The sequence below is a fragment of the Cyprinus carpio genome, unplaced genomic scaffold (assembly GCF_018340385.1).
Source record: "Cyprinus carpio isolate SPL01 unplaced genomic scaffold, ASM1834038v1 S000006530, whole genome shotgun sequence".
Taxonomy (NCBI): domain Eukaryota; kingdom Metazoa; phylum Chordata; class Actinopteri; order Cypriniformes; family Cyprinidae; genus Cyprinus; species Cyprinus carpio.
Genome location: NW_024879195.1, coordinates 518,188 through 590,276, shown reverse-complemented (window position 1 = coordinate 590,276; position 72,089 = coordinate 518,188). Strand labels below are relative to the sequence as shown.

Below are 72,089 nucleotides of genomic sequence, written 5' to 3'. Positions count from 1 at the left end.
GAGTAATGGATCATCCCAAACACACTATTTGTAACAAAAGCTCATGTATCCTTTCATAAACAGATTAACTCCCTTCCTGTAGTTAATTCAAGCACAAATCCACCTCAACGCCCTTGGAGGATGCTCACAGGCACCACAAATCTCGAGCGAAGTTCCTTAACCCAGATGTTGGATTATGTTTCAACACCATTGGCCAGGATGTATTGGCAATCTTCTCTACAGTTTTAGAATTTGTGAAAAATGTCATCGGGTATGGTTTTGATGAATGAAGCAATTTGGGACTGCATATATCAATCATCCATGTATTATATCCAAGAAACTCTGCAGGCAATGGCTGATAGCAACCTAAAACATGACTGCAGAACATTGTTGCCAAACTTCAGAACCATTTGTGTGCGCTTTCTTTAGAAAAAAGATAAGCAGTAAAAACCTGACAACCAGGGAAGAAATGGACAAAACTCCTGACTTTTAGTTAAAAGAACTTCCTAAATGGGGTGAACGAAGGCCCAAGTATACTTTGGTTTTTACTATAGTGTTTATACTAGGGTGACATAAAACCACTTGCCCGGCCCATTGTTTCACAGTCAAGTCAATTTTAGTTAGCATTTTTCACAATACACTTAATTTCAAAACAGCTTTACAGAAAATCATGATGGTTAATGCTTACAATTTTCTTATATATTTGTCTTTATAGTCACATTTAACAACGATAGATAAATAGATAGATAGATAGATAGATAGATAGATAGATAGATAGATACATACATAGATAGTAGATAGATATTTAAGAATGTATGTAAAACTGACAATTTAAAGACATCTATCAGATGTTTGTACACAGCAGATGCTTTCCAGATGAAGAGATCTTTAACAGACATCTGACGTGCGTGTGCTATCTGGAATAGATGTCCATGTTGACAAAGCACTTGTGTGAGGGGTTAAGAGACACTCAATGCTCCCTCTAATTTTTTTTTCTTTGCTGAGCAAAAATGTTCTGTATTGGGCAGACATTTTGGCCACCTGAGCAAAAACATTCTTTTTATATAAAGAATACCAAAGTATACCAGACCTGTACTGCACGCACACAAAAAGTGTGTAGCTTTTAACTTTAATGCACAATTTATATTTGAATTAACCCTCGGTGTAACTGAATGATGCACATTTTAGGTTACCAGAGATTTTTTTTTTTTTACAGTGCTGTTAATTACCAAGAAATTTTATTTAAAAAATCATTTTAAAAAATCATTCGTCATTGTGTTTGCATTAGCTCTTGTGTTGAGCTATTTTGTATTCCATTCTACAGCGACTGCCCAAGCATTGCAATTATTTTACATTTACTATAATTTCAACCTTTCCCCTACTTATTTTTTGGCGTCTGTCCTGTGCTTGGCATATTATTTATTCTGCATGCATCGCGCAACATAAGAGGTGCATGGCCGCGCACCCACGCAGCTAAAGAGAGACACATTGCTCGCGACTCTAGTTTTAAAGTACAAAGACATTTTTATCACCTGTAACTTCCAGAAAGAAAACAATGTAGTGCAAAAGATGAAACTTTCTAGAATGCATGCGTTGAATGGGCTGTTTGCGCATACTATCAAATGGAGTATACTTTGATTACTTTGTTCAACTGCATGCCAAGTGGTCAGCATCAAAACTGAAGTACACTTTGGGCTTAGTGGAAAGAACTCTGCCTGGGGGTGTTTTCCAAAATGGCCACCAAGTAAACTGGCTTTCTGTACAGCATGCGTTTTCTCAATTTTCAGTCCTCGTGCCCCCCTGCTCTGCACATTTTGTATGTTTCTCTTATTCTCTTGTGGCAGACATTTTGTTCTATTCGAACATAATGCCCTGCGAAGTGGACGTCACAGGATATTCCGCCATGATTCCAGTTCGAAGCGAACATACTGTATATGTTCCATTCAAAGTGCATTGAAGTGTGAGAGACGTGAATTTAAATTGTATTTATTTACAGAGGTATTTGATGTCACACTTGTCCGTGTGTGAAGACGTTGCGCAGCGCAAATCCGTGAATGATTGTTCCGAAGTGAAGTAAACTTCAACAGATTTTTTCCCTGCTCTGGGAGTAGTGGGCAATGAACACTGAGTAGGGACCATGTCAAGGGGAACACAGTTCATGCACGGAGCTCACTTCTAACAAGCTGATTATCTGAATCAGGTTTGTTAACAAAGAGAGCACATGCAAAATATGGCAGAGCTGGGGGGTGCGAGGACTGGAATTGAGAACCTCCTATGCTGTAACAGGGACTTTGTGTAAACACAGAAGAAATGGATAGACTGGGTCTTGACTACTGATCAGTCACCTGGACAGGCTTTTTTAACAGCCAGGCAATGTTCCAGACTATCTCTCTTTCTCATCATTGATTGATCATCAGTGTGTTGCTAACCTAAAGTAAGAGCTAGCAGCACATGCTGGGCCTCTGATGACTTCATCTATCTCTTGCCCATTTTAAACTGCTAAACAGGAGGCCCCCAGCCACAGTTTTGTTACCCTTTACATTGAAACAGATACACATGCACTTTGGATTTTCAGCATAGAGGACTGAAAACCCCATGGAGGATTAAAAGAAAAAGCGTATAAAATGCTAACAGGTGTTACAGCTTCTCCAGCTGCATGATAAAACAGTCTGGGGTCTCTCCAGTCAGGTGCCTGAATAAAACTACTGGACAGTAAACAGTGTCCTTTCTAACAGCTGAAACAATAGCATACAAACAATGGCAATGATAATCTCAAACACTGATTATTTGATTTATTTACTGTTAAACGTGTCTAAAGTGATTTTGAATATCATTTTGCGTGACCTTTATAGTCATACTGAAAGTGACAATGGATAATTTACCTCAGAAACATGAATATTAAAACTGTGAACTCAATGTGAACAAACAAGTGAAGATTGTATCAGACAATCAGTAGTGCGCTTGCAGAGAGAGCCCACCATGGGCATCACTGGGCCATTTTTAGAGCGGCTTTATTGCATCTTTCAGAGCGTTCTTCAATCCGCTGACCATGGTGGCGCAGAGTGAGAAAAGAGGACAAGGTGTGTGTTTATTGATAGATTGTTATAATATCTGCATCTGTGGCAGTTCCTTTTGTCATAAATACACTTTACAAAATGTCATGGGGATACTGTAAAGTTTTTGCTGTGTTCACATTTTGTCATAAATGCTGTTTACTAAATTTAATGTTTATTGTTTGAAGTTAGCACATATGAACGCATACTTTATAAAATGTTGCTATATTCTTTGAAAATTTAACTTTCAATATAAAACATATTACTAGGGATGCACCGAATGTTCAGCAACTGAAATTATTTGGCCAAAAATATAATAAGCGAAGAGATGAACAATGATGTGATGCGATGAAATAGCAAATAGAGTAGAGTGAGAGGAGGGCTGCAACTAACGATTATTTTGCTAATCGATTAATCGGGTCAATTCTTTTTACGATTAATCGCTGAATCGGTTTATGTACTTATATTTTAGTTTTTGCCCATTTTTTTTTTCCCCGAGTAAATTATAACAAAGGTCTTTAATCATTTCAACATAGACTTTTAGAGATTTTGAACCATTTTGCATTGTCATATCCTCATCAAAAACATATCTGAAGTTGTGTTTTATTATGTGTTGGTTATCCTTTGTCAACTCTTCTGCAATCAAAAAACACTGGACCCATACATACTCTAGCAATTTCACAAGGAGGTTTCAAGTAATGTTTCCACCATGGCAGTCCTTAGGGCTCCTAGAGTAGTTTAACATCCCGAACAAAGCTTATTAAGGAATCTTTCCGACATATTTTTCATTAAGAATAAGAATAAAACAGAATAAAATTGCAGTAAATTGCATTTTATTATTTTTTTTTTCCTTTAAAACACACAGCTTATACCTGGGAAACAGCTTTATAGCTTATGCTGTGAAATTTTAAAAAATCCTTCGAATAAAGTGCCAATGGCATGAAACCTGAATGGAAACTCACATTTTAAAGTAAAATTTAAAGTAAAATCCATCAGAAAGTTGTCCAGAAAAAAAATTGGACACACACAAAAATCCTGCTGTGTGAAAAAGAGCTGTGAATACTTAGAAAAAAGTGCATTTCAAATACATTTAAACATTAACCTCTCATTCAGTCATATTAGGCTGCAAGACTAATTATGAACTGGTAAACGACAAAGCTTTAAATGTTAATTTGTTAAAACACAATGTTTATCAGCTTTACGACTAAACATTTGCAAACAACATTGTACTGCAGAATCTACACACAAATAAAGTCTTTGCACACTGTGATTTTCATCGGATTTAAATATGTAGTGGTCCTTATAACAGTGCAAAATTCAAAAATGTAATAAAGCGATAAAAGGTTAAACAAAACAGCTTATGCCTGAAACTGAAGGGAATTCGACTACCTGTGGGAAATGAGGCAGAACACTATTCACTCCTTATTTGAGAAAAACTTGCCATTGCAGTGCAAAAAGGTCAACATGTCCAAATGTTCAGGGCTTAGGACTTGCTCATCCTTTTAGAGGATATGTTTCCTGCCGCAGTTTTACAGGTTACTTCTTCATTTTTTGAAGGCTCAAAGTAAAGTGCTCCGACACTTTGGATGACTTCGTTTCGATTAGTTTTATCTTCCGCTTTTTTCATTTTTCTTTTTCTCGAGCTTACTCCACTGCCGCCTGCCTCACCCATCACGCTGAATGCCTGGCTGAACGCTGTGTCGGAAGCACGTGACATAAAAACGAGGCCAGCTATTGGCTATTCGCTACTTCTCCTGCTGTACTGGCTGAGTAAAAACTATCCGGTAGCTCATTACTGCCACACTTTGGTCACCGCAGATTTAAATTGCACGAAATGAGCCGCTTACGGCAAAATAAAAATTATTTCCCAACGAATCGATTACTAAATTAGTTGAAACTATTTTTATAATCGATTTTAATCGATAAACTCGATTGCGTTGTTTCAGCTCTAAGTGAGAGTCGTGCCACTCCTTTATAATGCAACTAACATGTCCAGCATTGTGGAAGCATTTAAAAACTGTCTGAGAAAGACAGCAACCGCAGTGAGAGGAGCCTGTTTTATATTGCATTGCATGTGTTCGTGAGAAGATGAATGGGGTGATTGTTGCTGGTTACTGTATGATGACTGAAATCACGAAATGGCCTTAAACAATTAGTAAATAAACTGCAGAACATTATGTTTTCTAATACACACACAAATTGCATGTATTCTGACAGCGCTGCACAAACTCGCAGCACATTTGCTTGTTAACCAGGTTTCAAAGTCCAAAGCACAAGGAAACAGTTTTACTCGTCAATTGCTAAGTCACATTTTTATGAATTTTTACAAAGCATGTGACAATGCGATACATGCGACGTATTTATAATGAGACTCATTTATAAATCTGCTGTTGTCAGCAAAAAGAAGCATTAAGGTCTTCCTGCGCGTTTCTGTTCTTCCTCGGCGTGCTTACTGTTGTTCTGTAAAATAAAAATAAAAAGACCATAAGAATGATCAATCATAATTACTACAGCTCTGTTAAAGGGGTCATATGATGTGATTTCAAGTTTTCCCTTTCGCTTTGGAGTTGTTACAAGCTGTTCGTAAATATATAGGATCCCTAAAGTTGCCAAAGACTAAAGTCTCATACCCAAAGAGATATTCTTAAAGTTAAGACACTCGTCCACGCCATCCTAAATGGCTCATTCAAACACGCCCCCATATGTCTTCCTCACGAAGTGGAAAGATTTGCATAACGCCAAATGTTCACGCAAAGAAAGAAGTACATTTTAGCAGGGTTGTGATAAAGAGTGGCATGGCCACCCTGAAATATGATTGCCAACCCCACTGGATCCCCCAACACCACTGGGCTAGATTACTGTCAATCTGACAATGCCTGTATGCCATTGGATCAGAGCGCTGTCAATAGAGATTGCTAAGACATGTGACCAACCTGGGCGTCCGTACATTCCAACGTCATCAGAACGCAAGAATTATTGGGATGTTTGGCCAGTTTTACATGGGTTTGGCATAACAGGCTAGTGTTCTGGCATGAAAATAATGAACAAATTAGCGTGAAAAACAGAATATAATCGTACAAAATGCAGCGGACTAAAGAAAAACATTGTCGTACCATACCGCCTAAAACTAAATCCTAATGCAAAGACGAGATATGACGAGAAAAAACAAGGGAATCAAAAGACTGGATCCTTACGAGCAGAGCGACTGGTCAAGGGGGACGTCAAACTGTTGCCCCACTTCCAGCACCCAATATTTACAACTACATGATACTAAGTGTTAGTGCATACACACACGAAGTTTTTTCTATTGACTTTTTAATAATGTAAATGTATTCATCTAAATGTGTTTTAATGTTAAATATGTAAAGAAAACTGAATTAAGTTGGATTGTTACTACGATTTAAGTTATGTAATTGTGTTTGCAACCAAAGAACACTGATTTTTTGCACAATTCTTCCTTAATACAGATAAAAGGAGGCAGAATTTCATTCGGTCTTTGTGTATTTCATTACAGACATGGCTAAAAATCATTACATGTGAGAAGAGACATTACAAAATCTTTTGGAAAAACAAACAGTTTACATATTAGATGTGAGCATGGTATATAATTCTCCAAAAAGGCTTGAACCGGTCTGTGTTCGTAGCTTTGACCTCAGTATGGACGAGGTACAGAGAAGGGGTCCAGGTCAGGATCACACTCCAACATTTCATAGGCAGGTTTGCCTGCAACAGAGTCACCAAATAAATTGCTATGTAGCCTAGATGTACAACATTTAAAACTGATTAACGTTACGTTTTTAGTACGTTGGTAACTTAAGCTAATGGTCTGGTTAAGTCAAAACAAAACACGCTGGTTTTTGCCCACAACATAACATTTACAGAGAGTAATTGTAACTTACCTTTGAGAAAATGCTTTGAACACACCATCGTGTGTGGTGGAGTGTTGTCGAAGGTAATCTTGGGCTCCTTACTGCTGCTATCCATGCCATTCGTCAACTATTTTGTCACCTCTGAAACATGGCTTGTACTATTATTTTTCCACGCTGGAAAACGATAAAAGGATATTCCGTTCTTAAGCTTTACGCCACTTCCTATTCCAGTTTATAGCGTTCTTCCCTCCATGGATAGAAGTCTGGCGCGTTTATGTTTGTGCCGCGGTTTCCCAAAATGCTTTGCGTTTACCACTGGGAAATACGTCATGATGACGACACATTAGCAATCTCTATTGCTGTGCCAGATTGTTGCAAATGCAAAATTTGGCATTTGGAGCACTCAAAAACACCATTAGTTCAATTGGTTCTGTCAGTGCTTTTGAAAAGTTTACACATTTTTTTTTTTTTTTTTTTTTTTTTGCCATGCAATAAAGCTAAGTTCAAAGGCCAGTTTAAAATATTGGTACAAGTAAAAAGTGCACAAAATCAGTATTTTGTTAAGGCAGTATTTGTAGCAGTCGAGAAATCATGCGGCAAAATCAGTCCAAAAGGTGTGTGTTTTTGCACCAATCTATTGTTATAGGATCATTGGTTGTGTTATATTCCCATACAAAACTTTTAATGGCCAATTTAATAATATTGGTATAGTAAACTTTGCTAATTCCACAAGATCAATACATCCTTTTAGTAAACCGGTTTGATAAAATGTATCTTTTATTTTCCGGTACTGAAAGCAGAGCCAATAAGGGAGCTCTTGATATGTGTTGTGACACAGCTCTTGCAAATTAACGTTACCGTTTTTGTTTGGTATCTGTCATTTTGAAGCCAAAGTAATCTCATACTACATGAGTTTTTCTTTAGTATTAACTTGCCTAACTATCGATCTGACCCTGTAGACGCCATAATCACACACACTCTCTCTCTTCTGCTTTCTGATTTTTTTTTATTTATTTTTTATATTTTTAATGGTGGGTGTTTACACAGTTGGCTAGAGCATGCTGATTGGGGAGAACGGAGGTGCGCTCACTCTATTGGTTAGTAAGACTGTCACTCACAGGCTGGGCAGTCAAGAATATGCTCTGGAACAGAGTCAAATATTGCGTGCACATCGCAGGCATTGAGATTAGCAAAATGTGTGCACAACGTTTTATAATCGCGATTCAATTTCGATTAATTGCACAGCCCTACTAAGCACGCATAAAAATTGTTTTTCAAAAAACACAATCACGTACATACATGCTGCACACATTATATTATTGTAGCCCAGTTGTGCTGAGTACAGTGTTATTAAACTTCAGCCATTAAAATGTTTATAAGCAAACTGAAAAAAGCACAAATGTCAGGGCATGTCAAAATTTCTCCAGGCCCCAAAATGCCTGAGGGTTAAAAAAAAGCCCCTTAAAAGCCAGATCTGCCTTTGGGATGACACAGTAACAGAACTTAAGCGTTTATACCTTTAATTAAAGTCAGCTAATTCCAAATTCCTCTGGAGTGCGTGTGTTATGGTTCCTCTTGCAAACATGAGATTACAAAGATCTCTGCTGTTTAATCAGTGGGTTTCCGCTGTTTTATCACTTCAAAAATGCAGCAGTGAGTCAAAATCCGACCCTCCCCGATTCTTTACGACTGATTTAAAATGACATACTGGCTTATTACGACTGTATTTGCACATTTTGAGATTTTTAATTGGACTTCAGGTCCTTTCATTTGCACAAAGAGGTGGTAGTTGATGTAACTCTACATAAAACTCTTCAGATAAGACTAGGAGCCCTTAGTGTCAGTCCATTTACTGCTAATGAAAGCAATTTTGGCACTATGGTTTTAAGCTGGACTGATGCCCGGCACAGCTGCTTCTGTCCTCATTAATAGCATTACTATAAACGCTAGTAGATGATTTTTTTAATTAAGATGCAAGCAACTGCTGTGATCAAAACATGTTACAACTTTCAAATGGAATTATTTGAAGACTTTCATCTGCAATCTTGTGATACCAAGATCTGAGATTTTTTTCAACCATGTCCGACTTGCACAAAATTATTCAATACAACGCAGGTGTTGTGGATGGTTGATAGGACATATTAAGGTGTTTGAGTGGTTTCAGAAACTTGCTATGTGGTTGCTAGGTAAATCTGGATAGTTTTTCAGGCCATTGAGACCTCTAGGAAGTCTAGGGATTTTTTTCTTCCCACAATTTTTTATCCAACTGTAATTTTTGGACATGCTATTTGGTAACTACCCTAATACATAGTATAATTTACATAATATCAACAAACATATCATTATACTGTAATAAATGATTTACAGTATAACAAGTCAGTTAAAAAGATTCACAAAATCCTGATTTGCAAATAGATGAATCTTTACAAAGAGTTTAGATTTAATGAAACAGCCAAAGAGATTTAAAAAAGGTTGACAAAATCCTCCGAACAAGATTCATTGAACACCCTCACACTCACTTGTGAGTTAGTGGTTTGAATCAGTTTTGAGTCAACTCAGTTAGTGAATTCCATGAATTCATTAGTGACTCCCTCTGCGCAAATGCAAGTTCATGTTTGTTGTTACGTCTGATTCAAAATGAAGTTTTGTTGTAAAGAAGGGTATTTCAAAACAAAATGTATTTCAACAAAAAAAATAATAATAATAATTGTTGGAGGCCGCCCACCCCCAATAAAAAGCAGTTGAAACAAAAAAAAATATGACTATTAACCATTTTGTATTTATTACTTTTCATTTGAAATTGTTTATATTTTTACATAGATCAGTACCGGTTCAAAACTTTGGACACATTACTAATTTTTTAATGTTTTTTGAGAGAAAGGAAGAAGTCTTTTATGCTTCATCAACGCCTACATTTATTTTAAAAAAAAAAAAAAATAAAACGGTATTATTGTCCAAATATATCAATTTAAAATAATGGTTTTCCTATTTTACTACACTTTAAAATATAAGTTATTTCTTCTGTGTTTGCAAAGCCTGAATTTTTGATCATCTACGTCAATTACTCCAGTCACACATGATCCTCTCACAATCCACTCATTCTATAATATGCCGGATTTATTATCTTCATGTTAGAGAACAGTTGTGAGCCCACTGTGACCAGAACGGGGACACATAGACCTGAAACAGATATACATGTTTTTTGAGATAAGATGACAGCAGACTTGCAGTTGAAATCGTACATTTTTTTTTCGACAGAGGTGGACACGAAAGAAAATCTGCTGGAAATAAATGGACTTAATATAGGTTTAATGCTTGAACAATGCAGTCAATGTACTGATACGTGGTGTATTATTTAAAGTGCGGTGGTCAAGGATTTGTGTATTTGTATTTTAACTTTAATTGTTGTTATTGGGTTTTTTTTTTTTTGCCAGTTTTTTTTTTATCAAAAAAAAACTAGAAAAAAGTTTAATAAAAACACAGTCAGCTTAAAAAAAAAAAAGAAAAGAAACAGTTGTGCTGCTTAATATTTATTTTATAACCTGTCATATACTTTTTTCAGGATTTTTTGATGATTACAAAGTTTTTTTAAAAAGGTAAAAAAAAAAAAACAATATTTTTTATACTTTTACAACAATATAAGTCGTTGCCATCGCTTTTTTAGCAATTTTTACACATCCTTGCTGAATATTACAGTTTTTTCTGTATTTTTAATCAAATAAATGCAGCATAAGAGACTTATTTCAAGCACAGTAAAAATAGTAATGTGGCCAAACATTTGACCGGTACTATATCAAACTTTATCTAAGGTAATCAATTTTTTTTGTTTGTTTGTTTGTTGAATATGTTATTATAGCATTATTATTATTATTATTATTATTATTATTATTATTATTATTATTATTATTATTATTATATTTGCAGTAAATTTGTTCATAATTTATTCACAGTTCCTGAATACCCACTTCAGTAAAATGAACGTCAGTGGCTTTTATCATTTTTTTTCCTAGCTGGGTATTGGCAGGATTTCCCTCCTCCATTTAATCAATATTGACCATAGATATAATAATGTTATTAATATTAATATTGCATTGTTTTGCCATTTGCAATCAAAATGGAAGTGAAAGATACTCAAATGGAAGTAAGTTAATTTCTACTTAACTGAAACTGAAATTAAGAGCAGTGTTGGAGCAGTAATGTAATCGTCAACAGAATTTAGAAAATACACACATCTGAGGTGCTTTTTTTAAAACAAAAAATGTTCTAGTGCATTTGCCTTCTTACTTCGAAAACAAACTTCTTTGCTTTTACTTTTGTACATTCTAAAATGCAGAAAATATGACGAGGCCTATCTTGCTCTCGGCTTCACTCACTGTGTAGATGATGGACGCTACAGTTGTTGCAATCGGGCCGCAACAGCTCTACTGGATGCGACAAAGCAGCTGTTGCACATCATTTTAAACTTTGTGTCAGTACGGTCATAACAGAACAAGGAATCAGTTTAATGTCAGGTTCTGTCGAGCCGCATCCAGTGTAGACATGGTGTTTAATGTCGTTGGTGAGGAGGAAAGCCTGTGTGTGTCCTATGCCTTAGCGGACAGCATGAAACTCACAAAAAATAAATAAATAAATAACAGAGAGAATAATAATAATAATAACAGTTATACTCTCTATGCTATTTTTCAATGTTTTAAGTGTATGCAGGTGTTTTTTTTTCCTGTAGGTTTGTTTAAAAAACATGAAATTTTACTTCAGTTTGTGTGATTTGTATATTAATGTTTAACCAGGCTTATTGTCAGTGCTTTATGTTGTCACAATTATTAAATGCTTTCAAGGTTGGAAATTCAAACAAATCAGTCAATATACTACTGTGATTGTAGTTGTAGCTTGTAGTTGTGTTCCTGTGGCTTCAGTGGTAGAGCACTGCATTAGCAGCGCAAAAGGCTGTGGGTTCAATTCCCAGGGAAGACACATACTGATAAAAAAAAAAAAAATGGTATAGCCTGACTGCACTCTAAGTCGCTTTGGATAAAAACATCTGCTAAATGCATAAAGGTAAATGGAAAATATATCAATTCATGCATCACCTAATTTCATCGGCTCATTCGTTTTTAGTTTATAGTACTATTTTTTTTTTTTTTTATTTATAGAAGTTAGTTAGTGGTTTCAAAATATTTGCTTTACTGTATTCGGCTCAACTGTATGGATGAATGTTTATATGAGGTATGAGAGATCAAACCATACAGAAAGACAGTCCCCCGAAACAGACCCTAGGCGGGACAACACCTGTGTGGCTCTGTAGCACCTGGAGCCAAACACAGAAGAGAAACAAGCTGTTTGACTCAAAGACAAGCAGCTGTCCTCTGACTGCCCTCAAAAGCATTATGACTCGCCCCAAACAAAACAATGCCACCATCAAAAAAAAAAAAAAGCATTTTCATAGCAACTCCTCCTCTTTGTGAAGGGAGGCACATGACTTGAGCAACAACAGGGAGGGGCCGCAGCAGAGTACTCCAAAACACACATTTCCAACAACACCCCCACACCTCGTCATTTTAGAGGAAATCTTTTACTCTGACGCCCCTCGGAATGGAACGAGATAACAGCGGAAAAGGAACTGTTGAATCTAAGGAAGGAGTTGCTGGTCCAGCCTGTTGATATGAATGTGAGTTTTGGAGTGATTCATACTAACAAAAACCACAAGTATGAGTCTGGACCACAACAGCTGGGCTGACCATGAGACCTCCAGAAACAATGAGCTAGCCTGACACCGCTCCAACTCACACAGAAAGACCTCATTTGACCTGGGAGATCCATTACATGAAGCAGCTCTGCAGCTGGGTTGTAGATCACTGCAAACATGCTAAGAAATTGAGATGCAATCATTCAAATGGAAATTAAGCTGAAATTAAATTAAATAAAATATTAGATCTCAAAAATTGCATATGTTGCCTTGGCGAACGGGAAACAAATGAAAACTAAAACTTAAAAATAAAAAAAAAAAAAAAAAAAAAAAATTTTAAATAATAAATATAAAACCTGACTAGTAATATTTATTAAAAAAATTACAAAATTACTTACAATTAAAAACAAATGAAATGAAAACTGAAAACATAAAAATAAAATATAAATCAAAATATTAATAAAAACTATAATGTATATAAATAATATTAAAACTTTTACACTGGTAACGCATCAGTTATGCTTTATTTAAAAATACTACGAATTTTATAAAACCTTAAATCCTCAAAATAAACATTCATTTTTTCATACTGTATATTATAAAGATTGTAATGACCCAATTCCAGCTTGTAGCATTTAAAATGTCTACTTTTTTTAGTTTTACATTTTTATTTAGACCACGTATTTCACCTGCCAGATAATAAAACCAGCGAAAATAAATAAATACATTTTAAAATTATACTAAACATTATATCTAGAGACTAAAATATAACAAGAATCATTTGACTCCTAAGTACTCAGAATACCTTAGCAACCCACCCGAAACCGTAGAAACCAGCAATGCAAAAAATACACTCAGATGACCCTTAGCAATCACATAGCAACATCTTGGCAACCACTCACAACACCCAAACATTTCAGCAGCGACTTTTGCTCTTCATTAAAAGCAAAAGTCCTTAATAAACAAAACTGTGATCCGTAAGGTATTAAAAGCACATTAAATTAAGATGAAAGTTACAAAATTGTGAACCGTTGTGCAGTAACCTAAGAGCTGCACATAAACCTTTGCTTTATGATTTACCGCCATTATTTGTTCTGTTGACAACATTTTCTGCCTGAGGGCCTCAAACAGAAGCAGGGCCGGGGTCATTTCTGCATTTGATACTGATATTGGGTAATAAGTGATTATTCTGGCAGCTGCTTTATGAGAGGAAGTCCAAGCACCCCAACCTAAACAGCACTTTTATTAAATTTTGTTTCTGGCAGCCTCTTGGATGTACGTCTTGACGCAGACATCATATTGTTGGAATGCTTAATGGATTCTCCAAAGTGCTGTTTGGTAGGCCTTTATAAGATTACAATCCTGGCCACCAGTTAATGAATACTTACGTGTGAAATTATTAAATTATTATTAATGTGACATCATATAGAAATTAATTGGAAGTTCACTGCTATTGCTGGCCTAGTGTTCAGCACTTCAGGCAAAGATAAGCTTTCTTTTAAGAAAGGGTCATCAAGTAGATGTTTGATTAGACATTCAAATATAATAAAAAATAAAAAGATTTTTAAAAATGTTTTTGGAAGAATACAATAAAACCACAAAATACTATTTTTGATTTTGATTTTGTTTTGGGGCTGTACTAGAACATGCTCTTATGCTTGTTGGTTCGAAAACCGCATTATTTTTCACATAATTTACATTATTACAATACCTTTCTCCCCATCATGGCACAACCGGATCGACTAGTTCCGGGTTTGATGAAGGCCCGCCTTCCAAAAAACAAAATGTGTTGTGATTGGTTTGTCTTTATGAGATCACACAGACAGGCATCTGAGTATCAGCTAGGTTTGAGAAAGGGAACATGATTTAACGACAAAAAAAAAAAAAAAAAAAACACTGGGTGGATTTTAATCATTATAGGGTGGTTGTGTACACACACATTTCAGTTCAAACAACTTGTAAAAGTGCATGTAGCATCCGATAACCCCTTTAATATGTTTGTGGAAACCATGTTCAGACAAAATGTGTGTGTGTGTATTTGGCCGCTTATGCGCACTAAACTGTAGAAAAACAACTAAATTTGGTACTTGGTGTTTGAGGCGGCTTAATATGCGCACGCTTTGCATGTGACCTGTGAGCGCCCAGAAAAAACCGTCTCTGGAGCACGCGACTACCGAATGGTTTAAAAAAAAGATATCACAATGATACAGTTTTTGTGATGATGCAACACTGGCCCGATTAGGCAAGTGACAAATCTGTCAACTCTCCCAAAACGTGAGCAAAAATCTGGTATCGCAGCGTGCAGCAGCTCTTTAGTGCATGCGAGATGCGCTGATGTGAATCAGTTTTGAGAGGATGAAAAGAGATACCGCTGAATCACTCGGGCTTTGTTTTACATTTACATTTAATCATTTAGCAGACGCTTTTATCCAAAGCGACTTACAAATGTTTTCATATGACTGATTCGTTCTGATATTCTGTGTGGATTTATGTACATCTAACCGACATGCTATATTAAATAAACGTTTGCGGGAATTTCCCGCATTAAAAATGCGAAACCTGTGGAAATTACGTAAAATAGGCGATATATGTGCGATAGCACCGAAATTCAGGACCTGATTAAAAATATATTCTATTGCACAGAGATTTGTGAAATAAATTTCCATGACTTTTCCAAAACTTTCTAGGTTTATTAATTTTTCCAAAACTTTTCCATGTTTTTCATGACTGTACGAACCCTGATCTTTGAATTTCTCAAAAGTTATTAATCAGTTTGTACTCTAATTAAAATAATGCTTCTTTTGGTAAAACTGATACATTTATACATTTGGAACTCAAACTATGATTAGCTGGATCTTTTTCATTAATCTCTAATCCTTTCATCGATCACATTTTGTTAAACACTTAATAAAGAAAATATAATATTTGATGGCAATCTATAAAAATCACATATGACAACACACACACACAGACAAAAAAAATAAAAATAATATATATATATATATATATATTCTTTTTTTTTTCTGAACAGTGAGAAAGTGCAGAAAAGGGAAACATTGCCATATGGCAAGACCTTTGCATTGAAGGTTAACAGGCATGTGTCTGGCTTGAATGGCTTAACTGTCAAACTAAATAAGTGTTAAATGGATAAATGCAAACAGCAATTCTCAAAACACTCTTTGGTGAAGGGTGTTTAAAATGATACCTAAATGTTTTTCTCAGTGTTTTATGAATTCCTGTGAGGCCTGAAGGTTTGTTCTGCAGATTTCATACGCAGAGCTCTATTTTGGACATAAGAGTCCATTTATGTCTTAACACTAGTCATGGTCACCTGCTTTAATCTTTGACATGCCTGACAATGACAGACATCATTCCTACTAAAACATGACTCAAATGTTTTACAGGAAAGATAAATCAATTCCAGTAAGCAAAGATTTCCCCCTTCACCAAAATTCATTTTGATGAGAAACGATGAAATACTGAAAGCAGGAAAGATAGTGTACTGACTAAACAATGTATTCTTTGTTGCAAAAGAGTGGTTTGCTCATGGTTGAGGGAGTAGGTGCTGAGTGAAAAGCACCATCCTTTTACCATCTTATCTTGCCAACAACCATGCCACAAACATAAATCATCTGATTTCCCAGTACCCTCAGACTACCTAAAAATGTAGAAGCAGGTGCCAAAAACGAGCTAAGAAAAGCACCCGACTAAAAATGAAACAACTTTCAGTTGTCATGAAAGACCAGGCTCATACTAATGGTCATAGCATCAGAAAAAGGTCTCAAAATGATATTTATTTCTCTCTATCTCTGCTCTTCATCTAGGGTTGTCTGGTACATACAGTAGTAGAAAAAAAAAATACATTTTTAAAGTTCAGCAAATTTCAAACACTGTTAAAAATATACAGTAACTGCACTCATGCACAGATTTTCAGTCTGAAGTGAAATATGAAAGCTAAAGCGTGTAATAAAAATGAAATGCATGATTTGAAAATCAAAAACTGTTGTTGATTCTGAAAAGTAATCATAGATTTTTATTACGATTAACAATGCACTGAAATTATTTCTACACAGAAACACTAATAACCAATTAATTGATCAAATTTATTTAATAATCTACACTCAAATAAAAACTGCTGTATACATTCAACTGCACATAAGCGTAGTTTTGTTACATCAAATTTTGTAATGAAATAATTATGTTTTCTATTCTAACTCATAGTAAATGATTACGACCCTCAAAATTGTTTTGACTGAATCCAAAAATATTTTTTCGGTTGCCAAAATTTTGTTGTATCTCTAATTACTCATACCTATTAAAAGGCCATCTAAGAGCATGGAAAAAAGAAAAAAGGTTGCAGATGAAATTAATAAAGACTTATTTGTGTCATCATTCATATTCAAGTGTTTCCATTTCAGGAAAGCAAGTTAATGGTTTATATTTTCTTGCTCAGTTTCTATATTTTTACATTGTGGGATATTGGAAATATGCTCAGACACACACCTTGTGATAATATTTAAATAAATATCATACACTATTAAGGGATAATTATTTACATGAATGTATATTTCAATTAGCCTACGAGTTTAGTAAGCATTCCAGTTGTTTATTTGATATGCAAATCTAGCATGCATTTTTAATGGCCTACCTCCCATTTGTTTGTATGGAGTTATGTATTTAGTATGGATACTGCGATACAAGAATCAAGGCAAAATCTGGTATTGAGCCAACCATACCCCAGAGCCACGTTATCTTTATTGCAATCAAAACAAACCAAGGTGCTGATTTGGCCTAGACAGTGACGCATGTCCACCTCCACTCTATGCTGGCTCGCCTAGCAAACTCTCTTCCTCTGAGCTTCCAGTCTTTTCAGCCGCAGCTCAATATCAGACCAGGAAATATCACTGGAGAGGCTCGACAGCAATTATCCTCATTATTGTTACAGTTAAGCACCGACGCATCGTTACTGCCGTGCCCAAATGAGAGAAGGTGAGATCGTCCCGGAAAAGACCCATCCAAATTTCGACTCTGAAAGAATGCAGGCGCTCCCCAAAGAAAATGAACACAGAACGTTGTTAGGAACACAAAGCCTGATGTTAGTCACAAAGAGCAAAGGCCTGGATGAATGAGGTAATTGCGTGATGCTACCTGACTGCAACTCAACTGCCACTCAGATCCATACATGATTGGATAAGCTAAGCTAGGATGAGAGTGCAGATTTGGTCTTAGTCTACATAAGCTGGGATAATGAGGAGTTTACAGCTCTTGGGTACATGATTAGGTTGTCAGAAAAGATGCTTATGTTAATCTGCACCACTGCAGTTTTAATGGACTGAAAGAGGATATGAACAGTGAGTTGATACATCTAAAAGCCAGTAAGCCAGGAGTGTAATGAGAGTATGTAAATAATGTTTACATCATTCATAAACAAGCTGCAGTCTTCATCTCCAAGTCCAAGTATTCACTACCATTCAAAAGTCTGGGGTCTGTAAGTTTCTTTACGAAATTACCCAGCAAGGATACATGAAATTGATAAAAAATAAAAAAAGAAATAAAAAAAGTTACAGTAAAGATTATGTTACCCAATATTTTGATTCCAAATAAATGCTGTTATTTTGATCTTTCTATTCAAAGAATCCTGGAAAAAATTTATCATAGTTTTCACAAAAATACTAAGAAGCTGCTTTCAACATAAAAAAAAAAATGTTTCTTGAGCACCAAATCAGCATATCAGAAAGATTTACAAATGTTAAAATAGAAAATCGTTATTTTGAAAAAAAAATAATAACCCCCCTTGTTTTAGTAAACAAAACAAAAAAGCTTTCATTTAGTTTTCATGACCAGAACAACACTAAAAATAAACTTGAGTCACTTGTTTCTAACATTGGGATCCTTCACAGCAATATGCAGAGCAGTAGGTGCTACACCAAGCTAAGAAAAGCACAATGTTTGGCTCACATTTTACTCCTAATATTCAGCTATTTAGGAATAATAGCATCTATGCCACTTCCTCTTTATTAACTCAGCCTGTCAATTCATGGTGTATTCAAAAACATTAATCTGTCTACAGAAGCATAAATCAAGCTTTCTCTGATTTTCAGAACTCAGTTTGTTTTTATATATATCTTAAAAGATTCCTCATGATATGACCCCTTTAAGTATCACTGCATAAATCAAAATACATTTTTTGCTAATCAATACCCTTTCTGATTAAAGCATGCATATTCACATAAACCTGTCAATGCTTTCAGTCTCATAATCCCTGAACCCCACTGCAGCCACGCCATTATTCTTCTCCATAATGAACAGTACAGACACAACATCGATATTTTACTAAAACCATAAATTAGAGCGCTGTAATTAAGCGAATCTGTGTTTAAATTATGTGAGGCCTGTAGCACATCTAAGAGGATCTTTGTTGAATGAGGAGAGGGCAAAAGACTTCATATGCAACACCCTTAATATCTACAACAGTCCCCCATGGTGGTCTCTGGCCAGGCTTCGCACCAAAATGATGTAATCGCACAGAGGATCCGATTTACTTTGGCTCCTTGTTGTATTACTATTTCAAAGACTACATCATAGAAATTCTAGATGTGCAGCGGAGTAACATGTATACATTTTTTCCACTAAATCACTACACGCAGGCCCTTTAATGCTTTTTGATATCAGGTTGAGATCTTAGCATTACAAGACTCAGGTTTCTCACCTCATCTTTGTTCTCACAGTGTCCATTGAGCTTCAATCGAAAGCAAATGTCTAAATAAAAGCTTCAAATGACAGCTGGATTAAGGTGTAATGTGCTTCCTGTAATGTAGTGTAGTTTTCCGATTCGCGTCAACTCTGCTTTTCGCTGTTCGCTGCTTTTATCTGATGAACACGTCAGTGTTGGCATGTTTCTTTTCATCCTCACCGGTTTAGCTGGAATAAACCTGACTTACAAATAGCAACTCAAAGTTTGCAGAAATATAAACTCAAAGTTTGCGGTTTTATAAAGGTTTTTGAAATGGTGGTCATATATGAAAGTATAGTGAATCTTGAAAGTATTTTATTTGATATTTTGCAGCATAAATCAAACGGGACAGATGCTAACATGGACAGGTTGTGTGACTGCCTTCATCTTCAAAAACTATGAGCAAAGCTATGCAAGGTACTACAAAAACACCCCAGGCTACATTAAACGGGAGTTCACTTGCAATTCGTGGCGACCACAATGTGTGTTATTGGCCATCAAGAGCATAAACCATGAAAATACAAAAAGACGTTTAGAAACCAAACACTCAAACTATGAAGACAAGTCAGTTTTTCCAAAAGAAAGCAGTGGGATCTGAACAAATCACAGCATCATCCAAACACATATGGCAATATTAATCCATTTCAATATTTCATATTAAGGACAGTTGTGTTTACTTTTACATTTCTGTTAGTTTGCTGTTTTCCCTCTTGGTGTAAAACATGGGTAAGCAAAGCCAAAGTCTGAAGGCACAAGGGTTGAGGAAAAATAATGCAATACTGCCCACCTAAATGTAATGAGCAGAAAACTGCTCTTTAAGTTCCTATAGGTTGCCCTCTTGACAAACAATCAAAGCTAAGTACAAAATCACAGATAAGACATCTTCATCATTAAAATGTTGAATACAGCGGTCAATCTCTAAAACCAGACACTATTTTGACAGCCAATCAGAGTATGTTTGACATAACTCCAGTATGTCACCACTAGGTGGCAGCAAAGGCAAATAATACACCTACTACAGTAGAATAATACATTCATTGTCATTCATGACAATAAGGTTTCCAGGTAGGAATTTTAAAGAATCACTATATCAACTTTCAGCACTCACGTGCTTCAGAGACATGGAGGTCCTAGGAAAATCACATATCCACAGGCTGAGGGACGTACCTCTGGTTGAACATTCCTCTAAAGTTGTAATTGGCTCTGTAGTTGGGAATGGGTTTGGGGTCCAGGGGTCTGTAGATAGCTGGCTCCCCTCGCTTCATGGCCAAGCCATTTAACTCCACTGTAGGAGTGATGCTGCCTGCAAAAATGAAATCAGTGTATCAGGGACTCCCCCCGACTTCATAGACTATTCCACTTGGAAAAACAAGCAAAGTGAGGGTGTATTTTGACTTAGAAGAAGAATTGTGTATCATGTCAACCTGGCATATAAAAACTAAGCTTGATTATAGGCTTGTTATACTAGCTATGACTATAATAATGAAACTAACTTGACAAAAAAACAGATCCTATATATATGTTGGTACCTGGGTTGCTGTTGCAGTCGGCTTTAGGTGAGCGAGGCAGAGGCCGGGGGAGGACGCTCTCTGTCAGGGCCTTGGTAGCTGCGGAGTGCTGAGCCTTTTTGATGCTGCTGCCTTCTGACTCCCATACCTGGTTCCCCAAGCACAGCTGCACCGTGAAGATCTGCACACACAATCCAGCAGGAGAGCTAGGATGATTGCTTTCTAGTCTATAACACAGTGAGCGTTTTCAGCCAGCCTAGAAGTTGTCTACAAGCAAGGCAATAAAATAACCTCAAATCAATATTTCAGTTCTGTGCATTTATTTATTTGCCAGGTAGCCATGTAATAAGTGGAATAACGTATAGTCAAAGTCGCAAAATTAAAGCTTTCAAGATTTTTCCAGACCACCCTGTCAGGGTTTATTTTACAGTAATGACTCTAAGTTTTGTGTTTTTTGCTGAGATTTATTTTTTTTTTAAAGATTTGTGTTAAAAGATCAACCGAGTTTTGAGTTCTTTCATAACAAATATTATAAATATTCCTTAAACTGTCAGTTTAAATATTTGTATTAAAGGTGCTGTATGTGAGATTGACACCGAGTGGTTGAACTAGGTATTGTAGTCCAAATTTTAAATATTGGAGAGGGTTTTTTCATGCAGCCCCTCCTCCTCAGACTTGATGCACACGCAGGTTGCCAGATTGACAACACAAACAGGAATGAGCGCATTTAACCATGAATGAAATTAAATGCGCTGTTTTCTGCCAACTGGCAACCCGGGTTGCTGAAATACAATTGGGTAAACTGGCAGTGGGCGGGTTTCACAAACAAAAACAAAGACCGGCATTCCGGCCCGGAACGCGCATTTTTCAAAGGAGAATAAATGACTGTAGCATTGTTTTTCAGATAAACAAGTATGTTAACTTAAGTATGTTTCTTAAATATCTGCAAACATATTATGGTATTTTTATGCTTTAGTAGACTCAAAATCTTACATACAGCTCCTTTAAGTCTTAGGTGTGCTCTTTTAAAGAAATTTAGGGTTAAAATCCTACCGACTTACATTTTCAGAATGTTCACCATTCAAACTGTAGCGACAGTGATGGTGACATCATTTGCAAACTGAAGTGTGACTGGACATACATCTTTCTTGCATTTATTTAACCATTAATAACTACATTTACCCTATATTGATTATTGTGTTATTGTGTTTTTCATTATTGTGTTCTCAGTTTCATGACAAGAGCAAAGCATCTCTGACGCAGAATGTCAGTCAGTAAGCCTAAGCACTAACACTATTCTTTGCTGCCTTGTAAGCAAAGGCTTCTCTCAGGATGTGTAAAGCTAATTAATGTATCATGAAGTTACATATTGGATGTATTTTTCAATACATTTTTAATCAATAAATACACCAGCCTTTATCACAGTTCTTCATTAACAGTACCTTAGCATGTGCTGGCCCTTTTTCATTCAGCAACTTGTATTGAGGTTGAATCCTGTTGAAACGGGCTAACTCATTCACCAAACACATGGGAGTTTTCTCTTTAGGGTTTGCCATGTTTTCTTGAGGAGGGCCTGTCAGAAACAGATACAGCTTAAACACAAGCAAGAATGAACAAATGCATGTCAGGTTTTTTTTACAGTATTACATATATTGTTCCAAAAGAGCTATACACAGCACACGATACAGGTACACTACCATTAAAGAGATTGTTGTTAGTAAGTTTTATTTATAAAGAAATTAATATTTTTTATTCAGCAAAGATGCATTAAAGGTACAGTTCACCTAAAAATTACAATTCTGTCATCATTTAACTCAAGCTGTATGAGTTTTTTCTTCTGTTGTTCTGTTTTCTTTATTAATCACTTACCCCCATGTCGTTCCAAACCCGTAAAAGCTTTGTTCGTCTTCGGAACACAATGCAGGATATTTTGGATGAAAACCGGGAGGCTTGTGACTGTCCCAAAGACTGTCAAGTAAAATACACTGTCAAGGTCCAGAAAAGTATGACAAGCATCGCCAGAATAGTCAGTGGTTCAACCATAAAGTTATGAAGTGACGAGAATACTTTTTGTACGAGAAGAAGAAAAATTTTATGAATTTATTAGAATACTTTTTTACGAGAAGAATCATGACATCACCGTAGCACCATTTTGGAAAACACCTGCTGAATGCAAACTGCGTACGCTCTTCTGTGTCAGTCGTGCCACAAGGCGATGCATTGTTAAATAAAGTCATTATTTTTGTTTTCCTTCCATAAAAAAAAAGTATTCTTGCCGCTTCATAATGTTACGGTTGAACCACTGATGGCAGATGGAGTATTCTGACGATGCTTTTCATACTTTTCTGGACCTTGACAGTGTATTTTCCTTGGCAGTCTATGGGACAGTCACAAGCCTCCCGGATTTCATCCAAAATATCTTAAATTGTGTTCCAAAGACGAACAACGCTTTTACGGGTTTGGAACAACATGGGGGTAAGTGATTAATGACAAAATTTTCATTTTGGGGTGGAGTATCCCTTTAACCATGTTGATAGTATAGCCACTGACTTCCATGGTACGGAAAAAAAATATTGTGGAAGTCAATGGCTACCGTCAACTGTTTGTTTACCAACATTCTTTGGAATCTCTTCTTTTGTGTTCAACAAAAGAAAGAAACTCTTGTTTGGAACAAGTGGAGGGTGAGTAAATGACAGAATCTTTATTTTTGGGCAAACTATTCCTTTAAATTGATCAAAAAGTGACAGTTAATACATTTAAAATGTAACAAAAGATTTCTATTTCAAATAAACACTGTTCTTTTGAAATTTCTATTCATCAAAGAATCCTGAAAAAATGTCTGACAGTTTCCACAAAAACATATTAAACAATCCTTTTCAACAATAATAATAATAATAATAAATGCTTCTTGAGCACCAAATCAGCATATTAGAATGATTTCTAAAGGATCATGTGACACTGAAGACTGGAGTAATGATGCTGAAAATTCAGCTTTGCATCACAGGAATAAATTACATTTTAAAATATATTAACAGAAAACAGATATTTTAAACGGTTTTTCTTTATCAAATAAATACAACCTAGAAAACCATAAGAGACTCCTTTCAAAAATGTTTTAAAACATTTTAAGAGCCACAAGTTTTAGATGCTAGTTTATATAATGTTACCAATTTTAATGTTACCAAACATCTTTTTTTGAAATTTGTTGCTTGAAAACTTTGTGTGTGATATCTATCCTTTAAATAATGGCACCTGGTTTCATATTTTGCTATCTAACGAATCAAATTTAAACATTTTTAATGGTCAAAATGCTTTGGGCCCACTATAATTGTTCATTTTGCCATTTAATCATTTTAAAAATTAATCTAAACAAATGTCATTCCACTGAACCGACTAATAAATGTTAACCATTATGACTGATGCATATTATGATCAGATGTTTACACTGGGTTATTTAATTTGTTTAGATTTAGTAGAAAACATAATCCCTCTGACATAATACAATATACACTGTTTTTCCCAAACATAATTTGCTTAGTAACAAATGGTTTTGCAAGTGGCTTTAATGGCAAAACTACACTACACTACAACTACACTGGCAAAATGCATCGGTTTTGCATGTATGCAGCGTGCCGGTACCTGACGGGCCGGCTGGTACAGTGGAGTCCACAAAGCCAGAGGCAGGGCAGGGGCAGGTGGGCGTTGTGGCTGGCACTGTGCCATTGATGGTGGGCTGCAGACCCAGAGCTCCTGGGCTGGGCATGGCCACAGCGGGCGCAACGGCGGTCAGGCCAGGTCCAGACAAGGGGGCTGATGTCTGCACTTTCACTTGAGCCATGCTCTATCGCTGTTAAAACAACTTGATTTAGCATTAAACAATCTTTCTCAAAGTCAATATTTAGACTGTAGTTTAGTAGGCTACACAAAAAAATGTCCTTTCCACTTCATTACAGGACAGACATGGTCAAGGCCCTGAAGCCATTTCAAACTGGATAAACCAAGCACACTATTTTTAAAACAGATTTGAGCATTTATTTTCATAGTTAACTCTGTCAGACAATAATAACATATATTGTTGGCAGGCTGTCATATCAGTATTATGTCCAAAAATGTCAAAGACTGCTTTGAAAGTGCAACACAAAAGATAAAGCATTACTTTCATAAAAATATTCGTAAAATATGACTGAACTGTTACTATTGTTAACTAAAAAACTAAATCTAAAACAACTACTAAAATTGTTATCATTTAAATAAAACTGGGCAACACTTTACAATAAGGTTCATTAGTTAACATTTGTTAACTACTTTAAAAACATTTATAACGTATTCATCTTAGATCATGTTAATTTCGAAATTTACAAATGCATTAGCTATTAAAATTAAAAGTTTTGCTTGTTAACATTAGTAAATTCACTGTGAATTAGCATGAACTAACAATGAATGACTATTTTCATTAATTAATATTAACAAAGATTAATAAATAATGTAATAAATGTATTGTTTGTCCATGTTAGTTAATGGATTTACTAACATTAACTTATGGAACTTTATTGTAAAGTGTTACCTAAAACTGAAATAAAATTAAAAGCCTAAAATGGAAACAAAAACTTGGCAACTGAAATAAAATAGGTTTTAAAATTTAAAATAATTTTACTTTAACTGAAAAAAAAGAAGTTTAAAATAAATTGAAGTACTAAAATGACTAAAACTAAAACAAACAACTGAAAGCTAAACAGAAAAATAAAAAAGTTAAATAAATATAATATAAAAATTAAAAAGCACATGACAAATATACTACAACAAACTAAAATGAAAATACAAGCCAATTAAAAACAAATATTAATAAATACTACAATATTACATAAACAGTACTAAAATAACTGCTATATTTGTGAGAAATGTGAAGAATAAACCATCAGCTCTTAATCCAGTGACAATTAGGTAACTGTGTTACTGTTTATTAATAAAAGCATTTGATGTGTTCTTGTTTGACTTTATGTTCATGTCACTGTTTGCCAATCGGCATCAAATATGACGAGAATATAATACTGCAAATTTTGAACTACTTTACCAGTCTTTCATAGTTATAGGATAAGGATGTTAAAAACAAACAATGTATCTGGGGAAAAAATAGCTAATATAACACTTTAGAGGTGACTAAAGGAAAACTTCAGTCTTAAATGAAAAACATAAATGTACAAAACAAATTTCCATGACTTTTACAACAGTCTTTAAGATTTTAATTGCTTCATTGGGCTTTTACAGACCTGGCACTCACCCTTTTAAAATCATCTGATATTTGCATAATAATTACTGTACATCCCTACACTATAAAAGCATCAAATGCAATGCATGACATTAATCCTTAAACCCAGAGTGACAAATGATGGACTGGAAGCAAGTCAGCATCAAGCCAGCGGAGTGACACTGGACCACTAGGATGCATCATGGAGATTGTTAGTGCAGTGGATGAGAAGACAGCTCTCTTTGTAAACCTGACTCTCAAAAGTGAGGTCACTCTCTTCCCAGTTGTCTCTATGTCCATGCACTCACTGATGGTGTCCTTTTCTTAGATCTGATGATTATCAAAACTCGTTGCTGGGATATATTATAGTCGTTTAAACATTGAAATCAACCTGGCTGTGATTGTGTCTCAACCCCTAATCGGGGTTGTGTTCTGTAGAGGAGCAGAGGACAGGGGTCTGGTCTGAGATTGGGATGTGAATACATCATGGCTGAACGACTAAATACCCCTCACATCTCACCGATGCACACTGCCTGTGCTGCCACCAAACAACCAAACGACAGAACGCAGTTTCAGCTGCAATCCTGAATTCATCGCTATTTCAAACCACAACGCATTTAATAATAATAGTTTACCTTCGTCCAGGGCCAGACCCCAGTTACACCTCCAACATTGGCAAACACTAAAGAGAACTGATGGTACCAGGACCAAACCAACATTTGAACAACATGTGCCTTTTCAAAAATAGTCCACTTGGACGACGGCACAGCACTGCTTGGTAAATTTGATGTTTATATGTTTACATTTACTACAGTTTTAGTCAATTGTGTACTTAGTTCTTTGAGGATGGCAAAAAGACTGCACCCCTCCTCTGTCGCGCAGATGGTACAGTCCGGCTTCCTGATACCGACTAGGGATGAATTCATGCACTAAACATAAATACCATACTACATGACTTTTTAAAACGTATTTAACACACTATTACATTTTTTTTTTTTTATTTATTTATAGAGTACATATTCTGGTAAAAAAAAAAAAAAAAAAAAAAAAAAAAAAAAAAAAAAATTATACAACTGATTATTACTTAATGTATAGTCTATACAAGTATTATTACAGTATATATAGCCAATACTACACAATGAATATTAAATATCTAATGCATTTCCTTATTAATTATACAGGATATTAAGTCTTTAATATTTAGCCTATATATACACACACATGCACAGTTAATAAATGTATATTACCTACAGTGAATATTAAATGCATACAATTTATAATGTATTTTTATTAATAATAATAATACAGTATCTTAAGGATTCTAAAACATTACTTTATAAGTAACTAGAAATATAATTAATGTAGTGTGCTTGTGTACACACACACATGCACGATACATTAAGTAATAATTATTATTCTAGTTATTTATAAAGTAATATTCTAGAATCACTTTATAAGTAACTAGAAATATAATTAATTATATATAATATATATATATATATATATATAATATATACACCATCTACATATACATACAAACAATATATGTATATATATATATATATATATATATATATATATATTACAATACATTAAGTAATAATTATTATTCTAGTTATTTATAAAGTAATATTCTAGATGATGATTTACTTTGTAAATAAATACAAATATGATTATTCTTAACTTGTCCTTATTGCATTACTTAATAAAATGGATAACTGTAGTTATGCAGTGTGTAAATGAGAGGACTCACTCAAAACCTGTATTTTTATTATTTAAATTAACAGGCACAACTTACATAATTTTTACATACAAAAAAAAAAAGTGAAGAAAGAGTTATCAAAACAATACTTCCTACAACTTGCAAACCAATTTAAATAGAACCCTTCATTATCGAAAAGGAAAACAACTTTTTAGATACCCAAGTCTTAACCATAAGTGTGTACATTTACTGCCTTCCTTTCAAACGATGACAAGTGTCAATATATTTCTCAGCCACTGATCACACATTCAAGTTTAGCCCTGTTGTCATTTCCATACATTTTCTTTCAGTTGTAAGGAAATTACATGTGTAACATTAAATAAAGCATCCTGATATTGTGTGCAGAGGGAAGAGTCATGGCCATCTCCAAATTATTATTATTTTTTTTCACACCAGCACATTCACTTGGAAGTCTAAGTACACTGTACCACAGACAATGGAATAGAAGACAAGCCAACCAGGTTTAGAATATTCAAGTATTTCAGAATGGATGGCTAAAAATACATCTTTGGAGTGTATGAAGTTAATAAACAGTGTGAGATCTCACATTACTGACCAGATACCGTACATCAAACATATACAACTGTTGGGGACAGAAAGTGTTACATTAACCACCCACCCAGATAACACAAAAGCCAAACTACCTGATAATCTGTGACTATAGAAACACTCATTTTTGAAGAAATAAAATCATTTCGATTTCGAAAAAGTGCAGGATCCAAACATTATCAAATATGTGCTCTGCAATAACATCATTTGTCTATCTCCATGTAGACCATGCTGCCAGGTTAATTAATTTCATTTTTATGAGTCATATGCATTAGTTTTTTGCTTTAATTTTTCCTAAACTATGTAACAGTCCTTTAGGAGATAATATAATCAAATGGAAAATATTTAGGAATATTTGTGATTGTTTTCTTCCTTGAAAAAATGACCTGAGCCAGGCAAGTATGACCAGGATAATCAGCATCTTGAGAATATATAGGTTACAAAGAATAAAACATGTACCCAGAATCAAATAAGATATACACTCTTGAGCATACTGCCATTCTTCAACTTTTTCATTGCTTGCACCAAACAAAAAAAATAAAAAAAATAAGGATGAAGCAAATAGATTCGAGCTTATGCCTCCTAACAGAAACATTTTATGCAAATAAGAATACAAGACAGAACGTTCTTGCCAACATTCAATATACTGGGTTACCTACAGCTCTGCTTTAATAGCAAACATACATACAACACTGGTTCCATCCCATATGACCTGGCAGAGGAAAACACGAGTTCGTGGATGGTCACGGTTGGTTTTGATGCTCAAACACACAAATTATAGTCCTAACAAGCATAAATGACAATGAAACCACAATTTCAGAACTGGAGATGAAAACAGTACCTTTCTTAAATTAAACTATTTTACAGTGGAACATCAGAAACTCGCTGAAGCGGTGCGTCATATCTTCATCAGAATGAACTGATCTTTTCTTTCATCATTTCACAGTGCATATCATTTCAGTAGGAATATAAGAAAAGAGAAGAAGCGAAGGACACTAGAATCAGTTCCAGATTGGTTTTGGATTTCTCATTATTTGCCCTGCTATGCACCTATCCTTGTTATTGCACAAGACACGTGGACCTTAAAACATACCAATGACAAAAATGAACAGGAATATGTGTGGTCCAAGACAGAAATAATCTCATTACAAAAAAATACAAATAAAATAAAAATCATTCTTCCTGGATTTATCTACATTTTCCCACAGCAACCTTTTGACAGGTCTGTTTCCATCCTCTTTAAAACTGATTTCCATTCTCCGTCTGTTTTTATTTTTCCCAAACATGCATCCAACTGGCCACCGGTAACACAGCTGACATCATCTCCCATGTTTGTGGTCTGAGTCCATGCTTGTGTTTGAGTCCAAGTTTAAAGTTCAGAGACCATATGATTTCAAAAAGTGCTTTTATAATGTCAATAGGACTTCTAGAAAGTTCATATTAACAGGTATCATCTGTGAAAAAAGGCAGATTTGAAATATATTTAAAATGCATTTCCACTACAAATGTTTTATTTATCGCCAATTCAAATATTAGTTCTTACCATGATACCACCATTTTGTCTTCTTTGGATTTTTATTACATGTCCGTACATAAAAGGAGTTATCAGGAGGCCGCCTCTGTAAAATACATAAAGAAATAAATACATAAACATAAATAAAAATAGACCTATTTTTTTACATCCACTGGCCAATTTATTAGGTACACCTTTCCTTTTACTGGCTTGGAGATCTGCCTTAAATCTTTGTAATATAGATTCAAAAAAAGTGTTGGAAACATTCCTTATAGATTTGGTTCATATTGACATGATAGCATCACACAGTTGCTGCAGATTTGTCAGCTGCATATCAACGATGCGAATGTCCCATTTCACTACATCCCAAAGCTGCTCTATTGGATTGAGGTCTGGTGACTGTGGAGGCCATTTGAGTATAATGAACTCATTGTCATGTTCAAGAAACCAGTTTGAGATGATTTGAGCTTTGTGACATGGCGCGTTGTTGTAAAGGGACAGACATTGTCGACAACAATGCTCAGGTAGGCTGTGGGATTTAAACAATGCTCAACTGGTACCAAGAGGCCCAAAGTGTGACAAGAAATTACCCACCACACCATTACACCACCAGCACCCGCCTGAACCGTGGGTATAAGGCTGGATGGATCCATGCTTTCATGTTCTTTACGCCAAATTCTGACTGCCCCAACTAAATGTTGCAACAGAAATCGAGACTCATCAAACAAGGTGACTTTTTTCCAATCTTCTATGGTCTTCTGCTACTGCAACCCATCTGCTTCTAGGTTCGATGTGTTGTGCAAACCAGCTCGAACCAGCCTGGCCATTCTCCTTTGACTTCTGGCATCTACAAGGCATTTTCGCCCATAGATCTGCTGGTTACTGGATATTTTCTCTTTTTCAAACCATTCTCTGTAAACCCTAGAGATGTCTTGACCATGTTTACATGCCTAAATGCACTAAGTTGCTGCCATGCGCCATGCCGATTTGATATTTGCATTAACGTGCATTGAACAAGTGTATCTAATAAAGTGGCCAGTGAGCGTCTATTAACTATCCCAAGGTTTGTTTTTTGTTAACAAGTCTCTTATGCCTACCAAAGCTATATTTATCAAAAAAATTATGTGATATATATATTCTCAGAATTCTAAAGTTACTGTTTTCTATTTTAATATATTTTAAAATGCAATGTATTACAGTGATGGCAAAGATTAATTTTCAGCAGCCATTACTCCAGTCTTCAATGTTCATTATCAATGGTTAGAAATCTTATTGTAATATTAAATAATTTTGGAAGCTAATGTAAACTATAAATTGATGTAACTGATGTAAACTGACTATAAATGCTTAAGTTTCAATTGACAACTCAGTTTTCTGTTGATGTCCTTAAGGTTGTATATATTATATAATCTGTCAATTATAAAATGTCAGTTAAGACACATTTAAGCAAGACAATAATTAGTAAGCCATTGATTTTGAGAGGCACCAGATATGGCTGAGTGACGTGGTTAATGTTTTACTATTGGAACTAATGAACAAACATATATGTCTCATATTAGAACCTAAATGTGCTATCTTTACATTTTCATCTGCACTGTAACTTTAAAATCCAAAGAGATACAATACCCAAGTTCCAAAACAGACACTTACCTTCTCTTTGCAGCTAGACAGCATGCTAATAATGCTAAGACAAACGGACTGCACAGAAAGAGCTGGTGACCAGTCCTCCGTTAAGATGGACAGGCAGATATGGCCATTGCTATAAACGTGGGGATGGACAGGTATATTGTCTCCTGTGAACATTACCTGTCAAAGCACAACATAAACATTTGTTTTCAGTCATCTCATCTGTTTTTTTTTTTCTTTCTCAGAATTGCAAGATTTAAACCTGCAGAATTGAGCTCATTTCCGCCAAGGAATAAAAAAGGTAAATGCAAACTTTTTCTCTCACAATTCAGTTTCTCTGAATTTGAATAGTTTTTTCTCTCTCTCAATTCTTCACAATTTCTCTCAATTAATAATTCATAATCAGAAATGTGTTATAAAAGTCACAATAACTTTATTTATTTATGTATTTTTGCCCCAAAGGAGAAATGAGCTTCCATACAATATTGACCATAATAGTCAAGCCATGAATAATAACATACATTTTGGCCTGTTCCTTACAAAGCTATCATAAAAATTCAAGGGACTTTCAATTTATTGCATGAGTGATGTAATGTGACGTGAAGTGTGGCCAAGTGTGGTGTCCCATACACGGAATTTGTGCTCTGCATTTAACCCATCCAAGTGCGCACACACACACAGCAGTGAGTAGTGAACAAACACACAAACACTCTCCTTTAGGAGCTTTTATGGAGCTCTTTGTCTTTTTTAGAGCTTGACATCCCCAGTCCCCATCCACGTTCATAGTGGAAAAGAGCAGTGCGGACATTCTTCAAAACATCTCCTTTTGTGTTCCACAGAACAAAGAACATCATGTGGATTTGGAAAAACATGAGGGTGAATAAATGATGGCAGAACATTAATTCTGGGGTGAACTATCCCTTTAAATCATAAGCCAGTGCTTAGTCCTCACAATTGGCATGAGGCTGCTAGATTAGGAGGTAGAGACAGAGACAGCTGGCTGAATGAGAAGCCGGCGCCAGATCCGGACTTACATGAGGAAAAGCGCACGGTCAGAGGGGAAAAAATAGCCAGTGTTTCACCTCCGACTGAATGCCCTTAATGCTCACAAACTCTGCTAGGACCACTTCAGCAACAAAAAAAAAGTTATCAGTCACCATTAATCTTAAGTGCTGCCCTGTTTTATCACATTTAAAACTCCTTAGGCTAAAATACATAAACTTACTTTTGCTTCATTAACACTTTGTATCAGCTTTAAACCATCAACAGCATTTCTGTCACTTGCTGTAACATGGTTTTCAAATAGTACCTGCATCCATATACTCCTGCTGTTCTTATCCCTAAAAGCCTTAATGGTGTGTGAGCTTGTTTATCTAATTTGGTCTATACCGCTCTGCTATTTATAGTGGGACTGATATGTAAAATAAGATCAGAGCTGATCCTCTCAAATGTGGCTTTTAAATCTGCAGTTTACAAGCTCAAAATGCCCTTGTGCGCATTGATCCTATTATTTTAGTTGACCCTTAAAAGTTCATCTGGCAGCTACAAATGAAAGGAACATTTAAGAGTGTCCAGCAATTCACGTTTCAATTCAATTTTAATTTTATGCAAATGAGTAGCAATGTTACTGTGAGCAAACACACTTGTTTATCTGCCTACATACAAAGACATAATAAAGTGATCTATGGAAAACCTTCTCAGAGACAGTGTTGTTATAAATATAAATATAAATATATATCTATATATTATATATATATATATATATAATATATATATAAAAATATAGTAATAATAATAATAATAATAATAATATATATATAATATATAATATATATATATATATATATATATATATATATATAATATAAAATAATAATAATAATAATAATATATTATATATATATATATATATATATATATATATATATATATAATAATAATAATAATAATAATATTATATATAAAAATCTGTTAATTTAAATAAAGCTGCAATACAATAAAATATAATATTGATGAAAAACAAACCAAGCAAAAATGTTCAAATGCTTGGATTTTATGAAAAAAGCTGACTAAATTACTAACAGAAATAAAAAATAAAAATGCTTCGAAATATTTCAAAGACAAAAATTAATTCAAATGTCAAAAGCACACTCAAAATTAAACAAATAAAACAAAAACTGAAAATATATAAAAATAAAAGTTCATTCAAAATATTAAACACTATAATAATGTATAAATAATACTGAAATAACACTGGGCAGAAATTTGGCATTTTTAGTGTGTCAAAAAAATTTAATCACCCATTCTTATTAATATTGCCAATAAATATACATTCTAAAAACAATATAAAATAAATAGTTTTGTTGGTTATGAAATATAGTGTTAATAAATAATATTTTGACCTACCTGAGGTGAGTCAAAGGGATAACGACTACTAAATTTAAAAAGAAGCTGAAATTTCTCCCCCTCGTAAAGAGTACCAGAGGCTCCTTCCATATCCACAATCCATCTATAAAAAGAAAAAGAAAGATATTAATAATGAAGCATTTTTATTTACTTTAACAATCTCTTAAACTTTGCAAAAGTTGCATACATAAGTAAACCACTGAGAAAAACAGAACTACTCTACAGCCAGCCAGCAGAGAGTTTAATTCAGCCATAAAAGGCCTGGAGAAGAATTAAAAATGAGGAGAGAGACAGAAAGCAGCAAGATAATAAGCAATAAAAGACAAGACGAGAGCCATTAAATATCCAGATCTAAACAGTAAGGGAAGCGGCACTATGTCAGGGGGTCAAACAGATGACAGCTCTTTCCAGCAAAATGATCCCTGACCCAAGTGCTCTGGGATCATCCGCTCAATTTTTTGTGATTTTGGCTACAGCAAACTGATGGAGAGCAACTTGACAAGCTGAGAGTGAAAATGAACAGTGAACACAAACACTCACTGTCCATTACTATGTGCTCGTGTGTGTCCTTCACTGATTGATTACTAACATACAAGGCTGGATATCACTGGAGGAAACATCTGGCATAGAGGGCGATATAAATTTGATTAGATTAATGAACTTCAGTTTTTGGCAACAGAAATATGCAACCTATTATAAATAAAGGTAATTTATCATGTCGACAAGTTGGCCTAAAACAAAACTGAATTTGCTTGTAGATGAACAATTTAAAATGCTCTACATCAATTAGTTATTACTATACATAATGTCTGAAAGTAATTTGAAATAACATCATTAAAAATACATAATCTACCATTTAAATTTTGGGGGTGGTAAAAATGTTTTTGAAAGAAGTCTCTTATGCTCACCAAAGCTGCAAAATACAGTGAAAACAATAATATTGTGAAGTATTATGTTTTATAATAACTGTTTTTTACTTTAATATATTTTTAATTATATTCTTGCAACGGAGCAATTTTTCAGCAGTCTTCAGTGTTACATGTTTATTTTATTTTTTTTTGTGTTATTTGTGATTTTTTTTTTTTTTTTTATGATTCTTTGATAAATAAAAAGTAAACAAGAACACTACTTTTTTTTTATAATCTTTTGTATAAGTATTCTTTTATCGTGAATCTTAAAAATTGATTTCAATGAATGAGTTATAAAGCCAAATTAGATATATTAACCATATTTAATTAATTTAATCACACGTTAATGTATTAATTTTGATATCCCCAGTACAAACACACGCATTTTAATTTGCAATATCAATGTTGGACCATCTGCTAAAAGAAAACTCTTGCAGCAGACCAGGGTCAAATAAAGTGACATCAACAATGTCATTTTCCTGCCACTGTATTATCATATCTACAGCAGCAGTTTGTATTCAGAAGAGAGAGAACGTTCCACAGATGGAGCGGATATATTGCTGGAGCATCAGTGCTGCGTCAGCAAAGGAGCTCACATTTCTGCCTTTTAGTTTGTATTACACTAGCGGTCATAAGATTTGTATTAATGTTATAAGTCTAGTATTCTGTTCACCAAGGTTGAATTTATTTGATCAAAAATACAGCAAAAAAACTGTAATATTGTGGAAATATTATTATAATTCAAAAGAACTGTGTTTTATTTGAATATATTTTGAAATGTAATTTATTCTTGTTTTAACAAAGCTAAAACAGCATCACGTGATCCTTCAGAAATCATTCTAATATGCTGATTTGGTGCTCACAAGAAACATTTCTTATTATTATAAAAGCTGAAAACAGTTGTGCTGCTTAATATTTTTGTGGAAACCATGATATATTACCGGTCAGGGCAAGTAAGTAAGGTTTTTTTTTTTTTAATTAATTCTTTTCATTTTTTTTTTTATTTATATTTCTATTTACATTTTCTTTATGTTTTCTATTTCGTATACAATCCTAAAAAAATTTATATGTTCCATTCCGTAAACAATCCTAAAAAAAATTATAATAATAATTTAGAATGATTTCTGTGACACTGAAGACTGGAGTAATGGCTGCTTAAAATTCAGCTGTCAAAACAGAAATAAATTAAAATATTCAATTAAAATAAAACGCAGTTCTTTTAAACTGAAATAATATTCTGATTTATTGTATCTTTAATAAATGAAAGAAAGAAAAGAAAGAAAGCAGGTGTTCACTATGGTGAACATAAGAGACTTTAAAAAATATAGTCTTAAATATTCCAAACTTATGATATGTGGTGTATTACTTCACGTGAGAGAAGACACTAAGAGATTTTTTTAGAGTAAGAGTTAATATTTCAATTAAACCTCAACCAGTGCCCTCCCATCTAGCATATTTGACAAATCTGCATCAGAGAAGCTCCTGCAAAAAAACTTGATGGACAGCAATGAACACAAAAACCAATAAGTTCAGGACAAACACGTCTGTCAAGTTGCTAAACTCGTAACACATGCCTGACAGTTCTTTGAAAAAAACATTAACCAAGACGAGGCTACAAAGCTGCTACCATATAAAAATGGAAAACTAACTCACATTGTTAAATTATGTTCCCACAATACTGACCAGAGTTACATAAAATAAACGTTATGTTCATAACCCTTGGCTGTCAAAATTTCGCTCTATACAACTGAGTAATTATGTCAGTGATTTATTCTCATTACTGCCACACAGAAAGACATAAACACATATGTTAAGCCAGAAGATGCAATTACACACACCACTGAGCACACGATTCAGTTCAGCAATCCTTTCTGGAACAATATGATGTGACAGATTTTCCCATAAAAGACTGCTAGATATTTCCAGACACGGATATGATCACATGCACGGGCCAAAAAGAGGTCAGTAAGGTCCGTTACAGCAATACTACCCTCTCAAGCTGACAATGTTAATGTTTAATAAGTCGGGCAGAGCAGCCTTACAAATGACACCAAATGGGAAAGGTTTGCTTTAAAACTGATAACATTTAAAAACACAATGCCCACAATGGGCGAGAGTTCTCCAGGCCTGACGTGATGATAATGGAGTATAAATAACACATAACAATAAGTTAAAAAAAAAAAACACTGAGTCATTGCACTTTTAAATTGTTTCCCGTGAGGAAGCTAGCCTGTTAATAAGTACACCATGAACACACACACACGGGTATACGATTAAACGAAGAGTCGGGAAATGACGGTCTTACTGTGTGATGGTGTTCTGTACGCTCTTCTCATTTAGGGTCATTCCAGGGGGCGGATCATTCTGCAAGGCTAGCAGTTCCTTCTGTAACCTTTTCTGTTGAGAGATAGAAAAAGAGTTAAACAAAGAAGGAGAGACAGAAAATAACTTTCTGTAAGATTTTATATTTATTGTGTGTGTCTGTGTGTTTGTGTAAATATATATATATTTACACACATATATACACACACACACACAGATAGATAGATAGATAGATAGATAGATAGATAGATAGATAGATAGATAGATAGATAGATATAAAATTATAGATACACACACACCCACCCACCCACACACACACACACACACACACACAGAGCTTCATCTTAATATAGTAATATGCAGATGATAAAAGGATATTGGGGTGCGCATTAAAAAAAGGGTGAAAACCCCTTAATGTAAAGAATATACCAGGATAAAATAAGTCTTCTAATTTTACATTATTCACATTAAGTCGTATGAGATATATCCGAGCATTTAAATTCAGTACAGTATTCAAATGACACATATTTAAATCCGAATTCATCCTCTGAATTTTACATTCATTTGAATATTTATAGCACTATGAGCTGTGTGGCAACAAACATTGCCTGTATTTTGTCATTACTAATATTCGTATTCAGCACAAAACAGTGACTCATATATTAATTCAGTTCAATTCAACTATAACTTCAAATGTCCTATTCTATCAAATGCACAAATAATCTTGCAAAACTGGATACAAATAAGTAAACATACTTATAGTAGGATTTCTAGCCACTCAGAAAGCAAACTCTTGATACTTCTAGTAATAAGACGGTGATTGTTCTCATTGCGTTGCCCGTGTTTGCGGTAAATCAGTAGTTTATGTGAGTCCTGCTCGCCAGCTGTTGCTTTTTAAAGCACCGATGATAATTCTCACCCTGACAGCTCAGGAGCAGCGAGGAGGACAAGTTATGATTTCAGAAATAACACAACGATATTCGATCCCTTAATTAGGCGTATCAAAAAAAAAACACCATTTACACTATCAAAAATGACACACTCGACACTTGATCAATGAGTGACTGACAGATTAAACAGAGCTAGATGTCAGCTGTGATCTTACCTGCATCGACGCCATGATGGATCCCCCTGCATCAGTGGCGCACACGCAGGGCGACTGACGTCACCATCACGTGACACACGAGCGCTCTCTCTCTCTCTCTCTCTCTCTCTCTATATAAATTTTTTTTATTTCTTTATTTTCTCAAAGAAAGAAAGGCACAGGTTTGGAACGTTTTTTTATTATTTTTGGGTTTTACTTATTATTATTAATACTAGTTATAATTATATTATTATATCTATTCTTTTTAATAAATATCTGACTGTATTATTATATTACTCTATTACAGCAACTTTCAAGATACAATCTTCCTTCTTAATAATTATTATTAATAATAGTTATAATAATCAATAAATATCTATACTTTTTAAATAAGTATCTATTATTAAAAACATTGTTTTATTTTTTGGGTCAGGAACCCTTTAAATTCTTAATAATTATGTATTATCATTATTAATAGTTACAATAATTGTATCTAAGATCTCTATCACTGTTTTGAAAATACATAGAGCTTCCCTTCACTTTGTGTTCACTTGTGTCTTCTCAGAAATGCAAGTCATTTTGTTTATTCTTTGTGCTGTATTAATTATTAAACCAGTCAAAAACAAAGACATAGAGGTGTGGCAATGATATATTTGGTTCATCCATTTTTATTCCTAGTGTGAATGGCACTAGGACAATTGCAAAAGACTTCCAAATACAAAATGATTGTAAGACATTTAAAACACTGCACACATAACACAAATTATCTAGCCATTTGAAATTACAATGGAACAAAAAATACAAAACATTCATAAATACACAATCAGAAATCATTAGAACATCTATGATGGCCAGTAAGTCGGTCACAGTATAACACATTCTCCATTCCAATCTAACAGTCGAGAAAGTTTGCAGCCATAAGCAATTCCAGGGCAATCTCAGGAGCAATGGGGAATTCTGGGATCTCTGTCGAGCTGTTGGTATAACGCACTTTATAGGTAAAATACATGCAGACTTTGGAGAGAACATGAGACGGGATCTCCCGGAAGTTCACCTCGTTGGTTTCATTTTCCGCAAACTGACCTAGAAGAGAGCATGCAACTGTTAGTTAGCACTTCCTCCTTCTGGTCAGATATTGCTAAAATGTTTTTGAAAACAAATGAGTGATGGAAGAATTTCACAATATAACAGCTAGACTTTGACCATGTTTCACACTCACCAGGTCCACTCAGCATAGCCTTGATGGTGCCAGAGGTTAAAGCATGCTCTCTCTTCACAATGAACTCCTGGCCATCTGAAGAGATCAGCTTTACATACATGGCATCCGGGCCTTCACAACCACCATAAGTCCGCTCTTCAACATCTGCCGGAAAATGTTATTTGGACACTTAAGGGAATAAGAAGCTTGAAATCGAAGCTAACAGGAATAAGGATGAATAACGAATGTATGAGGTTCATTAAATGCATATACAAAAAGCACGCAAGCTGGTCGAGATGTTACAATTTCCTATTTGCAAATAAATATAACTCAAGTAACTTTACAAACCCATTGTTTCACAGGCGCTGTATTACTCCTGCAAACAACAAAACAAAACATCAGGCTTATGAGAAAAATCTGAATTATTGTTAAGTCAGCATATGAGAAGCAGAGACAAATAGGAAGAAATCTTAGAAATAAAACACAAAACTTTGAGATAATAATGACAGACGTTATAAGGCTCGTTTTTTGTGTTTATTATCTTTTGGTGTACTTGGTATTTACATATTTGTTCTCTTATTTTTCTTAAACCGTCTCATAAAAGCAGATTGTTCCCATAACAACAGAGTTCCTACACAATTTTGAAAGCGATGAATCACATTATTTTACATTTTCTTCTTTAAGTAGATCTATAAATCTCATGAATAAAATCTATATTGTGGCTAATTAAATGTACAGCGGTCACACTCACCACGAATTAAAATAACAAAACAAGTTTCTTGAAAACACAGACGCTGGATACAACTGAGTACTTCCGGTTCAAAAATGTGGTTTATAATTAAAAGTCCCCGCTCTAAAATTCAACCAGCACTAACATCTAAATGAATGATTTCATTTTTTACATTACACACCAAGAATACGTTCAAAAAGTCCCCCACACATACTGCTTAGGGATTTAATTTTGTATGTATGCATGTATGTACCTTGAGGAGCTCGGTAACGGAAATCTAAATCAAAATTCAAGGATTAAATATTCCTAAACTTTTAGGCAGCACAGCACTAGCCAAATGTTTTTACATTATAGATCGTTGTTAATTATATGTACATCAAGTCTAACAAAACTGTCCAGCAGATGGTGCAAATTGTACCTGTACGAAAACGAGAAACTATGATTTCTATAAATAATATTATTATCAAATAAATAATCAATTTAGATACGGTTTCTCCCATCGTACTAACATTACTATTGCCGAGCACTCTTTTAAACTCTTACATCTTTATTCGACTACACTGCACAGTGAAGCTCTCTGTTGTTTATGAAATACTATTAATTTTGTTTATGATATTTTATTATGTTAGATTTTTTTTAGAAGTATGAATGGCCTGTTCAAAGCAGTATTTGCAAGCCTTCTTCCCCACGACGGCCCGGAGGGTTCAGATGGAGCATCAGAGCTGCTCTTCTTTTCTTTTGGTTTGCCGTTCATTTGGAAGAACTCTCTGGGCTGCAGAACCTCCCCAGAGTTTGAAACAGGCATCATATATAGCAAACCTGTTATTGGGCCTGGCTAGGACCTTAATATTCATGTGTTAGACCCACGTGATGCACATTGGTTTGCCCATGAGTTCCAAAATATTCAGAGCCATAGTGTTTTCTGCATGCTGCCGGTGTTCAAAAATCACAAAACCATACCCACAAGACCGGTTGGTTATTGTGTTTCTACACACGCTCACAGAACAGATTGGTCTGAATGGGTGGAATTCTTTATGCAATAATTGTTCGGTCACATCTGGGTGCAAATCACTGACAAGCAATGACCCCCTGGTTCATCGTCATCCTCCCCTGAAGACCAATTGCCATTTCATTTGCTATTTGGATTGTACAAAACACAACTGCTGTGTAGAACTCACAAGTCACAACTGTATCTGAGAAGGACTTAAGTCTCAGCCAGATGAACTGACACAGCTTTGTTCCTTTTACAGGCTCCGAACAGGCTAAACTTCCAGTGATGTCACAACAGTGACATCATAAGAGGTCATCCAGAGTCTCATTTCTCAACAGCAAAATTCAATTAGTGTTAGAAGTGATGGAAAGTCTAACATCAGTCGTTTCAGGGTCTTGCTGTTTTTTAGCGTCTGTAATTTTATAATTATTGACACATTTTACCTCTGTGTGACCTCTTGCTTGTGTTCTCTGCTGTTTTCTCTGAATAATTTACTATTTTTCTTTTTTTAATTTCTTTTGGAATTTGTTTATGTTTGCTTATATACCCATATATTTTATAAATGACATCAGACTATTTTTTATTGTTTTTACAATTAGGAAAACTAGATTTTAGTGTAGTGTATCTAATTTATCTAATCGAGAACTTTGCTAGCTAATTTTTTTGAGTCACTTCCAATGCTGAGTAAAAGTTTATCGTTTTTTTTTTTTTTTAATATATTTTATGTATATATATGTATATATATATATATTTATTTATTTATTTATTTATTTATATATGTGTATTGCACTGTTAATGGTTTGTTGCTGGAAAATCAATATTTTCAATATAGACGGCGTAACTGTCAAAGACCTATGTGTCATTATGTGAATGTGCTGTTTCTATTATTTGTGTTTGCTCTGTGAGAGAGCGTCTCTGTGTCACGTGACCTGAGGAAGGCGAGTCGCGAGACCGTAAACAACATGGCGCGTCACGACCCTAGAGCGTCTTAAACCCTACTCAGGAAACAGAGGCGTTTAGTTTCCTGAACTCACACGTTTACAAGCTTCAATTTTGATAACATTGTTTGGTGGTTCTTCACCGAGGTCTGCAGGAAGAAGCCAACGGAGCAGAAGAGCTGTCAAAGCGCTGTTACCATTTAACTGGTAGGTCTCTATTGTAGGTCGCTTAACTGTGTGCTAGCTTGAGCGCTAAATTATAAACAAAGGGCTGTTTTGGGTGCATTTTTAACGTAAAAAGTAGGCTCTTATGTATTTTGCTTTTTTAAACTCTTAGTTTGTAAATATGAAGCAATTCAAATGTTCGTCCCATGCCATTTGCTCCTTTCAGTTCGAGCCTGTCATATTAGCATGCACGCCTGTCAGTCACATCAGCTGTAAGTCAACATTAGTTTAAATCACCTGTTTATTATTGGTGGTCTTATTAAAATAGTGGGATGTTAATAACACTGACATACCACACAATTAATGCACTACATCAGTGTTCATTTCGTACATATATATACATATAAATACATATTTATGCATTGTGTCATGTCCATCACAAATTTATAGTCAGGCAAGTATATTTCTTATTAATTGTGTGTATGTCCTATTATTTACAGTATTACTAAAGATGGTGTTAAATGTCTCTAAGATAATCCTAGAATTGTTTGTCTTACTTTTTTAAATAATAATAATGCTAACAATAATTCTCTGTGCTTAGTATTTCTCAAACATGTTAAAATGCATTAAAAAACCTTAACAAAGTTTTAAGTGAAATTGTTTAAATCTTTTTTTTTTTTTTTCTCAATAATTTAACATGCATAGTACCATTCAAACATTTGGGGTCAGTGAGAAAAAAAATTAATAAATTCATGTTTTTATTCAGAAGTGCATTAAATTGATCTACATGTAACAGTGACAATAAAGACATTTTTAATGTTACAAATGATTTCTATTTCAAATTAATTTTGGTCTTTTAAACTTTCTAGTCACCAAAGAATCCTGAAATTGAATGTTTCAGTTTCCACAAAATATTAGGCAGCACAACTGTTTTCAGTATTGATAATAATAATAATTGATATGATTTTTAGCATATTTCTGAAAGATCATGTGGCACTGAAAACTGAATGAGTAATGGCTGCTGAATATTCAGCTTTGCCAACACAGGTATTTCGCTTATTATTTGGATGTATGTCATAGATTCAACATAATTACTAAAAGATAGTCTTCAATGTCTTTAAATAAATTTTAGCATATTTATTATATTTCTTTTTTATAATGACATGAATGTGATTGCTTGTATTGCTTATTTCTGAGTAAATTATTTGGCAGACAATCAGTCTATGGGCTCTCAGTCCAGTTCTGGGATGTCCGGTCGGGGCTCTGGCAACAATCCAGACCAGTCTGAACCAGAACCCAACCAGAATTCCAATCAGACGGGTCACACACAGTCTGAGAGGCAGTCAGGATCTGAAGAGAACGTTGACTTAGCACAAGTTCTGGCGTACCTACTGCGGAGGTAATTATATACATAACCTACATAACATTTATTTGGCGATCCCTTTACCTGGGCTGTATGTTCTGGAACTCTACCACTTCCTCTTTTGTCATACGGGTCAGAATAGTTCTACCTTTTTCTCTACAATAGGGGCCAGGTCCGCCTGGTCCATGGAAGTGGAGCAACGGGCCTACAGCTCGTGCAGTCATATTCAGACTCAGATGAGGACAGCGATGGGGCCTGGGATGGGCGGCTAGGACATCGATATGACCCTCCAGGTAGGAATTATGGACTATATGGCATAATTTTCCTTCTATAAAAGTGAGAAATGGTGCCATAAATACCATTGAATTAAACACTTCTGTGGTCATTTACTATGCCGTATTTATACTCTCTCAGTGGATGCCCAACCAGACACACAGGAAGTTGACCGCAGTGAGATCCGCACACAGATCCTGCTTGCCACTGCTTCCTCAGGCATAAAGGGCAGATACAGTTTCACACAAATGCTGGCAGAGGTAAGGCAGATCTGTGGATATTAGGTGTGTAACGGTACACGTGTTCGTTCCTGAAAATATTTGGTACTGGTCTTTCGTTTCAGTACACATGTGTATCGAACAAATACAGCATTGTTTTAACCACTGCACGAGTGGAACTTCATTTGGATACAGTTTTTTAAATTGAGTGTTTATTATTATATTTAAAAATAAATAGTAATTGAATTTAAGTTTGGGCTCTTTTGTTAATTGTAACCTTATGGTAATATAAAAGTGCTCCCCACTTTAGAGCATAAGCTGAGGTAGATTGTTAAATTTTCATTATTATTGAATTTTTTTAAAGAAAGAGCCAATTTGTTCAGTAAACCTCTGTTAAATAAAAAAAGTATATATGTGTATGTGTTTCGTTTCCCCCCTGCTGTACTGAAACCTTACTGAACCGTGATGTCAAACCCGAGGTATGAACCAAACCATCATGTTTGTGTACCGTTACACCCCTAATAGATATTCATCTTAATGTACAGAGCATTTATAGTAACAATACAATGTGTCTGAATGAGCAGTTCATCCAGCTCTTTTACTTTGCAGCTCTTCAGATTTGTGATTAAGAAATCAGGAAATCTTTATACAGCCAAACAGAGTAGAGTTCAGAAATGTGTAGCTTTCTATAATCTAACTGTGTATTTCTTTCTGAAGCGGGAAAAAGGACGGTGTCATGGGTCAAGTTTCTCTCATGGAGAGTGCAGCCGGATCCGTTCACAGTAAGTGCAACATTAATGCAATGCTACAACAATAATAATGTATATTTGAAACATTTAAATACTAGATGCTTACAGATACAGGGGGACATGTGTCAGTACATTTAAAATAGAGATATTTTCTAAAACTGATAATTCTTTGCATATGTATATAATAATTAATATACATATCCTCATAGTTTCCTGCCTAATCATGTGGTATACAAGGACACTTACCAGCAGAAAGTCTTTTGTGGAGTCTACAGTGATGAGGGAAACATGTTCCTGTCTGCATGCCAAGGTGAAACTGTAATTCAAGACTTTGTCATAAGTATAAGTGTAATTGTAATTAGAGAGTTTTTCTTTTGTTGTTTTGTTATGTGGGTTATGTTATTTGTAATGTTCAGTGGTTTTTTTAATGTTTTTTTAGTTTTTATTTACAACCGTTCAAAAGTTTGGGGTCAGCAAGATTTTTTTTATTTTTGTAAGAAATGCAAGAATGCATAAGACTGATGAAGTGACACTAAAAGCGTTTATAATGTTACAAAAATTTCAATTTCAAATAAACACTGTTCTTTTGAACATTATACTCAACAAATAATCCTGAAAAAAATGCTCATTGTTTTTACAAAAATATTAAGCTACAAAGCTGTTTTCATTAATAATAAGAAGAAATGCTGAGCACCAAATCAGCATATTAGAATGATTTCAAGGATCATGTGACACTGAAGACTGGAGTAATGGCTGCTATACAATCAGCTTTGCCATCACAAAAATAAATCACATTTAAAAAAATATTAAAATAGAAAACATTCATTTTAAATAGTAATGATATTTCACAGTATTAATGTTTTTACTGTATTTTGATCAAATAAATACAGCCTACGTGAGCATGAGACTTATTTCAAAAACAAACACACAAAAATCTTTGAACCAAACATTTGAATTGTGTAGCGCAAACAGTATGTTACACTCTCCTTTTTCTGTCTGTTTTTATAGATCAGAATATCAGGTTATATGACACTAGTAGGGGTCGTTTTACTCTAAAGAAGACAGTGAAGGCCAGAGACGTGGGCTGGAGCATTCTGGATGTGTGTTTCACCCCTGATGCACATTGTGTGCTGTACTCCAGCTGGTCTGACTACAGTAAGACAGTGCCAAATCACTTAAACTGCTTTGTTGGCACTACTGTCATTTATTCCTGTAATGCATATCTGTCTGTGCTCCCTCTCTTTAGTCCATGTGTGCAGTGTAGATGGGGACAGTGAAACACACACCGCTCTGGACCTCAAGTTAGTGTTTCCTCATAGTACATTTTAGCATTAAAACTCAGGTAATCACCTGTATGCTTCCTCTTCATGTGGATGACAGACATTAGAATAGATTTCCATAACCATTCATCACTACAGCCATCACATGATTGTGAGCTAACCAAAAACTTAACACACTGGCAAAGTGAAATGTGAAGGAAGTTTGTTTTCAAAGTAATGACCAATTGGGGTTGTTTTTGTTTATTTTAGGGACAATTTTCTGTTATTTATGAGTTCAATTCTTTTATATTTTTCCATTTCGACACTCATTACTAGAGCCCGACCGATATATCGTTTTGCCGATATATCGTTTTGCCGATATTATCGGCCGATTTGAGCCTGTCACTGATATATCATATCGGCAAATATGCCGCCGATATGAAATTATTTTTTACAGAACATATAATGCAGATAAAATGCTTGAAATGGTTTAATTACTTAGTTTGTCCAGCAATGTGTGCTCCATTGTTTGCTACTGGCTACCTGGATGAAATGCTTTAAAGCTAAAGTCTATGGAAAACCATTGAAACTTTGAATGACCATATCTCCGTAACGGCATGGCGAATCCGCACCAAATTCGGGGGATCCCTTTAGCTCGAGGAACTCTCTCAAACACAAATCCAGTGTATGTCTAGAGGCCCTCTTTCGAATAAGACCACCCACGCGTCGATAGCCCCAGGGGTTCGGGAGTTACGGGTGGTTGAATTCGCGGTCCGGCACCGAGTGATCTAGCGATCCTGGGGGGATACTGATGCATGGAGGGTGGCGTTCGAGAGGCATCATCGAGCTGAAGGGATCCCCCAAATTTGGTGGAGATCTGCCGGCGTGTTTGCGAGATAGTGACACCAGTCAACACTTTCACTTCAGTAAGGAGGTCTCTTGTTCAGGCAGCAGCATTCAAGTGTTGTCTTATTTGACAGTAAGTGCCCTGCGAAGTGGACTTCACATGAAATTCCGCCATGATTCCAGTTCCAAGGGAACGTACAAGTTCCATTCAAAGGGCATTTAAAGTGCGTGAGACATGAATTTATATTATATTTATTTACAGAGGTATATAATGTCACACTTCACACTTCTCTAGTAAGTTCTGTCTGTGTGTGAAGACAGTAGCGCAGATCCGTGAATGAATGTTCCGAAGTGAAATAAACTTCAACGGAATAGTTGAATGGAATTCAATTTAAGGTGAATAAACTTCAACTTTACAGTTCAGTGCACTGATGTCAGACTCATTTTGGATAGTAAAGTTTATTGTTAAATTGTTAAATGCCTTGCCTCCATTACATATCTCTGTCACGTAATTATAAGTGTTTGATCACCACATTTGAGTGATCATTGTGAATCATGTGTTTATGTATATATATTTCATGTATATACTGTATTTTATATATAGTACCAGTCAAATGTTTTGACACACGAATAGGAAAGTTTCCAAACTTTTGACTGGTACTGTACTATAATATACACAAAGAATATCGGCTGATACATCATTATGAGCAATTTTTTTTACTCCCTAATATCGGTATCGGCCCCAAAAAACCCATATCGGTAGGGCTCTACTCATTACTGTAGCAAAGACATCATATATAAATAACAGATATTTGATTATGATCTTAATATGTAAGAACAATAACCCTCCTATATTGAAATTTATAGTATATATATGCCATAACACCAGATATGCTAATAATGCTAATAGCTGACTTTGCCAGTGTGTCTTTCTGCCTCTCGCATCACATTCACATGACCATGTTGACATCTTCTCTGCATTGCATAACATTTAGTGACCATCCTGTGATAATAAACTGTAATATTATGCTTTTAGAGGTTTGGTCTTGCTCTGTTCATCCCCAAGGGCTGTGTGAATGAAAATGAGTTTAAAGATTTATATTTTATATATGTTTCAGTATAGTCTCTGAGCTATATTTGATGTAATCACCATAGTAATGACTTTCGTTGTTAATGTTCATTGTTGCTAATGCTGACAGGTGTCTTTTCTTCTTTCAGTCCTGATGAAAGGAGGTTCTGTGTTTTCTCTCTAGCAGCATCCACAGATGGAAAAGAAATTTTAGGCGGGTTAGTAATATACTATGGTCTAAGTATACTAACCCCAGAAAACAATCCTTTGCTAACTCAATATTATTATTTTTTTTAATCTGGATACTTTTTTCAAAAATGTTTTGCTTTTCTGATTTCCACTATTGGAGTGTTATTTTATTTTATTTTAATTCATTAATTTAATTATTTAATAGCAGGATAACCACCAACCATACATAGAAAACTAAAGTGTTTCTTTTTTCTTAATGAGATGCTTTTTGTCTCCATCAAATAGTGCAAACGATGGCTGCCTGTATGTGTTTGATCGTGAACAAAACAAGAGAACACTAAAGGTATGGTTCACACATTAGTAAAGTAATAGAAGGGTATACATTTGCACTCTTAATAATATAATAATAAAAAATATTTATTTAGAGGCTACTGGATAAGAAAAAGTCACAAATACCCAATCATCAGTAACCCAAAAAAGTATTGCTTCACTTCTAAATCTGCTGCACTTCTAAATACAATAAATGTAGAAAATTTTGAATTAATGGCGCAGGCTTTTTATTGGTTCAATATCAGTTAACTCTAATGTCAGTCTGTCATATTTATTAGCTATCCTGTGATTTTAAACCTTCTATCTATCATTTTGTCTATCGTTCTGAATTTAAAGTCCTCATTAATATGCAAGCTAGATTTAATGAGAACAATATCCAGACATTATCCTCTGTAGCATGACTCAAGTGTTTTTCTTTCTTTATCTCACAATCTTTCAGATCGACGCTCATGAGGATGACGTGAATGCCGTCGCGTTTGCAGACAGTTCATCACAGCTGCTGTTCTCAGGCAGTGATGATGCTCTGTGTAAGGTATGGGACAGACGTACCCTCAGAGAAGACAGACCACAGCCTGTGGGTCATCTGGCTGGACACAGAGATGGAATCACCTTCATACACAGCAAGGTATAATAGCACATTCCATACTGTTATATTTGATGGTCAAGACACGGTGTTTACAATACAGTTACAACACACTGCAAAAACCTTTTACGTAATAATATGTGATTATAAACCAGATGATTGTGAGTATGATACAATATACACTTCAGTTCAAAAGTTTGGAGTCAGTATAATTTTTTTATTATTTTGGAAAAAAGTTTTATGTTAACCAAGGCTGCATTTATTTGATCAGAAATACAATAAAAACTGTAACAATGTGAAATATTATTACTATTTAAAATAACTGTTTTCTATTTTAACATATTTTAAAATGTAATTTATTCCTGTGATGCAAAGCTGAATTTTTAGCAGATATTACTCCAGTCTTCAGCATCACATGATCCTTCAAAAATCATTCTGATTTGGTGCCTCAGAAACATTTCTTCTTATTATCAATGCTGAAAACTGAACTGAAAAATAGAATGGTCAATAGAGCATTCATTTATAATAAAAATCTTAAGTAACAATGTGAAAGAAAGTCTTTACTGTCACCTTTGCTGAATTTAATGCATGCTTGCTGAATATAAGTATTATTATTTTTTAAATCCTCCTGACCCCAAACTTTAAACAGGGGTGCATTGAATATAAGTATTATTATTTTTAATTATCAAGTTTATGTGTAAAAGGTAGTTCATCAAATTCAAACTGTTTACAACTAAGATACAATTAGTTCTACAAAAGTTTAAAAAACTACATTGATGTTTATTTGATTTACATTATGTAGAATTTCAGTTTGAAAATGTAGTTCAGTGTAAAAATAAATTAATTCAATGCGTCCTGGTGCATAAAAGCAAATCGTGGATGTCCACATACTTTTGGCCATGTATTATATGTCACAGTGAACAAGATCAAGGTGGTTGAACTGTTATCATAAAATTTGCAGGTTCAAATCCATGTATGTATGTTTTCCTATAGGGCGACGCTCGGTACTTGATCAGCAACTCCAAAGATCAGACCATTAAGCTGTGGGACGTGAGGAAGTTTTCACCTAAAGAGGGGCTTGCAGCCTCACGGCTCGCTGTCACACAACAGAACTGGGACTACCGCTGGCAGCAGGTTCCCCAGAGAGGTGTGTTAGCATGCTTGAGCAACTATAATTGACCTGCAAGCCCTGTTGGTTTATGGTCAACCTTAATTTTACAATTGAACACAAAGCGCTTGTTCTGACTTATTATTTTGTTGGCCTGCAGCACTAAAGAGGCATAAGCTGTCTGGTGACACCTCAGTGATGACCTAAAGGGTCACGGGTTCTGCACACACTCATTCGCTGCCGCTTTTTTCCCCTGCGAAATTCAGCACTGGACAGAAGTTCATTTACACAGGCTGTTCAACAGGCAAAAATCATCAGTAAGCAGATAATGATTACAAGTGTGAAAAGTCCTTTCAAAAAGTGGCTTTTTATTAGTATTCCCAATCCATTTTATTTTCACCTCCTCCCATGTTTTTTTTTTTTTTGTAGTATTCTAACGATGTGGTTGACGGGAAGCATTGTGTCCAAATTGTCCAATCATGACGCATGTGTGAGGGACGTCAGCTGGCACCCGTATCACAACAACATGGTCAGCAGCTCTGTAAGTAAAACCATTGTTTAATACTAGAGTTTATTTTGTTAATGAAAACTGATGAAAAATATTTGTTTTTCACAACATCATTAAAACAGTTTTAATTGTATCTTACAGGCATATATAATCTCTCTATATTTTTTTTAAACAAAAAAGAGGAGAAAAAATATAGGCCGCGCCGCAGTTTTCTTGCTTGTGGTAAGCCAGATGTCAAGATGTTTTTCTTTCTTAGAAGGACACATTTACTTTCCTCTGTTTACTGATACTTCTGAAAACACTGGCAACACATATAAATTGTGAGTTTGAGCCAACTCCATTCAAAGATACAAGATATACATATACATATACACAGACATATATAGGAACAGAGATATACAGCGATGAGCCATATGGCCACCTATCAAATATCCTGTAGGACCTTCTTTAGCCCATAAAACAGCAGCCACTTAGTGAGGTATTGATTCCACAGGGTGCCGATAGGTCTCCTGGGGTATCTGGTACTAGGGCTGGGCGATATATCGCATGCGATTGTCACGTGCATTTCGTCAGTAAAGCCGGTTTCCTGATTAGCGCTAAATCTCCATCACCTGCTTTCAAATGGAGGCGGTCATTTAATAGACAGGCCAGTAGATCACTGACAAGCTACGGCAATAATCGCGTTCATTTATCGAAGGCGATTCATGTGCGACAATGAACGTGATATTGCGTAGCTTGTAAGTGATCTACGGCTCTGTCTATTAAATGCCGCAGTATAAGATTTCATTGACTAAAACTATACTAAAATATAGCTTTTTAGCCAACTACAACTTGAATAAACAAAAAAGAGTGTAGAATTGACTAATATGATGAAAACTAAAAAGGACATTTGACACAGGACTAAGAGTTAGAAAAAAACAAAAACATAACTTTAACACTAAGGGCCCTATTTTAATGATCAAGCACATGGTCTGAAGCGCACGGCTGCAAGTGCACTTAGGGTGTGTCTGAATCCACTTTTTGCAAGTTAACGATGGGGAAAAATGGTCGGCGTGCCTGGCGACACATGGTCTAAAAGGGTTTGTCCCTATTCTCTTAATGAGTAATGGGTGTGTTTTGGGCGTAACATGCAATAAACCAATCAGAGTCTCATCTCGCATTCCCTTTAAAATCCAGTTTTAAGCTCGCGCCCTGTCGGATTCGCTATTTACGTGGTGGAATTTGCAAGAGCAAAGACTGAAATACTTCTACAGAGAGTAACCATCTACGGGGCAGAATAATAATCTTTTAAATTGTAAACCTTTTATTTTTATATGTTGGACAGTTTGTAAGTCTGTGTATGTAATAGTCTATGGTAATAAGCAGTGCATGCACATTGTTCCCCCGCCTATAGGTGCATATTACTTATGCGCACTTTAATTAACAAATATTTGCCACCATTGGTTTTAGACCAGTGTTTTCAGGTTGGTCAGTGGCACAGTCTATTTCAGTTGCCTCAAAATAGCAATGCGCCAACACTGCGCCTTTTCAGACCAGCACGCCAGTGGGTGCACAATTGGGCACAAATGCATTTGCTGTTTAAAACAATGTGCCGCAGTGTGTGGAAATGATAACTGCGTCAAGCTGAAACTAGCAAAAAAACACTTGCGTCGTGCCTGGCGGCCACTTGCGCGAGTCTATGTAGGGCACAAGTGACCATGAGGGATTCTTGGAACTCATTGTTCATGGGTCGATCGAGACCGCGCGCTGTGTCTGTTGCCAAGTCACGGTTTAAGGAACTTTATCCGATGTTTGAGTCGAATAAATAGCCTGACAGCACTTATTACAGGAGTATCTACTACTATTGGCTTTGCTCTCTCTCACCGGACTCGTGTGTGTAGGTGATGAAAAAGAGGAAAGCAGGCATTGGACCAAAGCATCGAGGCAAGGGAGGGGGGACTCACCATGTTCTAAACTTTTTAAAACGCATTTTTCCACGTTTGTGTTGTTTTACTACTTACACAATTGTTTAAAATATAAAACGTTGTTACTTAAAATACACAGACTGGTTTTTAATAATATTTTTGTGGGGGGCAACCCTCAGATAGGGGGGTCCTGTCATCCCCACCCCCCCCCCCTCCCCCTAAATTTCAGCTATGTCAATATCTGTCTTTTTTCCTTCTCTTGTCACTGTTCGCTCAGTGGGATGGTGCTTACTCGTCGATGGGAACACACACAGAAAAACCACCTTCTGGACAGCGACAGAGAGAGGATGAACGTGGATATGCTGGAGACAAAAACCAAATGCTATTGATGATGTCAGAGGTAGATGGTGCCATCGTAGCAGGAATGGGATGGAGGAGGAATAAAGAGAAACAGAAAAAGAAAAAAAAAAAACACATTTTGTGAAATCATATTGATGTAGTGTTAGGCAGGGTCTTCAGGTTTTTGTTTGATTTCACATTACCAGCACAAAAAGATGATACAAATATGTTTAAGCTTCAAAAAGGATCGTTGCCATTAGTAAATGGACTCACGGGCGTGCTGTGATTCTCTTTGTGACGCCTTCTTTCAGCTCAGAGATTTAAACGGTGGTTTAAACTTAAGTGAAAGACTTTGAGTGAGTTTCACCAATATAAAGAACGCATGATTTCAGACGGGCACAGCACAACTGCTTTGCTTGAAAAATTACTGTATGGTAACTGTTGCTTTACCCAGAAAAAGCAATACTTGGATAATGAAATATAAAAAAAAATATTTTACACATAATGGACATGTCTCTAAAAAAGGAAAGAATTCTGGGAATAATTCTAAGTATTGTAAGATATTTTATTGCTGTAAATGTTTCAGGATTTGATTTTGTAGGTTCAATGTAAATGTAATCTTTCTGTCAAAACTGAATGTGTGTTAAAAGGTGTGTGTGTGGAGACAGTTTGTTAGGTTTACAGGAATTCAGTGAGTGCGCTTCTTATTGCGTATGTGTGTGAGCATGTGTGCAAATATGTTTCTGTTGAAACAAATTGATTGTGTATGATTTAAGTGCATTTCAAGTGGATGTAACACTCACAAAATTGTTTGCAAAGAATAATTAAACTCACGTTGCAAAATCTTTGTTTGGACTCTAAAATAGTATCAAACATATTTCCAGTCCAGCTGCCCAAAGAAAATAAAGTTATTTGGCCATTGTAAGCCCATTTGTCTGTGCTACATGCATTGCAAAAATTATTTTCCAAACTATTTAAGAAAGAGGTCAGAATTGCGTTACCTCCCATTGACAGTGGACAGTCTCTCATATAGTCTGGAGCACGAGTGTACTGTATATCTGCTGTGATTGTAAAGATAGGTAAAGCTAACGAGGAGAACATGCTCTTTTCACACCTGTGCCAGAAAAAAAAAAACCATATGCATTACTATTCAAAATTTGGGGCTCAGTAAGATCTTTTTTTAAGGAGATGAATACTTCTATTCAGCGATTACAATTGCATTTAAATTGAAAAAGTAAAGAAGTGACCCTTGAAGACATTTATAGTGTTATAAAGATAATTTTTCCTTCTTATGCTGATAAGAACTGTTTCTTCAAATCTTGCTTACAACTCAAGCATATTAGAAGATGTAGGCCTCCTGTGTTCAGCTTTCCCAGCCTGGGCAATCAATTTACATGTTAAAAAGATATTAAAATAGAAAAACAGCCTTTTTCTATAGATATTTCCTAATAGTACTGTTGGTACTGTATTGTTTAGTCCAAAGCAATGCAGCATTGGTGAGCATTTCTCAAAATACAAAAAAATAAATAAAATAAATCTCACTGCCAAACCTTTTGGAAACAGTTCTGTAAATAAACAATAAATTAGTGGGCAAACACTCTTGAATTAGCACATTTATTACAATTAATCATAAAGTCACCACTAGTTACACGTTATCTGTTTCTATTAGTTTAATAGTTTATAGCCAAATAGAGTATAATGTTGTCGATCTTACAAATAACAAACCCTGTTTAGGAAGGATACACTACATGCAACTAGATTAGAGTGTTTTGTGTGTGTCTGTTTTGTTATTTTTTTGTTGGTGTTAAGCTTTTTGTTTAGTGTGTGTGTGTGTGTGTGTGTGTGTGTGAGTGAGTGAGTATGAGAAGTGTGATATAACAAACCAGCAAGGTTGAACTATTACTGGAAAGCAAACAAAAGGGGAAGCTAATAACCCTGCTGACGACAGATGCTAGAAACAATCTCAGTTCTGTCCTTGTATCAAGTTGGGCTGTTAGGTCCGATCTATTGAACATGCAGTGGAAAGTTCTGCCCCCGGCCCAACCAAGACTGGATTTTTGGGGCCTGAAGGAGATGCTTTATAAAGATCCCTAACTCTGTAAAACAAGCATCTGCACTGGGCTCTGGAGGCAGTTTAATGATCTCACAGAATGGGCCTAATGGATCCATTATTATTTAGACATAATTTTCACTCCTTTCTCTTCGTGTTGGTGATGTTTGGACCTGCTCTGAGTCTCTGGGTCTCCAAGTACAGCATATTTGGCAACAAGAATCACTACCTGTACAGGCAAGATTTTATTCTAGTTAACTCTAGAATTAATAGAATAACCTCATCACGCGTTTTGACTGCTGAAGCTGCTATTATAATTTCCCATAGATATATATATTATATATTATATATATAATATATCATATATATATACACACACACACACATACACACATATTTATATATACATGGGTCAAAGACATTAAGATATCTGCATCAAAAGTGATTTCATGTCCATAGAAAGCACATTAAATGTAAGTAAAGTGTCTACTTTTAAGGGTTCAAATAAGGTTTTGGAGATAAAATGTCAAAATTTGTTTTAACTAATGTTAACTTGGTCCTTCCAGTGTAAACACAATTAGTTGTTATGTAAAAATTAAAACAAACACTGCTTATTCTGACATGTAACTATTAACATACATAAAAGAATAAGGAGGCCATATTACATTGAATTGTGTTTAAATGGAGTAAAACATTCTTACCCCAGACTAATGGGAAAAAACCTAGGATAGTGGCAAATTTAAAAAATGTAAAATTACAACTAGTATTTGGGGTGGAACAATAATTAGTCTTTCAAGATATCATAAATTGACTTTTGTTGTTAAATATAAACTGGACAAAGCTGTTCACTGAATGACATTTTAGTGGGTCTCTTCTCTAAATCGGGAAAAATGTTCAGAAAAAAAAAAAACAACAACAAATGCAATTAAAATTAAACAGACAAAAATTTGGTGTGGGAAAACACAAATACAATGTAAAAGCAGTTTTTTACTCTTAATGGTTTTATGCTAAAACCTTTTTCATCTGTGAACAACATAAAAAAATATAATTTCCAGATATATATATACACAGTTGAACAATATATAAGTTCTGTAATAAGAATAAATACATACTAGTTAACAGATTAGTCACATCTTGCCACTAAGAGTCAATTTAATATATTCAAAAAACAATCTATGTTTTTTTATGATTCATTCAGGTTAAGGTTAAATTGTAGAATAGTAAGTCATTCTCTATTCATGTTTGTTCATAAAGAAATATACATTAAAACGTAAAATATATATAAAGTAAAACTATCAATATATAAAGAAAATAAACTAATACTTGCTGTAAAAATGGTTACAGTAGTTCAGTGTCAACAAATTGAACTTATTTCAACTTATTTTTTTAAATAATATGTATAAAATTTCATAATTATGAAGATAACATTTTTATATAGTCATATATTTGTTGCAATGCTGAAAATCCAGCATTTTCCAGACAAATAAATGTGCATGGGTGAAAAACAGAGTCTGTATCTTCAGCTACAAATTTATAAAACTCTACAAAGTTTTGTTAAAAAGGAAGATAATTGATGTATTAATTTGTACATTTAATACCATTAATGTTTTTTTATTCATAATTTTGTGGAAACCATGCTACGTTTTATTTCAGGATTATTCGATGAATAGAAAGTTTAAAAAAAAAGCATTTATTTAAAACAGAAATCTTTTGTAACAAACTTTTGATACATTTTTTTGCATCCTTATTGAATAAAAGTATTAATTTCTGATCAAACATCTTACTGATAATTTGAAAACTGGTAGCAAACATGAAAAATTAAATAGTAATTTTCCTGTTTTGTCAGACTGTAATATTATTAAGGTGTTATGTTTTGACATTTGAATAAAAACATGAGTGATACCACGATTTAGATACAACTTTTTATTGAGTAAAAGCTGTACTACAATAGGCTCTCGTTGATGTAAACTGAATCAATGAAAGTCAATGCAACGCAATGACTGCGCATCTGGAAACTCAATACGACATGTTTTTTTACTTTTCAGCAAATGTGTGTTTTTGTAGGTCTTTTCAGTGCAGATCAGCTGCTGTACTCAGTAGATAAGTGCCTTGAAGATAAGTCTCCTCTGGGCTTCTTAATCTTTTTGTCAAAAATTCTTGGTGATGACATCATACAGCACGGCCTAGAGATGAAAATCAAGCCATCGGTTTCAGACACATCTCACCACCATGCCATTCAAATCAGATCTGAAGCACTGAGATGTTTTGTTTTAGGAGTACGTTGAGACTGAACTTACGTATGTGTTGCCGAATCTCCGGACTATGATGCGTAAACTCACTGTACTTGTTGCTGATCCAGTTCATGGACAAAGCTGACTGAAATCTCCGAGTTGCCAAGCAACCAAAACAATCAAATTATAAGAAGCTGATGAAATCATGTGTAAATGATAAAATGAACCGCAAATAAAATGACCCACCAGTGGATGTTTGGAGCTTTGGACCAGCGGTTTCCATCTCTCACTGTAGTACCTGAGGAAATAGAAAGCTGTCCCCACTGCATGTTCATGCTTCAAGAATTTTTACAATAGAACATACAATTCAGTAAATAAACTAAGAATTGTGTGGTCATAATGCAGTCTGGACGCTTACTGGAAATCTGTGTCTGGAATCCCTGATCTTGTGCGGGTGTGGTAAACAGTTCAAAACTTTTCCTGTTGGAACATTCGTGCTTTTATTCACCCAACTTACTATAGTAAATTATATATCACAAAATCGTTCAAAAAATTTGGGTCAGTGAGATGTTTTTTAATGATTTTGAATTGGAAGTCTATATGCTCACCAAGACTGCATTTTATTTTGATCAAAATTACAGTCGTGGCCAAAAGTGTTGAGAATACATAAATATTAGTTTTCAAAAAGTTTGCGCTAATGTTTTAGATCTTGTTTCAGTTGTTTTCTGTGATGTACGAAATATAATTAAAAGCACTTCATAAGTTTTCAAAGGCTTTTATCGACATGTACATGACGATTTGATGCAAGAGGAGTCAGTATTTGCAAGTTATTGGCCCTTCTTTTTCAGGACCTCTGTCAATTTACACTGGGCGATGCTCTCAATCAACTTCTGGGCCCAAATCCTGACTGATAGCAACGCCATTCTTCCATAATGAAAACTTCTTGGAGTTTGTCAGAATTAGTGGGTTGTTGTTTGTCCACCCGCTCTTGGAGGAGTTGACAACACAAGTTCTCAATGGTGGATTAAGATCTGGGGAGTTTCCAGGGCGCATGAGACCCAGAAATTTCAACATTCTAGGTCCAACGAGCCACAGAGTAGTATCACTTTGCCTTATGGCGACGGTGCTCCGATTCGTGCTGGAAAATGCATTGTTTTGTCACCAAACTGTTGTTGGGGGTTGTTGGGAAGAAGTTGCTTGTTGGAGGTGTTTTGGTACCATGCTCTTTATTACATGGCTGTGTTTTTGGGGCAGAACATTGTGAGTGAGCCCACTCCGCTTGGGATGAGGAAGCAGCCCCACACGATGAATGGTGTAAGGGATTGCTTACTGTTGGCATGACACAGGACTGATGGTTATGGCGCTCGACCCTTTTCTTCTCGCGGACAAGCCTTTTTCCAAGATGCCCCAAAACAATCGGAAAGGGGGCTTCATCGGAGATGTTATGACTTTGCCCCAGTCCTCATGCAGTCCATTCACTATACTTTCTGCAAGAAGATCAATCTGTGACCCTGATGTTTTTTTGGAGAGAAGTGGCTTCTTTGCTGCCCTTCTTGACCACCGAGGCCATCTTCCAAAAAGTCGCTTCGCTCTCATCCTGTGCAGTTCAGATGGTGCCGTCACGACCTGCTCTGCTGCCATTCCTGGAGGCAAGCTCTGCAGACACTGGTGGCATCCTGCCGACTTGCCCGCAGCTGTGTCCTCTTTAGGAGACGATCATGTGCGCGGTTTGCTGGACTTTCTTGGACGCCCTGAAGCATGTCTTGAGCAAGAATTGAACCTCCTTCCCTTGAAGTTCTTGAGTGAACCTAGAAATTGTTGATTTAGGTGCAATCTTAGTAGCCACCACATATCCTTGCCTGTGCAAGCCATTTTTAGTGCACGCAATGATGGTCTGTCACGCGTTTCTTTGCAGGTCCACCTCGGGTTAACAATGGAAGAAACAATGATTTCAAGCATCACTCCTTCCTGTTAACATGTCAATGTCTGCCATTCTAACCCATTCAGCCGGACATAATTGATCTGTCCAGCCTTGTGCTCGTCAACATTCTCACCTGAGTTTAACAAGACTGATACGCTGGAATAATGATCTCAGCAGTGTTCTTAATGGACAGCAATGAAATGCGAGAGGTGGAAAGGTTTTTTGGGATTAAGTTAAATTTTTCATGGCAAAGAAGGAATAGGCAATTCATCCTAATTCACTCTTCTAACATTCTGGAGTATATGCAATTGCTATTATAAAAACGTAGCAGCAATTTTCAAATTTCCAATAATTTATGTAAACCTCAAAAATTTGGCCACGACTGTACAGTAAAAAAAATATCGTGAGATATTGTTTACAATTTAAAAATAAATGTTTTCATTGTCATTACATTTTAAAATGTAACTTGTATTCCCTGTGATGCAAAGCTCATTGCTCCAATTTCAGAACGCATTCAACAATGATTTGGAGCTCAGAGAAAAACTTCTTATTATTACTAATGTTGAAAATTGATGTGGTGCTTAATATTTGTCACGAAACGGGATATTATTTTTTGAAGATAAAAATAAAATGAATCATTTTTTATATTTTATATGTTGTAACTGCCACTTTTTGAGCAGTGTAGTGTGTCTACTTGTTGGGAAAGCCATTAAATTACTCTTTTTTGAATGGTAATGTAAGTTTAACATTATAATTAATATTTGCTATAATTGTCCTTCACACAAAATTCATAAAACTGAGCAAGCAACATTGCAGCATCATTATGATATAAATTAACTGAGATAAACTACATATTAATAATTTGTTAAGTTAATCTATTAACTATTTTTCTATTTGTGATTTTATTCTCAGTATCTCTAGTGGGACTCACTTTTTTTGAATGTAATGCATAAATATGTATAAATTCTATAATCAAACTAAACTTAAGAATTATTCATTTGTCAAAAGTTATTTATTCTGTCACAAATATGCCTGACACCAGATACATTAACCTGACTGTACAGCACAATCTCCAAAGTTGTTCCCATCTTCAATTTTGGGAACGCCAGGCTGCAGCTGACACCACATTGAAAACTTGCACAGGTGCGCAACACACAAATACGTACACATGGTACACAAAATGTTGTTAAACCAAAATGCTTTATTAAATTACATTGATGCCATCATACAGTATAAAAGGTTTACTATAATTATAAACCTAGAAAAATTAAAACTATTATAGAACCCGTTGAGAAATGACTTGTCAAAAAAAGTCAAACCCATCAAAAAAAAACACAACAAAGGAAATTTAAACATAACGACAGCACTTCCTCACCGTGTTAAGGACACTCCTTCAGAGTCTGAATCTCAGGGCTGATCTGCTTGATCTGTTGATGAGTTTCGTTACTGTCTCATTGCAGGCGATGGGACCACAGGGAGGACACCTTTCAGATCATTTTTTTTTCCTAATCATTAGTTCACCACTTTGTTACCAGTCACCAGTTTGTAAGGAAGAGATGAAATACTTTCTAACGTTGGATAAAAGCGTCTGCTAAATGATTAAATGGTAAATGTAAGTGACTCAAAACCTTCTTTAGGGGACTGTAAATTTCTATGACATTAACAGTGACTCAGGGCCCCCTTGTGGTCATGCTGTGAATTACTCCTCATCATTTTGCATTTGGTTGAATTCAGGTCTAGGGAAAAGAGAACCAGGCGAGTAACATTTTCAGTTTCATTTTCCAATTCCTTCTAAACATTTACCTTCATCCTCGTCTTCTTTATCTCCCCCCTTCTTTCCGCTTTTGGCCTCTTTCTGTTTGAAAAAAACATCATTACTGGCTTTAAAGTTCAAATCAATTCCTGAAACCAAAGCACAATACAGAGAATCAATTAACTTAAAAGAAAGGAAAGTGAAAAATGATGCTTGTTAATAATAAATGATGTGTTGCGGATTACCTCCTCTTTCTTTGCTTCTTTTTGAGCTCCTCTTTGGCGGGTCAGGGATTGGGATGTCCAGAGGAGCCCTGTATAACGGTTTAGAATCCTTCAGACTACAGGAGTCCGAAAACTAAGACCAAAACCGCACATAAACAGAAATACAGCATTTCTTAACTCATTACTCAAATGAGTGTGGAATGTTAAAAGTGATACGTATTACCTAAAAAAATGAAAATTCTGTCATTAATTACTCACCCTCGTGTCGTTCCAAACCCGTAAGACTTACTTTATTTAGTCGTTATTTTTGTTTTCTTTGCACACCAAAAGTATTCTAGTAGCTTTGTGAAATTACGAATGAGCCACTGATGTCACATGGACCATTTTAACAATATCCATTCTGCTGGTTCTAATGCATAGGCCTGTTAGGAACCTTGATGTCTATGGAGGGTCAGCAAGATCTCGAGGTTTCATCAAAAATACCTTAATTTGTGTCCGAAGAAGAAAGAAGATCATATGGGTTTGGAAACTTTACATGAGGGTGAGTAATTAATGGACCGAATTTTCATTTTTGGGTGAACTATCCCGCTTAATGGAAGGAAATGCACCTGCTGTTTTCAAGATAAATGACTTTATACCTGTAAGGCGTTGTCCATCTGCATCTCTGCTATCTTCTCAGGGAAGAAGTTTGAGATCAACTGTTCAGCCTGTGTAAAACACACATTTGACTGTTTAACACACTTTTACTACAGCCATTGTTACTAGTGTAAAATAATAACTTATTATTGGTTCTCCTTTAAAGTGCAGTATGAATGGTTCTGACATGATGTTTTATTTTTTGAATTATAATAGTGTATAATGCACAGTTTTATTGTAAGCAGCTTCTGTAATAGCACAATGGTATTTTTAGCATAAACTATCAATACTGCTTGGTACATTTCGAAAAGTAATGAAAGAGCGTTACTGAACAAATGTATGATTAACGTTAGCAAGTGCCCTACCCTTTGTGATGATTTTTTGAGAATCCATCCACCTGCAAAATATATATGAAGAGTTTGTCAAACTTGCAACTTAAACCCAGGTTCAATGTATACGCTTATATTTAGAAGCAGGTTAGACTCAAAATGCAGAATTTCGACAAATAAAACAGTCAAAACTAAGTTTAAATCAGTTTCAGGCTATAATAGGGCCGCTCTACCTGTTTCTTGGGACTCAGGGCCCTCATGTCTAAAGAAGTCATCGGTGAAGGATAATCGTTTCCCGATCTGTCTCGCTAAAACTTTTATTACAGCTGTTTGACCGAAAAACCAAGCGTTTTTAAGTCTCATCCCACTAGATAGCGTGGGATTTTGGTTGAAAAGAGGAAGGGGACGGGATCAGTTGTTAGTCGACGAAACGACGAGAAGTCACAGTTAGTCAGCACAAAGAATTGAAGGAATGAAAGTGAATCAAGCGTCAAAATACGTCATTGCTGATGTGGATCGCAAGGGGGCGACAAACAATTAAAATTACGGGCAAACAGGCCGTTTTGCCAACTAGAATTAAAAAGTCCTTATTTTCTTGTCACTGAATAAAATTTTGTACTATACTTTGAATAATGAAACATTTAAAACAAAATTTGACTACTAGATTTAAGCATGGAAAATGCTGTTATTCCTTGACATTGCCACTCATTCCATCATAGGAATATTCCACTGCTGAAAACAAGACTACCACTGTTTACATGGGTTGTTTGGTATATCAAAGGACTCCCCACGCTCTCATTGATCTGATAAAACTGAATTCAAAAGAAATGTCACAAAATCTGAAAATTTGCTGAACGTGTCCAAACCGCTGATGAAAACATCACCGTAATCCACAAAAGTCAATCTACAGGACTTCTCCCTCAGTTAACATTGTGAAGTGAAAAGCTCCATGTTTGTAGGAAACAAACTTAACTTTAAAACGTTGCTCCTGGCCAGCATAATGGTCCATAATCCATACAAAACGCGTCCTTACAGTGATATAGAACCATGCCCTGTTGTCCACCATAATTAAAAACCACGAAACTTATTTGTTTAGAACTGTTTTGGAAACATTAATACAAACTTGTGTCTTACTGTGATGTTTTTATCAGCTGTTTTGTCACCCCAGTAAACTGCAGAGGATCCATTGGTGAGCAAGTCATGTAAGCTAAATGTTCCCAAATCTGTTCTGGGCTGAAGAAACAAAACTCATTTACATCTTGGATTGCCTGAGAGTGGGTTCATTTTCATCAAATTTTGATTTTAGGGAGGGAACCCTTTATTTAAGGAAGAGTTTCAAATTAGTTAAAACCTTTTCAAGTTCATAGGACATAGTAACTATTGGTTTTAATAAAAGACCCATGCAATGTCATGCTTTTGTTTTTCACAGTCCAAAGGGACAAAGTTCTCTTTTCTCAGGGGGGGGCGTGTGTGTGTGTGTGTGTGTGTGTGTGGTGTGTGTGTGTGTGTGTGTGTGTGGTGTGTGTGTTGTTAGTGAATGAACGTGAGGAACAATCCTTGCTATCACAAGCACTGCCACTTAATCATTAACCATGACAATTTTCTCTCAGATATTCACTCACAAAATATTAACAAAGAATGCTAAGTTAACACACTGAAACACATGTGGACTTTGGAATTGAAAAAATATATAATTTATTTCTGGTTAAAACACACTCCCCAATAATGTTTGTTTATATACGACTCAAAAAAATCCTTTTACAGTGTGATCTACAAAGACTGTGTGACAAATAAAATACACAACCCTCAATGTACATACTGTAAGATCTTAACACCATGAACTATTTAAGAACTATGGACATAAGCGTATATCTTTCAAAATATCAAAATATGCCATGATTGTATTATTTAATCTTCACTCTAAGGAGTCTAGTGGGGCACTGGGCTTTTGTGGGATCTGTTACTTCACGCAGATTAAAGTGCTAACACACATGGCTTTTCATCTTATCTTTATCCACTCTTCACTATAATATACCTCTCTCAGAACAAACACTGCGCTGTCGCCATGCCTCCACCGTGTCTCCTGTCCTCTCTCACGTTGTCACTCCAGTTGTGTCACAGTCAGTGCACTGGAGACTTTGCATGTTGTTTACCAGGTTTGCGTGAACTTTAACAATAACATTACAGTGGGTCCAAAAAGTGTTCGATACTTGGTGGAATTTGCATTTTTAACTGTTTTGATTTTGTCTCACAAAGATAAAATTAATGATCATTTATTTATTCAAATACAACCATTATCAGTTCAAAGAATCATCCCCCCCCCCCCCCCTGAACTATTTGAGAACTCTGGACATCAAAGACACAGCACATATACATTTAAAAATTCCAATAGTGCATTATTTCCTTATTTCATATTACTCTAAGAGTTCGTGGAGCAGCATGGGCTTTTGTTGAATCTTACTTCACACAGATTAAGTCTACCACAATGGCTTTTCATCTTATCTTTATCCACTCCTCCTCTAATCTACCTCTCCGCAGACAAACACTGATCTTAGCCTGTCACAGTGTTTCCTGTTCCTTCTCACGTTGTCACTCAGTGGTCCAAGTCCGTGCACCTGGAACTTTGCATGTTGTTTACCAGCATTGTGTGACTTTTAAGAACAAATTAACATTACCTGGGTCACAAAAAGTGTTTCGATACGTGTGTGGAGGTTGCATTTGTAATGTTTTTGATGTTGTCCCTCACAAAGACTAATAATTAGGACAGTTATTTATTCAAATACACACATTTATCATTCAAAGGAATCAGTAGAATTTTAATAATTATAAATTAATATTTAACACTTTTAGGATCAAAAGTGTGGAAAAATATGTTTTTAGTGTTTTTTGAACAGAAGTCTCTTCTGCTCACCAAGGCCAAGCATCTATTTGAAATCAAAATACAGTAATTTGGGGAATTATTACAAGTTGAAATAACTTTTCTATTTTGAATATATTTTACAAGTGTCATTTTTTCCGGTGATGGCAAAGATGAATCTTCAGAAATCATCTTATTGGTATTTGTAAAAAATGTTTCTTGTGAGCACCAAAATCAGCTTAGAATGCTTTCTGAAGGGATTATGGTGATTTTGGATATATAAAAGTCAAGCTTTGCAATTACAAAGAAAATAAAATTTACATTTCTAAAAAGTATTAATACAGTTATTTGTCCTTTAAGATTCTAATAAGTTTTAAACAAATAGTACTGCATGTATGTATTTTCATCAAATAAACTGCATTAATGAGCATTAGAACCTAAAAAAAAGTGCTCTTAACGATTACTACTACCAACCACAAACTTTTGACAGGTGATGAGGATACTAATTAGACAATAATCAAAATTTAAATATATTGTAGATTTCGAATTAATTGTATGCCTTATAATACACCGTTATTGTGTAACTTGTTATGTGACCTTCAAATAACAAAAAAGAAAAAGTTTATATCTCTTCATTTTAAATAAAAATCAGGAATTAATAAATTGAGTGCAAAATAATCAGGACACATTAGTACTTATTATATCTATATCGACGGTTAAGGTAATTTAACAGTTTAATTCGATCTCGCACGACAATTAAAAGGTGTCTCGTTCGATTTTTACAAATACAAATATAGGGATAAAAAGAAAAAACAAATCAACAATAAATGAAAATAACAAAAAGTTTACAGATAATACAATTTACAGTTTTCTCTTTTTTCCCCAAAATGAATATTGCTTTAGGTAGCCTATTTTTTTTTTTTTTTTTTTTTTTTATTTTTTTTGTTTTTTCTTTTTTTTTTTTTTAACCTTTTTTTTCTGTTGAAATTTTCTTAACTAAAATAAAAACAAAGGCATATAAAACCCCATAGTTACATTTATATCTCAATGTCTCTGGAGTACGGGGGACTACAACACTCTCAGCAGCTGTGATGATGAATGGAGCGACGTCACAGGGAGCCAAAGAAGCTCCGCCTACTATTGGGGTGGGTCCAGACTCAACTTTATCAACATCTGCTGACCTTGACACGAGGCAGACGCTCACAGTGACCTAATTGCGCGCAAAAAACAATCTTTACAAATAAGATTCACTTCTACAAAGCGACTGTTGCTCAGCTGTGTTTTTGCAAAACCTCGTTTCGAGCAGGAAAGCGGGACCGAGCGCAGCGACTTCCTTCGAGGAATCGGATAGCCTATGGAACCAGTGCGCGCCACTGCCTGCGTCAGCCGACAGAACGCGAACTGAGCGAATCCTCGCGATTCACTGTATCTGACTGAATGACTTCAGACTTCAAAAAACTCAGGAGCGTCAATCAAGAGCTTTGTGATTTCAATGCAACAGCTAGTTTTCCCACCTTGTCGTGTTTTATTGGAAGCGCACGCATATAATAGGAAAATTATTAAACGTTAAAATAACGTTAATCGACTAGGTAGTTTGTCAGCTTTTTTATTATTTAAACACCCAGGCTGGTTCGCAGGGAGAAGAGCGTCCATTATTAGTGCAGGATCTGAGCTGAGGGTGGGATCAGCTGATGATAAAGTTACACGGTTACAGTGCAAGGTACTTACTTTACTCTAGTCTACCTGAAGAGCTGGACTATCACCCTCACCAGTCTGATATGAGATGTGCACAGGACTGAAGAGGAACAAGACACCCTCTCATATTGCTGCATTTTAGTGTTCGCTTTAGTTTTTCTTTTAAAATCATAATTTCTGTTGTTTTCTCCACTTGCACCAAAGATGTCCTGTCTTTTGCTTTTGGTTGTAGTGATGTGGGTGTGTTTTTTTTTTATTTAAAACTAATAAACACATTTTATTTATAATATATTATCCCCATATATTTATGTTAGGTCATTTGGTAAAAAAGCTGGAAAACACACAAAAGATAGATAGCTAGGATAGATAGATAGGGATAGATAGATAGATAGATAAGATATTATAATATTACCCTATTATTCCAGATCATAAAATGTATTTTCTGGTAGCAGAGCAAAACAGAGAATTGAATACACAGTATCTCTACCCCCTTATAGGTAAACATCCTGTACAGATTCTTGTGAGATTAGATATTTAAACAGACCTGTTCTATAAAAAACATTTGTCAACACTGTGTACAATTACAGGTTCACCTCCCTTGTTTTAGTCGTGGTACTAAACTATAGTCTGTAATAATTCAGAATGATGTTGTTGATATAAGTTAATATAGAAAATACAGAGTCCTGCAGTCTGGTATTGCCAAATAATGACATTTTGCCACATATTACATGTCACTATTAAAACTAGTGCTATTGAGTGTGTCACGTACAGGAATGCAGCAACGTAAGTCACATAGAGGAATGTTAAGAGACTCAATGTGTATACAGTGTCTGAAAAATACGGATGAACAAATAGCCAACACCTTTGACAACACAAAGCACAGTCACAACAAGCATTTCTAAATCATATGTAAAACCAGATTGTGGAATCAATAATATGATTGCATATCAAATTTAGCTTTGTCGGAATAATGATGTTGAACAAAAGATAAAAAAAAAAAAATTGTTGCATCTGTATCTGCTCTGTCCATTTCTCACCAGAATGGGTGATTCCATCAGCACAGGACTTCAAGTAAATATGCAGTGTGAAAGTCTCTACTAGCTAAACTTTACCCTACAAATGCATGATACCAGGAACTGATTCTTAATGTGTGTGTGTGTGTTTTATGTGAAAAAGTCTACTCACTTGTTTAACAGGTTTTTTTGTTTGTTTTTTTGCCCTGAAACACCGTTGACCTTGAGGTGTATAGCTCTAATGCATGCATGTGGTTTAGAAAGAAAAGCAACCCTTTGGCTGAGTTCTGTTATTTTCACACATTTCTCAAATTGTTACGTGGCGTTTTGTGTTCATGTATGAACATAGTGTGCTTGAAGAGGCCATACCCTGTTTAACCAGACAAAGAGGGGAAGGGAGGGGAGGGGAGTGAATGCCAAGGAGGCCATCTGATTGGTCCGTTCATGCGGGGGTGTGTCTAACAGCCTACGATAATTGATGGTTTAAAGCTCAGTGGTTATTGATAAATGTCAGGGATCATGGGGGTCAAAATGGTGATAGACTCAGAGACTATAAAGGGGTGGTGCTGAACAGAATGAAAGAATGAACAGAATGAACTCTTCTTGCTATCCTTCAGATATTCTCTTAATTATAGCCACCAGGCCTTGCGGTCACGTGCCGTCTTGTTAATTGATGTTAACTGATTTCTTAGATCTTCTTTTAATGAATTGCTGGCAGTTCCAAGAACTATAAGGAATTGTTTATGTTAACTGGTTTATTAGATCTTCTTTTATTTATATTTACAGACACATACACTTATTATCTAACACACATACTTAGTGTACACTTAAATTATTTTTTATTTTTTTTGCACATAATATACATGTACATACATAACTGCTCATTGTAATATATCTGCCATACAAATGTCAATTTGTATATTGTCATTCCTTACCTACTTACTTGTATTTTTTGTATTTTTTATTCTTTTATTGTGTGTTTTTTTGTTCTATCGCTGTCATTCAGTTGCACTGCAGAGCTTCTGTCACGAAAACAAATTCCTCGTATGTGTAAACATACCTGGCAATAAAGCTCATTCTGATTCTGATTCTGATTCTGAGATAGGGCATTTGAAGTGAGGGCTCCAAATCTATGGAATAGTTTGCCAGTGGATATTAGATCATCTGAATGTGTGTCTGTTTTTAAATGTCACTTGAAAACATGCATAGATGTGCTTTTAATATTTTGTGATGTTTTTGTGTATTTTTGTGTTTGATCTTTTTTGCGTTATTATGCTTTATTATATATGGTGTATAGGTCTTCATAAATGTATCTTGTATGATTGTTTTTAAGTTGTGTGAAGAACGTTGTGCATTGTAGCTTTAAAAGTGCTATATCAATACAATTTTACTTACTTTACTTACTAATTATTTGTAAACATTTTTATTTATTTATTTTTTTACAGTATTTTTTACTGGTATATACATGTTGTGGACACCACTTGCAGCTTCATCAATCACTTATCTTTCAGTTACGATCAAAGATCAGTGTTAAAGTACATTTATTAGTTATGATGCAACATTCATACTAACATACATGTAATTCGATTAATTGTGCAGCCCTAATACATCCATCTACTTAACACATTATCTACAGTCTTTAGCTTAGACTTTAAACTGACTTGGCTTTACATTATCCACCTTATTTTTAACCATAAGAGCGCTAACTGACTTTCGGTGTCATCAGCTTCCAGTTATTTTAGCTGTACAAAAACAGTCCATTTTGCTTGATAATGCAAACTGTTATTTGTTATCATATTATTTTAATTATAGTAATCATAAGCACACTGGTTTGTAGTGCAAATACTTGTGCTTTTCACCGTTTTAATTGACTGAGTTATTCTTGTTATCTACCTACAGAAGCTAACAAATCGGAAGACTAGCACATTCACTAGATATAGCTTACTTTCTTGTTGTAATACAAAGGTGGATAACACTTCAGATTATGCCGTTGTGAGGACACACTTTTTTAAAGGGGTCATATGATGCGATTTCAAGTTTTCCTTTCTCTTGGAGTGTTAACAAGCTCTTGGTGCATAAAGAAGATCTGTAAACTTGCAAAGACTAAAGTTTTAAACCCAAAGAGATATTCTTTATAAAAGTTAAGACTCGTCCACGCCCTCCTAATACCCCTCATTTAAACATGCCCCCACATGTCTACATCATTTGCATAACGGCGCCCAATATTCACGCAAGAAAAGAAGGCATAACCTTTGATTCTTGCTGTTGCCGCCGGCGCCATGTTGTGGAAGATGCTGTTTCACTGTGAAAGCGAAAATACTTTGTTTGGTCTCCCAAAAGAGGAGACAACTAGAAATCGGTGGTTAATTTGTATTTACAACACTGTTCCAGAACAGCTCAACCCAAATATTCATAGATGTGTGCAGAACATTTTTTGGAGGACTGTTTCCTGATGCATGGAGAGCAGACTACAATGCCAGCTGTTCTGACACACAGTCTGTAAAGAGGTTTACATATGTAAAGAATTTTACAATGTTTATTGAATTTTGAGTTTTTGGTTCAAACGTGAGTTTTTTGTTGTTTTTAGTTTTTCTTGTCACAAATGCAGACATGGTTTTATGTTAAGCAATGCAATGCATGAAAACACAGTATAAGTCATTATAATCCGTAACTATGTCCCCACTGGATACAACAAATGGCTCGTTTGTAATGGGTTTTATTGTTATTGTGGCGCCGGTGTTCTGACCGGGACACGCATCACAGTATGGCAAGAGGCGTAACATTTTCTGTCACATGCTTGAGGCATTCAGCCAATCACAACACACTGGATAGCTGGCCAATCAGAGCACACCTCATATTTCAGACTGATGAGCTTTGTAAAAAACTATGCGTTTCAGAAAGGCGGGGCATAGAGGACAAACAATAATGTACAGTATGTGGAAAATAATGTTTTTTTTTTAAACCTTAAACTGCATGAGCACATTTATTTACACAAATACACAAAATAATGTTCTTTAAGGCAACATCATATGGGACCCTTTTAATAAATGTTTAACAATTATTGTAGAAGCCTAGTTCAATAAACAAGCAGTTAATATTGGTAACTTAAATTTCAGAACGCAATATGGTCAGCCAGTGTTTTTTAAACAAAGTTATGGCAGAATAAACCATTGCTCGTCTTAGAGCAACACATGCTGTGTTTTTGTCCCTGTGTGAATGGGTGTTTTTTGGACGAATAGGTAAGGGTGAGTAATTCATTCGTTTAGTTCAGTGTTTTGAACCGATCTTGTGAGTGAATGATTCAAAATGACTCATAAAGACAATGACTTGTCGCCACCTACTGGTCTACTTGCAGAGATCGCTGAATAATTCCCACACAGAATGTCACTGATAACACAGTGAAAAGTCATAGTGTTGTTGAACTGTATATCAACACACTAACTATTAATAATATGAATTTCAGTTTGTATGGTCTGTGTACGCTTGTAAAATGTTTGCATGCATAACTAAGAATGCTTAATATGTTGATGCATGCCATTTTACAGACCATGTCCTTGTTGTAACCAATGATTGTTTTGTGTCCACTCAGACGAAATGCCATCAGTACAGCTTCAGTGGGGTGTGCGGTCACTCGCCTCCATCCCCTCCCCTGCCACACGTCAGTGGCTGAGTTTGTGTCGGGGCGCCGCGGCTGAATGTAAAACCTGCTAAAGTTGCACGTGGTTACTGGGCACTCCAGAGGAGACAGCAGACATCCTGGCCAACCTAGAGAAAGATGGCATGGTGAAGAAACTCACAAAATATGAAAAAACTGGTAAGTACTTTTTTTTGAAAGTGACATGTGGCCAAGTATGGTGACACATACTCAGAATTAGTGCTCTGCAATATCCCATCCTAAGTGCACACCTACAGCAGTGAACACACACACAGAGCAGTGGACAGCCAATGCTGCCGCAGTTGGGGGATCGGTGCCTTGCTCAAGGGCCCCTCAATCGTGGTATTGAAGGTGGGAGAGAGCGCTGTACATTCACTTCCTCCAGCTACAATCCCTGCCGGTACAAGACTCAAACCCACAACCTTTGGGTTACGAGTCAGACTCTTTAACCATTAGGCCACGACTTCCTAGTCTTATAATTAATTTTTTAACCCATATTTATGATAATATGAATTGATTTTACCTCACCTTACTCCCTGATTTAAATTTCTATTTCTCTGTGTGCCAGCTGGATAGCACGTACTGACCCTAAAAGATGTGGCTCGCGTGGAGAGTAAAACTGTGATGTCCACTAAGGACCAAAGAGACACTATTCCCATTCCCGCCGGAGGTGCCAAGTCCCAGCTGGGCAGCTGGATGAGTGAGGAAGTCTTTCAGAAAGCCAG

At 35.3% G+C, this 72,089-nt stretch overlaps 4 protein-coding genes and 1 pseudogene across 6 annotated transcripts; 2 read left to right on the top strand and 3 right to left on the bottom strand.

Moving 5' to 3' along the window:
• Positions 1-20,441: 20,441 nt before the first annotated feature.
• Positions 20,442-26,845, bottom strand: LOC109085095 (double-stranded RNA-binding protein Staufen homolog 2-like). The gene is made up of 5 exons (XM_019099738.2): positions 26,706-26,845; positions 24,465-24,672; positions 22,268-22,398; positions 20,847-21,006; positions 20,442-20,620 (listed from the first exon to the last, which is right to left on the bottom strand). The coding sequence occupies exons 2-5, from the start codon at positions 24,661-24,663 to the stop codon at positions 20,457-20,459; spliced, it is 654 nt and encodes a 217-aa protein (XP_018955283.1). The 5' UTR covers positions 24,664-24,672; positions 26,706-26,845; the 3' UTR covers positions 20,442-20,456.
• Positions 26,846-28,221: 1,376 nt separating this feature from the next.
• On the bottom strand, positions 28,222-38,365 carry LOC109085092 (probable ubiquitin-conjugating enzyme E2 W-B). Of its 2 annotated transcripts, none has more exons than XM_042754485.1 (6): positions 38,262-38,365; positions 37,140-37,231; positions 33,927-34,029; positions 31,545-31,700; positions 29,925-30,000; positions 28,222-29,835 (listed from the first exon to the last, which is right to left on the bottom strand). In XM_042754485.1, exons 1-6 carry the CDS (start codon positions 38,274-38,276, stop codon positions 29,822-29,824), a joined length of 456 nt encoding a protein of 151 aa, XP_042610419.1. In that variant the 5' UTR covers positions 38,277-38,365; the 3' UTR covers positions 28,222-29,821. The 2 variants fall into 2 exon arrangements, with proteins under 2 accessions (XP_042610419.1, XP_042610420.1); XM_042754486.1 differs by lacking the exon at positions 38,262-38,365 and adding an exon at positions 37,913-38,251.
• Positions 38,366-38,871: 506 nt separating this feature from the next.
• LOC109085106 (elongin-C-like) lies at positions 38,872-40,305 on the bottom strand. Of its 2 annotated transcripts, none has more exons than XM_019099751.2 (4): positions 40,190-40,305; positions 39,787-39,814; positions 39,460-39,603; positions 38,872-39,323 (listed from the first exon to the last, which is right to left on the bottom strand). In XM_019099751.2, exons 2-4 carry the CDS (start codon positions 39,788-39,790, stop codon positions 39,133-39,135), a joined length of 339 nt encoding a protein of 112 aa, XP_018955296.1. In that variant the 5' UTR covers positions 39,791-39,814; positions 40,190-40,305; the 3' UTR covers positions 38,872-39,132. The 2 variants fall into 2 exon arrangements, with proteins under 2 accessions (XP_018955296.1, XP_042610423.1); XM_042754489.1 differs by lacking the exon at positions 40,190-40,305 and adding an exon at positions 39,928-40,144.
• Positions 40,306-42,072: 1,767 nt separating this feature from the next.
• LOC109085099 (ddb1 and cul4 associated factor 11) lies at positions 42,073-53,494 on the top strand. Its single transcript, XM_042754491.1, is given in 16 exon segments — positions 42,073-42,304; positions 43,475-43,661; positions 43,791-43,918; positions 44,040-44,158; positions 44,834-44,898; positions 45,075-45,175; positions 45,874-46,020; positions 46,112-46,166; positions 48,189-48,257; positions 48,514-48,571; positions 48,998-49,183; positions 50,135-50,288; positions 50,410-50,566; positions 50,679-50,790; positions 52,939-52,950; positions 52,952-53,494. Coding segments are annotated over 15 exon segments (1,638 nt in total). The 5' UTR covers positions 42,073-42,304; positions 43,475-43,485; the 3' UTR covers positions 53,051-53,494.
• A 13,406-nt stretch (positions 53,495-66,900) lies between these two features.
• Positions 66,901-72,089, top strand: part of LOC122143912 — an 8,483-nt pseudogene continuing 3,294 nt past the window's right edge.

Coding starts and splice junctions, on each gene's coding strand:
- LOC109085092 (XM_042754485.1), bottom strand. Junction 34,030..37,139: donor GTACAGAACACCATCACACA/GTAAGACCGTCA, acceptor TTCTTTTTATAG/ATGGATTGTGGATATGGAAG. Junction 31,701..33,926: donor ATCCCTTTGACTCACCTCAG/GTAGGTCAAAAT, acceptor GTGCTTTGACAG/GTAATGTTCACAGGAGACAA.
- LOC109085095 (XM_019099738.2), bottom strand. CDS start 24,663: ATGGCTCAAGTGAAAGTGCAGACATCAGCCCCCTTGTCTGGACCTGGC. Junction 21,007..22,267: donor AAGGGCCAGCACATGCTAAG/GTACTGTTAATG, acceptor TTGTGTGTGCAG/ATCTTCACGGTGCAGCTGTG. Junction 20,621..20,846: donor CGACTGCAACAGCAACCCAG/GTACCAACATAT, acceptor TCATTTTTGCAG/GCAGCATCACTCCTACAGTG.
- LOC109085106 (XM_019099751.2), bottom strand. Junction 39,324..39,459: donor GGCTATGCTGAGTGGACCTG/GTGAGTGTGAAA, acceptor GCTCTCTTCTAG/GTCAGTTTGCGGAAAATGAA.